We start from the raw sequence: 56,718 nt of genomic DNA, 5'->3' as shown, positions 1-56,718 counted from the left end.
GACCCTGACCCCTCAATGATGAACTATAATACCTAACCTGAACCCTCACAGCTGAACTATACACACCTCCAACCCCGACCCTCAACAGTCTGAACTATAACACCTAACCCGACCCTCAAGTGGACTGAACTATAACACCTAACCCTGACCCCTCAATGACTGAACTATAAACACCTAACCCTGACCCCTCAATGGCTGAACTATAACACCTAACCCTGACCCCTCAATGGCTGAACTATAACACCTAACCCTGACCCCTCAATGACTGAACTATAACACCTAACCCTGACCCCTCAACAGCTGAACTATAACACCTAACCCTACCCTCAATGACTGAACACTATAACACCTAACCCTGACCCACTCAACAGTTGAACTATAACACCTAAAACCGCGACCCTCAACAGCGAAAAGCTATAACACCTAACCATGACCCCTAAAAGCTGAACTATAAACACCTAACCTGACCCCTCAACAGCTGAACTATAACACCTAACCCTGACCCCTCAACAGCTGAACTATAACACCTAACCCTGACCCCTCAATGACTGAACTATAACACCTAACCCTGACCCCTCAATGACTGAACTATAACACCTAACCCTGACCCCTCAATGACTGAACTATAACACCTAACCCTGACCCCTCAATGACTGAACTATAACACCTAACCCTGACCCCTCAACAGCTGAACAAAACACCTAACCCTGACCTAACACTGAACTAAACCTAACCCTGACCCTCAACAGCTGAACTATAACACACCTAACCCTGACCCTCAATGACTGAACTATAACACCCTAACCCTGACCCTCAACTAGCTGAAACTATAAACCTACCTTCCCCTCAAAAGCTGACTATAACACTACCCTGACCCTCTCACAACAGCTGAACTATAACACCTAACCCTGACCCCTCAACAGCTGAACTATAACACCTAACCCTGACCCCTCAACAGCTGAACTATAACACCTAACCCTGACCCTCAATGACGAAACTACTAACACCTAAACCCTGACCCCTAACAGCTGACTATAACACTAACCTGACCCCTCAACAGCTGAACTATAACACCTAACCCGGACCCTCAACAGTGAACTATAACACCGTAACGCTGACCCCTCAATGACTGAACTTAACACCTAACCCTGACCCCCAACAGCTGAAACGAAACACTAACCCTGACCCCCCCCCCCAACCCCCCCCCCGGAAACCCCCCCTCACAACCCCCCCACCCCCCCCCCTCCCTCCCCCCCCCCCCCCCCCCCCCCCCCCACCCCACCTCAACAGCTGAACTATAACACCTAACCCTGACCCCTCAACAGCTGAACTATAACACCTAACCCTGACCCCTCAACAGCTGAACTATAACACCTAACCCTGACCCCTCAACAGCTGAACTATAACACCTAACCCTGACCCCTCAACAGCTGAACTATAACACCTAACCCTGACCCCTCAATGACTGAACTATAACACCTAACCCTGACCCCTCAATGGACTGAACTATTAACACCTAACCCTGACACCTCAACAGCTGAACTTATAACACCGAAACCCTGACCCTCAAAACGCTGAACTATAACACCTAACCCTGACCCCTCAACAGTCTGAACTATACCCCCTAACATGGACCCCCAATGAACCTCGAAACTATAACACCTAACCCTGACCCCCTCAACAGCTGAACTATACAACACCTAACCCTGACCCCTCACAGCTGAACTATAACACCTAACCCTGACCCCTCAATGGCTGAACTATAACACCTAACCCTGACCCCTCAATGGCTGAACTATAACACCTAACCCTGACCCCTCAACAGCTGAACTATAACACCTGACCCTGACCCCTCAATGACTGAACTATAATACCTAACCCTGACCCCTCAACAGCTGAACTATAACACCTAACCCCGACCCCTCAACAGCTGAACTATAACACCTAACCCTGACCCCTCAATGAGCTGGAACTAAACACCTAACCTCTGACCCCCAAATGGCTGAACTATAACACCTAACCCTGACCCCTAAAAGACTGAACATTAACACCTAACCCTGACCCCCAATGACTGAAACTATAACACTAACCCTGACCCCTCACCAGCTGAACTATAACACCAACCCTGACCCCTCAACAGCGAACTCATAACACCTAACCCTGACCTCAAAGCTGAACTATAACACCTAACCTGACCCCTCAATGACTGAACTATAACACCTAACCTGACCCCTCAACAAGCTGAACATAACACCGTAACCCTGACCCCTCAACAGCTGAATAAAAACACCTAATCTGACCCCTCAATGACTGAACTATAACACCTAACCCTGACCCCTCAACAGCTGAACTATAACACCTAACCCTGACCCCTCAACAGCTGAACTATAACACCTAACCCCTGACCCCTCAACAGCTGAACTATAACACCTAACCCTGACCCCTCAATGACGAACTAGTAACCCTAACCCTGACCTCACAGCTGAACTATCACACTACCCTGCACCCCTTCAACAGCTGAACTAGAAAAAACACTAACCCGACCCCTCAATGACCTGAACTATAACAACCTAACCCTGACCCCTAAATGGCTGAACTAATAACACCTAACCCTGACCCCTCAATGATGACCCTATAACACCTAACCCTGACCCCCAATGGAATCGACACTAAAACACCTAAACCCTGACCCCTCAACAGCTGAACTATAAACCCAAACCCTGACCCCTCAATGACCTGAAACTATAACACCTAAACCCTGAACCCCTCAATGGCATGAACTATAACACCTAACCTGACCCCTAATGAGCTGAAATATAACACCTGACCCGGACCTCTCAAGACTGAACTATAAAACCTGACCCTGACCCCTCAACAGCCGGCAACATACACACCTAACCCTGACCCTCAGGCTGAACTAACCACCAACCCGGACCCCCAATGACGAACTAAACACTAACCCTGACCCTCAACAGCTGAAACTATAACACCTAACCCTGGAACCTCAATGACTGAACTATACACTAACCCTGACCCCTCAACAGCTGAACTATAACACCTAACCCTGACCCCTCAACAGCTGAACTATAACACCTAACCCTGCCCCTCAACAGCTGAACTATAACACCTAACCCTGACCCCTCAACAGCTGAACTATAACACCTAACCCTCTACCCATCAATGACTGAAACATAACACACTAACCCGGACCCCTCAACAGCCTGAACTATAAACACTAACCCCGACCCAGCAAACAGCTCGAACTATAGCAACCTAACCCTGACCCTCAATGACGGAACTATAACACCTCAACCCTGACCCCTCAACAGCCCTGAACTATAACACTAACCCTGGACCCTCAACAGCCTGAACTATAACACCATAAACCGACCCCTCAACAGCTGAAACTATAACACCTAACCCGACCCCTAACAGCTGAACTATAAACACTGCCCGGACCCCTCAATGACTGAAACTATAAACACCAACATGACCACTCAACAGCTGAACTATAACACCTAACCCTGACCCCTCAAACAGCTGAAACTATAACAACCTACCCTGACCCCTTCAATGACTGAACTATAATAACCTAACCGGACCCCTCAACAGCTGAAATATAAACCTGGACCCTGACCCCTCAATGACTGAACTATAACACCTAACCCGGACCAAAAAAGCTGAAACTAAAACACCCTAACCCGACCCCTCAACAGCGAAACTATAACACCTAACCCTGACCCCTCAACAGCTGAACTAATAACACTAAACCTGACCCCGCAATGACTGAACTATAAAATACCTAACCCTGACCCCTCAATGGCTGAACTATCAACACCTAACCTGACCCCTCAACAGCTGAAAAAAAAAAAAAAAAAACAAACAAAAAAAACAAACACCTAACCCTGAACCCTCAATGACTGAACTATAACACCTACCTGACCTCAATGACTGAACTATACACCTAACCCTGACCCCTCAATGAACTGAACTATAACACTCACACCCTGACCCCTCAATGACTGAAACTATAAACACCTAAACCGACCCCTCAACAGCTGAACTATAACACCTGACCCTGACCCCTCAATGACTGAACTATAACACCTAACCCTGACCCCTCAACAGCTGAACTATAACACCTGACCCTGACCCCTCAACAGCTGAACTATAACACCTAACCCTGACCCCTCAACAGCTGAACTATAACACCCTGACCTGACACCCCACCTACCCTCAAAACAGCTGAACTATAACACTAACCCTGACCCCCTCAACAGCTGAACTATAACACCTAACCCTGACCCCTCAACAGCTGAACTATAACACCTGACCCTGACACCTCAACAGCTGAACTATAACACCTAACCCTGACCCCTCAATGACTGAACTATAACACCTAACCCTGACCCCTCAACAGCTGAACTATAACACCTGACCCTGACCCCTCAACAGCTGAACTATAATACCTGACTCTGACACCTCAACAGCTGAACTATAACACCTAACCCGACCCTCAACAGCTGAACTCTAACACCTAACCCTGATCCCCTCAATGACTGAACTATAACACCGTAATCCTGACCCCTCAACAGCTGGAACTTAACACCTAACCTGACCCCTCAATGATTCCTTCCTCTGAAACTATAACACCTAACCCCGACCCTCAATGAATTTCTGAAACTATAACACCTAACCCTGGACCCCTCAAACAGCTGAATATAACACCTAACCTGACCCCTCAACGCTGAACTTAAACACCTAACCCGGACCCCTCAACAGCTGAACTATAACAACCTAACCACATTGAACCTTCAATGACCTGAACGATAACACCTAACCCTGACTCAATGGCTGAAACTATAAACTAAACCCTGACCCCTCAACAGCTGAAACTATAACACCATGACCCTGACCCCTCAAACAGCCTGAACTATAACACCTAACCCTGACCCCTCAATGACTGAACTATAACACCTAACCCTGACCCCTCAACAGCTGAACTATAACACCTAACCCTGACCCCTCAACAGCTGAACTATAACACCTAACCCTGACCCCTCAACAGCTGAACTATAACACCTAACCCTGACCCCTCAACGCTGAACTATAACACCTAACCCTGACCCATCAATGACTGAAACTAATAAACCTCAACCCTGACCCTCAATGACGAAACTATTAACACCTAACCCTGGACCCTCAATGACTAAACTATAACACCTAAACCCTGACCCTCAACAGCTGAAACTATAACACCTAACCGACCCCTCAACAGCGAACTATAACAGCTAACCCTGAACCCCTCAATGATCTGAAACTATAACACCTAACCCTGACCCCTCAACAGCTGAACTATAACACCTAACCCGGACCCCTCAACAGCTGAACTATAACACCTGACCCTGACCCCTCAATGACTGAACTATAACACCTAACCCTGCACCCCTCAACAGCTGAACTATAACACCTAACCCTGACCCTCAACAAGCCTGAACTTATAACACCTAACCCCGACCCCTCAACAGCTGAACTATAACACCTAACCCTGACCCCTCAACAGCTGAACTATAACACCTGACCCTGACCCCTCAATGACTGAACTATAACACCTAACCCTGACCCCTCAATGGCTGAACTATAACACCTAACCCTGACCCCTCAACAGCTGAACTATAACACCTAACCCTGACCCCTCAACAGCTGAACTATAACACCTAACCGACTCCCCTCAACAGATGAAACTATAACACCTACCCTGACCCCTCAATGATGAACTAAACACCTAACCCGACCCCTAAAACAGCTGACACTATAACACCTTGACCCTGGACCCATCAATGAACTGGAACTATCACAACAAACTCCCACCAACAAAACTGAGAACACAACCCTGACCCCTCAACAGTGAAAAACGATAACACTAACCCGAACCCTCAACAGCTGAACTATAACACCTAACCCTGACCCTCAACAGCTGAAATTAACACCCAACCCTGACCCTCAAGGACTATTGAACTATAATACCTAACCTGACCCCTCAATGGTGAAAACTATAACACCTAACCCTGACCCCTTCCAACAGCTGAACTATAAACACCTAACCCTGACCTCTCAATGGACTGAACTATAACAACCTAACCCTGACCCCTCAATGATCTGAACTATAACACCTACCCCTGACCCTCAACAGCTGAACTATAACACCTACCCCGACCCTTCAACAGCTGAACTATAAACACCTAAACATGACCCCTAATGACTGAACTATAACACCTAACCCTGGACCCTCAATGATCCTGAAACTAAACACCTACACCCTGACCCTCATCAACAGCTGAACTATAACCACCTGACCCGGACCCTCAATGATCTGGAACTATAACACCTAACCTGGACCCCTCAAACAGCTGAACTATAAACACCTGACCCTGACCCATAAACAGCTGAACTATAAACACCAACCTGACCCTCAACAGTCTAAAACTATAACACCTGACCCTGGTCCCCTCAACAGCTGAATATAACACCTGACCTGAACCCTCAACAGCTGAACTAAATACCTAATCTGACACCTCAACAGCTGAACTATAACCCTCAACCTGACCCCTCAATGGACTGAACTATAACACTAATCCTGACCCCTCAAAGCTGAACTATAACACCTAACCCTGACCCCTCAATGACTGAACTATAACACCTAACCCTGACCCCTCAATGACTGAACTATAACACAACCCGACCCATCAATGACTGAACTATAACACCTAACCCTGACCCTAAAGATGAACTTATAACACCTAACCTGAACCCCTCAACAGCTGAACTATAACACCTAACCCTGACCCCTCAACAGCCTGAACTATAACACCTTAACCCTGACCCTCAACAGCTGAACTATAACAATAACCCTGAACCCCAACAGCTGAACTATAAACACCTAACCATGCACCCGCAAAACAGCTGAACTATAAACACCTAACCCGAAACCTCAATGACTGAACTATAACACCTAACCCTGACCCTCAATGGCGAACTATAACAACCTAACCCTGACTCAAGCTGAACTATAACACCTAACCCTGACCCCTCAACAGCTGAACTATAACACCTGACCCTGACCCCTCAACAGCTGAACTATAACACCTGACCCTGACCCCTCAATGACTGAACTATGACACCTAACCCTGACCCCTCAACAGCTGAACTATAACACCTAACCCTGACCCCTCAACAGCTGAACTATAACACCTAACCCTGACCCCTCAACAGCTGAACTATAACACCTAACCCTGACCCCTCAACAGCTGAACTATAACACCTAACCCTGACCCCTCAATGACTGAACTATAACACCTAACCCTGACCCCTCAATGACTGAACTATAACACCTAACCCTGACCCCTCAACAGCTGAACTATAACACCTAACCCTGACCCCTAACAGCTGAACTATAACACCTTAACCCGACCCTAAATGGCTGAACATAACACCGAACCCTGAACCCCTCCAACAGGCGAACTATAAACCTAAACCCTAACCCTGTACCCCTCAATGCGAACTATAACACCTAACTGACCCCTTCAATGGACTGAAACTATTACACCTAACCCTGACCCCTCAATGGCTGAACTATAACACCTAACCCTGACCCCTCACATTTGGCTCAACTATAACACTACCCTGCCCCCTCAACAGCCTGAACTATAACAACTGACCCTGACACCTAACAGCGAACTTAACACCTAACCCTGACCCTCCAACAAAAAAATGACTGAACTATAACACCTAACCCTGACCCCTCAACAGCTGAACTATAACACCTAACCCTGACCCCTCAATGACTGAACTATAACACCTAACCCTGACCCCTCAACAGCTGAACTATAACACCTAACCCTGACCCCTCAACAGCTGAACTATAACACCTAACCCTGACCCCTCAATGACTGAACTATAACACCTAACCCTGACCCCTCAACAGCTGAACTATAACACCTAACCCTGACCCCTCAACAGCCCTGAAACTATAACACCGAACCCGACCCTCAATGACTGACATATAAACACCTAACCCTGACCCCTCAACAGCTGAACTATAACACCTAACCCGACCCCTCAATGGACTGAAAACTATAGACCCAACACCTAACTACCCCTTAACAGCTGGAACTATAACACGGACCCTGACCCCTCAAAGCTGAACATAAACACCTGACCCGACCCCTCAATGACGTGAACTTAACACCTAACCCTGACCCCTAACAGCTGAACTATAACACCGAACCGACCCTCAACAGCCTGAACTTAACACCTAACCCTGACCCCTCAAGACCTGCTGAACTATAAACACCTGACTCTGACCCTCAATGACTGAACTTAACACCTCACAAACCTGACCCCTCAACAGCTGAACTATAAAAACACCAACCCTGACCCCTCAATGACTGAACTATAACACCAACCCTGACCCTCAACAGCTGAACTATAACACTAACCCTGACCCCTCGACAGCTGAACTATAACACCTAACCCCTGACCCTCAAACACTGAACTAAACACCTAACCCTGGACCCCTCAATGAAGAAACTCTAACACCTACCTGACCCTCAACAGCTGAACTATAAACACCCACCTAACCCTCGCACCCCTCAAAAGTACTGAATCTAACACCTAACCCTGACCCCTCAAGACGGAACTATAACACCTAACCTGACCCCTAAACAGCTGATACTAATAACAACTAACCCTGACCCCTCAACAGTCCTGAACTAAAACACCTAACCCGACCCCTTCAATGACCTGAAAACTATAACACCTAACCCGACCACTCAACATGCTGAACTATACACACCCTAACCCTGACCCCTCAATGACTGAAAATCATAACACCTAACCCTGGACCTCAATGACGAACTATAACACCTAACCCTGACACCTCAACAGCTGACTTATAAACCTACCCTGACCCTTCAACAGCTGAACTATAACACCTAACCTGACCCCTCAATGGACTGAACTATAACCACCTAACACTTGACCCCTCAATGACTGAACTATAAAACAACCTAACCTGACCCCTCAACAGCGGAACTATAACACCTGACCTGACCCCTCAATGACTGAACATAACACCTAACCCTGACCCTCAAACAGGCAACTATAACACCTGACCCTGACCCCGCACAGCGGAACTATACAACCTAACCCTGACCCCTCAACAGCGAACTATAACACTGCGCTGTCCCCTCAAACAGCTGAAACTTATAACCACATGACCCTGACCTCAACAGATCTGGAACTATAATACCTGACTCGACACCCTCAACAGCTTGAAACTATAACACCTAACCTGACCCCTCAATTGGACTGAACTATAACACCTAATTCCTGACCCTCAACAGCTGAACTATAACACCTAACCTGGACCCCTCAATGAATTGAACTATAACACCTAACCCCGACCACTCAAGGACTGCAACATTATAACACCTAACCCTGACCCCTCAATGACTGAACTTATAACACCAACCCTGACCCCTCAACAGCTGAACTATAACACCTAACCCGGACCCCTAAACAGCTGAAATATAACACCTAACCTGACCCTCAAACAGATGAACTAAACAACCTAACCATGACCCCTCAAACAGCTGACTATAACACCGAACCATGAACCCTCAACAGCTGAACTATAAACACCTAACCCCTGACCCTCAAACAGCTGAACTATAACACCTAACCCTGACCCCTCAAGGACTTGAATAACTATAACACCTAAACTGACCCCTCAATGCATGAACTATAACACTAACCCTGCAACCCCTCAACAGCTGAACTATAACACCCTAACCCTGACCCCTCAACAGGAACTAGAAACACCGACCCTGACCCCTCAAAAGCTGAACTTAACACCTGACCCTGACCCTCAATGGACTGAATTATGACACCTAACCCTGACCCTCAAACAGCTGAACTATAACACTAACCATGGACCCCTCAAACAGCTGAACTATAACACCTAACCCTGACCCCTCAACAGCTAACTATAAAACCTAACCCTGACCTCAACAGTGCTGAACTATAACACCAACCATGACCCCTCAAATGACGGAAGATAACACCTAACCCGACCCTCAATGAATCTGAAACTATAACCACCTAACCCTGGACCCCTCAACAGAGAACTATAAACACTAACATGACCCCTCAACAGCTGAACTATAACACCTAACCCTGACCCCTCAATGGCTGAACTATAACACCTACCCTGACCCCTCAACAGATTGAACTATACACAAACCTAACCCTGACCCCTCAAGGCTGTGAAAACTATAAAACACCTACCCGACCCCTCAATGACTGAACTATTACACCTAAACCTGACCCCTCAATGGATGAACTATAAACACCTAACCCTGACCCCTCATGGCTCAACTATACCACCTATACCCTGACCACTCAACAGCTGAACTATAACATCATGACCCTGACACCCAACAGCTGAACTAAACACCTAACCGACCCCTCAACAGCTGAACTATAAACACCTAACCCTGACCCTCAACAGCTGAATATAACACCAACCCTGACCCCTCAATGAAGAACTATAACACCTAACCTTGAACCCCTCAACAGCGAACTATAACACCTAACCCTGACCCCTCAAAAGCTGAACTATACACACCATCTAACCCTGACCCCTCAATGACTGAACTATAACACCTAACCCTGACCCCTCAACAGCTGAACTATAACACCTAACCCCGACCCCTCAACAGCTGAACTATAACACCTAACCCTGACCCCTCAATGACTGAACTATAACACCTAACCCTGACCCCTCAACAGCTGAACTATAACACCTAACCCTGACCCCTCAATGACTGAACTATAACACCTAACCCTGACCCCTCAACAGCTGAACTATAACACCTGACCCTGACCCCTCAACAGCTGAACTATAACACCTGACCCTGACCCCTCAATGACTGAACTATAACACCAAACCACTGACCCCTCAACAGCTAGAACTATAACACCAACCCTGACCCCCTAACAGCTGAATATAACACCTAAACCCTGACCCCTCAATGACTGAAACTATAACACATGACCCTGACCCTCAATGACCTGAAACTATAACAACCCTAACCCTGACCCCTCAACAGCTGAACTATAACACCTAACCCTGACCCCTCATGACCCCCTTTACTGAACCTATACACACTAACCCTGACCCCTCAACAGCTGAAAACTATAACACCTAACCTGACCCCTCAACAGCGGAACTATAACACTAAACTGACCCTCAACAGCTGAACTATAACACCTACCCTGACCCCTCAATGATGAACTATACACCTAAACCTGACCCTCAACAGCCTGAACTATAACACCTAACCGACCCTCAACAGCTGAACTATAAACACCTAACCCTGACCCCTCACAGCTGAAATATAACACCTAACTCCTGTAACCCTCAATGACTGGAACTTAACACCTAACCCTGACCCCTCAAATGCTGAACTATAACACATAACCCGTGACCCTCAACAGCTGAAAACTATAACACCTAACCCTGACCCCTCAATGATGAAAACTAATAACACCAAACTGACCCCTCAATGGGATGTAACTATAACACCTAACCTGACCCTCTCAATGACTGAAACTATAACACCGAACCCTGACCCCTCAACAGCTGAACTATAACACTAACCCTGACCCCTCAACAGCTGAACTAGAACACCTGACCTGACACATCAACAGCTGAACGATAAACACTAACCCTGACCCCTCAACAGACTGAACTATAACCACCTAACCCTGACACCTCAACAGCTGAATATAAACACCTAACCCTGAACCCTCAATGACATGAACTGAACACCTAACCCTGACCCTCAACAGCCTGACTTATAACACCAACCCTGACCCTCAACAGTCTGAACTATAACATACCTAACCCTGACCCTCAATGACTGAACTATAACACCTAACCCTGACCCCAACAGCTTGAAAACTATAACACCTAACCCTGACCCCTCAACAGCTGAACTATAACACCTAACCCTGACCCCTCAACAGCTGAACTATAACACCTAACCCTGACCCCTCAATGACTGAACTATAACACCTGACCCTGTCTATTGTCTGTGACTACAGTTGGCTCTAGTCTGTGACTACAGTTGTCTCTAGTCTGTATTGGCTCTAGTCTGTGACTACAGTTGGCTCTAGTCTGTGACTACAGTTGGCTCTAGTCTGTCACTACAGTTGGCTCTAGTCTGTGACTACAGTTGCCTCTAGTCTGTGACTACAGTTGGCTCTAGTCTGTGACTACAGTTGGCTCTAGTCTGTGATTACAGTTGGCTCTAGTCTGTTACTACAGTTGGCTCTTGTCTGTGATTACAGTTGACTCTGTCATGTGATACAGTTGGCTTCTATCTGTGAAAAGTTGGTCTAGTCTGTCACTACAGTTGGCTCAGTCTGTGAAACAGTTGGCTCGAGTCTGTCACTACAGTAGCTTAGTCTGGGATTACAGTTGCCTTCTATAGTCTGTGGACTACAGTTGGATCTAGTCTGTGACTACAGTTGGTTCTGTCTGGTGACTACAGTTAGGCTCAGTCTGTGACTACTTGGCTCTAGTTTTGTGACTACAGTGACCTCTATCTGTGACTACAGTTGACTCTAGTCTGTGACTACAGTTGGCTCTAGTCTGTGACTACAGTTGGCTCTAGTCTGTGACTACAGTTGGCTCTAGTCTGTGACTACAGTTGTCTCTAGTCTGTATTGGTTCTAGTCTGTGACTACAGTTGGCTCTAGTCTGTGACTACAGTTGGTTCTAGTCTGTATTGGTTCTAGCCTGTGACTACAGTTGTCTCTAGTCTGTGACTACAGTTGTCTCTAGTCTGTGACTACAGTTGGCTCTAGTCTGTGACTACAGTTGGCTCTAGTCTGTGACTGCAGTTGGCTCTAGTCTGTATTGACTCTAGTCTGTGACTACAGTTGGCTCTAGTCTGTATTGACTCTAGTCTGTGACTACAGTTGACTCTAGTCTGTGACTGCAGTTGGCTCTAGTCTGTATTGACTCTAGTCTGTGACTACAGTTGGCTCTAGTCTGTGACTACAGTTGGCTCTAGTCTGTGACTACAGTGGCTACTAGTCTTGTGGACTGCCCCCCCCCCCCCCCCTCAGTTGGATCTAGTCTGTATTTGACTTTTTTTTTTTTCTTTTTTTATTAGCTGTGACTACAGTTAGAGCTCCTAGTCTGTATTGACTCTAGTCTGTGACTACAGTTGACTCTAGTCTGTGACTACAGTTGGCTCTAGTCTGTATTGACTCTAGTCTGTGACTACAGTTGACTCTAGTCTGTATTGGATCTGGTCTGTGACTACAGTTGACTCTAGTCTGTGACTACAGTTGACTCTAGTCTGTGACTACAGTTGACTCTAGTCTGTGACTACAGTTGACTCTAGTCTGTATTGGCTCTAGTCTGTGACTACAGTTGGCTCTAGTCTGTATTGGGCTCTAGCTGTGATACAGTGATCTAAGTCTGGACTACATTGGCTTAGTCTGTATTGACTCTAGCTTGCTGGACCTACAGGGGACTCTAGTCGTCGAATTACAGTTGGCTCTAGTCTGTGACTACAGTTGGCTCTAGTCTGTATTGGCTCTAGTCTGTGACTACAGTTGGCTCTAGTCTGTATTGACTCTAGTCTGTGACTACAGTTGACTCTAGTCTGTGACTACAGTTGGCTCTAGTCTGTGACTACAGTTGGCTCTAGTCTGTATTGGCTCAAGTCTGTGACTGAGTGAAATAAAGCGAAACTAAAACACTCCTTTTGAATAACAGCTCGTTTGTATGTTTGGGATGAGAAGATTTCATGCCATCGGGACTGAGGCTCCATTTATAAGGGGGTTGGTTGGTTGCTGGGATACACCAGGCCTATTCTCCAGGACCTCTCTGTGGCGAGGATCTGAAAGGAATGTTGGGTATTAAATGTGTTTAAAATAGATGCGCCTACTTGAAAGAACCCATCCACGGCAACGGGTCACGGGTTGGGGCGTGGCCTGACGGAGCACAGCAACGGGTCACGGCGTGACAGTAACGGGGGACAGGCGGGACAATAATAGTTATGAATCAACAACAACAGATGTTCCAACCGTGGGAGTACCGCAGTGGGGCGGGGCGTGGCCTGACGGAGCACCGCAGTGGGGCGGGGCGTGGCCTGACGGAGCACCGCAGTGGGGCGGGGCGTGGCCTGACGGAGTACCGCAGTGGGGCGGGGCGTGGCCTGACGGAGCACCGCAGTGGGGCGGAGCGTGGCCTGACGGAGTACCGCAGTGGGGCGGAGCGTGGCCTGACGGAGTACCGCAGTGGGGCGGAGCGTGGCCTGACGGAGAACCGCAGTGGGGCGGAGCGTGGCCTGACGGAGTACCGCAGTGAGGAGCGGAAGCGTAGCCTGACGGTAGTACGCAGTGCGTTGGGCGATGGCCTGACGGAGCAACGCAGTGGGTAGCGGAGCGGGCCTGACGGAGCACCGCGTGGGTTGGGCGTGCCTGACGGGAAGTACCGCAGTGGTGCGGATACAGCGTGGACTGACTGAGCACCGCAATGGGGCGGTAGCGTGGCCTCGGACATACGCAGTGGGACGAGCGGCGTGGCCTCGGCAGACACGCAGTGGGGGCGAGGGCGTGGCCTGACGGAGTACCGCATGAGGCGTGGCATGGTACACTGACGGAGCACCATGCAGTGGGTGCGGAGCGTGCCTGATGGAGTACGCATTGGGGCCGGAGCGTGGCCTGACGGAGTACCGCAGTGGGGCGGAGCGTGGCCTGACGGAGAACCGCAGTGGGGCGGAGCGTGGCCTGACGATATCGCCAGAGTGGGGCGGAGCGGGCGCATGAGGGAGTACCGCAGTGGGTTGGGGCGTGGCCTGACGGAGCACCGCAGTGGGGCGGAGCGTGGCCTGACGGAGCACCGCAGTGGGTTGGGGCGTGCTGAACGGAGTTACCGCAGGCAGTGTTGGCGGTAGCGTGGCCTGACGGAGCACCGCAGTGGGGCGGAGCGTGGCCTGACGGAGTACCGCAGTGGGGCGGGGCGTGGCCTGACGGAGCACCGCAGTGGGTTGGGGCGTGGCCTGACGGAGCACCGCAGTGGGGCGGAGCGTGGCCTGACGGAGCACCGCAGTGGGGCGGAGCGTGGCCTGACGGAGTACACCGCAGGGGTTGTTGGCGTGGCTGACGGAGCGACACTCCCGCAGTGGTGAGCGGGGCGTGGCCTGACGGAGGTACCTCAGTGGGGCGAGCGCGTGAGCGCGACGGAGCAACCGCAGTTGGTGGGCGCGTGGGACTGTGACGGAGCACGCATGGCAAGCGGTGAGGGTGCGGGGCGGCGATGGCCTGACGGAGTACCGCAGTGGGGGCGGGGCGGGTCCTGACAGAGTACCAGCAGATGGGGTCGGGGCGAATGGCCTGACTGAGCTACCGCAGTGGGCGGGACGTGGCCTAGGACCAGTTGGAGCGGCATACGGAGTACCCGCAGGTGGGGAGTGGCCTGACGGAGCACCGCGGTGGGGCGTGGCCTGACGGAGCACCGCAGTGGGGAGTGGCCTGACGGAGAACCGCGGTGGGGCGAGGCCTGACGGAGAGAGAGAGAAGTTGAAACGTGCTGTAAGGGTCGTAACGTGGTGCGTACCCCTGTATATAGCTCGGCACATGACTCTGTACCGGAGTACATAAAATCTGGTATATAGCCTCCCATTGGCTCTGTTACCGTACCCATCCTGTACATAAAGCTCACCATTGACTCTGTACCGTCAGACACCCTGTATATAGCCTCCACATTGCTCGTGTACCGGTTACCTCCATAAGTAAGGACTTACATCCCTTGTATATGACCTCCACATTGACTCTGTACCGAACACCCCTGTATATACAGCCTCCACATTGACTCTGTACCGTCAACTCGTATATAGCCTACCACATTGCTCTTTTTTACCGTACACCCTGTACTATAGCCTCCACATTTGACTCTGTAACCGGTAACCCATTTATTAGCCTCCACCATTGACTCTGTACCGGAACACCCTGTATATGCCTCCACATGATCTGTACCGTAGACAAACCCTGGTATTATCGCCTCCAATTGGACTCCCCCTGTTACCGTAAAAAACACTGTATATAATGCCCTCACATTGACCTATCGTACCGTAACCCCTTATTGCCTCCACATTGACTCTGTGTACAACCCTATATACCCACTCCGTAGTCAATAGCTCCACATTGACTCTGTACCAGTACACCCTGTATATAGCATCACATTGATCTGTACCGTACACCCTGTATATAGCCTCCACATGTGACTCTGTACCGTACCCCTGTTATAGCCTCCACATTGACTCTGTACCGTAACACCCTGTATATAGCCTCCAATGACTCGACCGTACACACCCGTATATAGCTCCACATTGACTCTGTACAACGTAACACCTGTTATATAGCCTCCACATTGACCTCTGTACCGGTACCACCCTGTATATAGCCCCACATTGACTCTGTAGAACCGTAACACCCCTGTATATAGCCTCCACAGTTGACTCTGTACGTAGACACCCTGTATATAAGCCTCCACATTGACTCTGTACCGTAACACCCTGTTATATAGCCCCACATTGACTCTTACCGGTACACACCCTGTATATAGCCTCCACATTGACGGTCTGTATCGTAAACCCTGTTATAGCCTCCCACATTGACTTCTGTTACGGTCGCCCCTGTATATAGCCCTCCACATTGCTACTTGTACCGGTACCCCCGCTATATATAGCCTCCACATTGACTCTGTACCGTAACACCCTGTATATAGCCTCCACATTGACCTATGCTACCCGTAAACACCCTGTATATAGCCTACCACATTGACTCGTGTACAGTAACACCCATGTAGATATGCCTCCACCATTGACTCTGTACACGTAACCCCCTGTATAAGCCTCCACCTTGCGTCTGTACGACCCCCTGTTATATAGCCTCCACATTGACTCGTCACGTAACACCCTTGTTATAGCCTCCACATTGACTCTGTAACCGTAACACCATGTATATAGCCTCCACATTGACTTCTTGTACCGTAACACCCTGTATATAGCCTCCACTTGATCTGTACACAGTAAAACCCTGTATAAGCCTCCACATTGTGACTCTTTACCGTAAACACCCTGTGATTAGCCTCCACAATTGAACTCGTAAACCGTGAACCACCTGTATATAGCCTCCAACATTGACTCTGTACCGAACCCTGTATATAGCCTCCAAAATTGACTCTGTTACCGATAACACCCTGATATAGCCTCCACATTTGACTCTTTACCGTAACACCCTGTATATAGCCTCCACATTGACTCTGTACCGTAACACCCTGTATATAAGCCTACCATCTGACTCTGTTACCTAACCCCTGTATATAGCCACATGACATCTTGTACCGGTCCCCTTGTATATATGCCTCCAGCATTGAGCTCTGTACCGTACACCCTGTATAAGCCTCACCATGACTCTGTACTGGTACAACACCTGGTATATTAGCCTCACATGACTCTGTCACCGGTACCCCCCTGTATACAGCCTCCACATTGACTACTGGTACACGTAACCCCCTGTATATAGGCCTCCACATTGACTTGTACCGGTACGCCCTTTTGTAGACCATCGTATTGTTATTTATGCTGCTTCTTTAATTACTTGACTTTTATCTCTTATCTTATTCGTATTTTTTAAACTGCATTGTCGTTGGGGCTCGTAAGTAAGCATTTCACTGTAAGGTCTACTACACCTGTTGTATCAGCATTTCACTGTAAGGTCTACTACACCTGTTGTATTCAGCATTTCACTGTGAAGGTCTACTACACCTGTTGTATTCAGCATTTCACTGTAAGGTCTACTCAACTGTTGTATTCAGCATTTCACTGTGAGGTCTACTACACCTGGTATTCAGCATTTCACTGTAAGGTTACTACACCTGTTGTATTCAGCATTTCACTGTAGGTCTACTACACCTGTTGTATCAGCATTTCACTGTAAGGTCACTACACCTGTGTGTATTCAGCATTTCACTGTAAGGTCTACTAACACTGTTGTATTCAGCATTTCACTGTAAGGTTACTACACCTGTTGTATTCAGCATTTCACTGTAAGGTCTACTACACCTGTTGTATTCTGCATTTCACTGTAAGGTCTACTACACCTGTTGTATTCGGCGCATGTGACAAATAAAATGTGATTTGAAGCCGTTTGCTTAGTCATTGCCACAATCCAAGATGGCAGCTGAGGAAACAAGACACCTGAGATAATTATACGTGTTTCATTACTCTGGACGGACACACACATACACACTTATCTTAGGACATAGTAACACACACATACACACTTATCTTAGGACATAGTAACACACACATACACACTTATCTTAGAACATAGTAACACACACATACACCACTTACTATAACCATACGACTATTAAGAACAGTAACACACACATACACCACTTATCTTAGGACATACGTAACACACACATAACATTACTTGAACATATTACCAACATCACTTATCGGACATAGTAACACACACATACACACTATACTTAGATAACATAGTAACACACCACATACACACTTATCTTAGGACATAGTAACACACACATACACACTTATCTTAGGACCATATCAACCATAACACTACTAGACTATCACACAACCATTATCTAGGACTATAGTAACACAACACATACACACTTATCTTAGGACATAGTAACACACACATACACACTTATCTTAGGACATAGTAACACACACATACACACTTATCTTAGGACATAGTAACACACACATACACACTTATCTTAGGACATAGTAACACACACATACACACTTATCTTAGGACATAGTAACACACACATACACACTTATCTTAGGACATAGTCCACAACACACTTCTCTGACATCACACAAACACCTTATCTTGGACATAGTAAACAACACACATACACACTTATCTTAGGACATAGTAAACACACACAGATCACAACATATCTTAGGAAGTAACCACACATTATCTGACATATACACAACATAACTATTAACAGTAACAAATCACTTATCTTAGATAGCACCAACAAAACATCTTAGGACATAGTAACACACACATACAGACTTATCTTAGGACATAGTAACACACACATACACACTTATCTTTCATTAAATACACAAAGGGGGAAGATGAGGGGAGAACTGAACACTCAAACACTCTCCATCCCTCCATCTCTCCATCTCTCCATCTCTCATCCCTCCATCTCCATCCCTCCATCCCTCCATCTCTCCATCTCTCCTTTCCCAGTCCTTTTGGGAACCGGTTGGCATGGAAACCCTACATGTGCGCTGTCTTTGTCTGAAAATAGACCCAATGTTGCTGCTCAGAGGAGCGGGATGCACGCACACACACACGCACACACACAAACCGCACACACCACAAATACACACACAAATTCACTCAGACAGACACACACACACAGACAGGGCTCGGAGCTGGTTAGCCCACTCAATAATTGATTGTCCTTGAGGGCACGACATATGGCAGAGAGGTGCTATCTACGGTGCGTTGGTGTATCACTGTCTCACTCACTGTCTCACTCACTCACCCACTCACTGTCTCACTCACTGTCTCACTCACTCACTGTGTCACTCACTGTCTCACTCACTGTCTCACTCACTGTCTCACTCACTCACTGTCTCACTCACTGTCTCACTCACTCACCCACTCACTGTCTCACTCACTGTCTCACTCACTCACTGTGTCACTCACTGTCTCACTCACTGTCTCACTCACTGTCTCACTCACTCACTGTGTCACTCACTGTCTCACTCACTGTCTCACTCACTGTCTCACTCACTCACTGTCTCACTCACTGTCTCACTCACTCACCCACTCACTGTCTCACTCACTGTCTCACTCACTCACTGTGTCACTCACTGTCTCACTCACTGTCTCACTCACTGTCTCACTCACTGTCTCACTCACTCACTGTGTCACTCACTGTCTCACTCACTGTCTCACTCACTGTCTCACTCACTGTCTCACTCACTGTCTCACTCACTCACCCACTCACTGTCTCACTCACTGCCTCACTCACTCACTGTCTCACTCACTGTCTCACTCACTGTCTCACTCACTGTCTCACTCACTGTCTCACTCGATCTCTTATTAGTGGAAGTGGTATCTGCTTTACACTGTCTGAGCATTTGTAGCTTCATCAGTACCTGCCTGTTACACCAAATCTCTCAGGCCCAGCTATAGTCTGCAGTAGTCTACTAGAGGCCCAGCTATACCCTGCAGTAGTCTACTAGAGGCCCAGCTATACCCTACAGTAGTCTACTAGAGGCCCAGCTATACCCTGCAGTAGTCTACTAGAGGCCCAGCTATACCCTACAGTAGTCTACTAGAGGCCCAGCTATAGTCTACTAGAGGCCCAGCTATAGTCTGCAGTAGTCTACTAGAGGCCCAGCTATACCCTACAGTAGTCTACTAGAGGCCCAGCTATAGTCTGCAGTAGTCTACTAGAGGCCCAGCTATACCCTACAGTAGTCTACTAGAGGCCCAGCTATACCCTGCAGTAGTCTACTAGAGGCCCAGCTATACCCTGCAGTAGTCTACTAGAGGCCCAGCTATACCCTGCAGTAGTCTACTGGAGGCCCAGCTATAGTCTGCAGTAGTCTACTAGAGGCCCAGCTATACCCTACAGTAGTCTACTAGAGGCCCAGCTATAGTCTGCAGTATCCTACTAGAGGCCCAGCTATACCCTACAGTAGTCTACTAGAGGCCCAGCTATACCCTGCAGTAGTCTACTAGAGGCCCAGCTATACCCTGCAGTAGTCTACTAGAGGCCCAGCTATACCCTGCAGTAGTCTACTGGAGGCCCAGCTATAGTCTACTGGAGGCCCAGCTATAGTCTACTGGAGGCCCAGCTATAGTCTACTGGAGGCCCAGCTATAGTCTGCAGTAGTCTACTAGAGGCCCAGCTATACCCTACAGTAGTCTACTAGAGGCCCAGCTATAGTCTGCAGTAGTCTACTAGAGGCCCAGCTATAGTCTACCGTAGTCTACTAGAGGCCCAGCTATACCCTGCGGTAGTCTACTAGAGGCCCAGCTATAGTCTGCAGTAGTCTACTAGAGGCCCAGCTATACCCTGCAGTAGTCTACTAGAGGCCCAGCTATACCCTGCGGTAGTCTACTAGAGGCCCAGCTATACCCTGCGGTAGTCTACTAGAGGCCCAGCTATACCCTGCGGTAGTCTACTAGAGGCCCAGCTATACCCTGCTGTAGTCTACTAGAGGCCCAGCTATACCCTGCGGTAGTCTACTAGAGGCCCAGCTATACCCTGCAGTAGTCTACTAGAGGCCCAGCTATACCCTGCGGTAGTCTACTAGAGGCCCAGCTATAGTCTACAGTAGTCTACTAGAGGCCCAGCTATACCCTGCAGTAGTCTACTAGAGGCCCAGCTATACCCTGCAGTAGTCTACTAGAGGCCAGTATGACCTGCAGTGTTACTAGAGGCCCAGCTATAGTCTACAGTAGTCTACTAGAGGCCCAGCTATACCCTGCAGTAGTCTACTAGAGACCCAGCTGTAGTCTACAGTAGTCTACTAGAGGCCCAGCAATAGCCTGCGCTTGTCTACTGAAGTCAATTATAAAGACAGACCTGGTTGGAATGAGACGGTGTCTTTTTCGCTACTATGCTTTGTGAAAAGGCAAATGTACTCTGTCTGATATTATAGTGAGCGATAGGTATGTGTGCATGCTTGCTCTGTGTGTGTGTGTTCCTATTGTCTGTTCTAATGTTAATGTGTGTATAACTGTAAATAGTGGGGAGGCTATTCTTTCAGTTGGATGAGGTCCTGGTGAGGGCACTGGAACAGTCTGCAGCACCCGGCCTCACCCTACTAGAATCTGAAGTCAAATGTCTACTGTTTGCTGATGATCTGGTGCTTCTGTCCCCAACCAAGGAGGGCCTACAGCAGCACCAAGATCTTCTGCACAGATTCTGCCAAACCTGGGCCCTGACAGTAAATATCAGTAAGACAAAAATAATGGTGTTCCAAAAAAGGTCCAGTTGCCATGACCACAACTACAAATTCCGTTGCCTAGAGCACACAAAAACTATACAACCTCGGCCTAAACATCACGTGTGTGCGTGCGCTGCGTGTGTGCGTGTGTGCGTGTTTGCGTGTTTGCGTGTGTGGTGGGAGTTGGGATTGTTGTTCAGGAACATGAGAGAGAGAGAGATTGCAATCCAATCTCTGTCTCCATAGCAACTACCTCTATCTATTTCTTCTCTCGCTCCCTCTTTGCCTCTCTCTCTTTCTCTCTGCTTCTCTTTAACTAATTTGATTAGCAAGATAGCATCATTGGGCACCTGATGGGTTATAGGGATTTAATAATTTGTAATGATGTCTACTTATGATAAGGTAAAAGGTTTATGTTTCTGTTTCCATATGAATGGTAATATATCCCAATGCAAAAATAACATCTATATTTAATGGTATTAAATTCATTGCATATATTCCGTTAATTCCCAGGAAGTTTTCCACCATCTGATATTCCCCAAATGTGCAACCCTACACACACACACTGACACACTACACAACCACACACACACACACACACACACACACACACCACACACACACACACACACACACACACACACACGAACATGACACACACACACCACACACACACACACACACACACACACACTGACACTGACACACACATACACACACAACACACACACTGACACACACACACACACACTGACACACATACACTGACACACACACACACACACACCACACAACACACACACACACACACACACACTGATACATGCACACAACACAAAACGACACACACACACACACACACACACACACACACACACACACACTGACACACACACACACACACACTGACACACATACACTGACACATTCACACACACTCACACTGACACATACACACTGACACACACACACTGACACTGACACACACACACACACACACAACACACTCACACTCACACACTGACACACACCCTGCATATTCTCTGTATATTCTCACACATGAATTCATCTTCAGAAGAGGTTGATGAGTTTTTAATATCGTTAACTAAGACTCTATTTCTATTTCCTGTTTCTATTTCCTGTCTCTCTGTCCCCCCCCTCTCTCTCTCGATCTCTCTCTTGCTCTCTCTCTCCACCACATCTCTCTCTCGCTCTCTCTCTTACCTCATCTCTATCGCTCTCTATCTCCCACCTCTCTCTGTCTCATCTTATCTATACTCTGTCTTCTCTGCAACCTTCTATGTCTCTTTCTCTACCCTTCCCTCTCTCTGTCTCTCTCTTAACCTCTTGTCTCTATTTCCCCACTCGTCTTTTTACTTCTCTCTCCTCCCCCCTTCCGTCTTTCCCTCCCCTCTCTCTCTCTGTCTCTCTCTCTCTCCCCCTCTCTCTGTCTCTCTCTCTCTCTCTCTCTCCCCCCTCTCTCTGTCTCTCTCCCTCCCCCCTCTATCTCTCTCTGTCTCTCTCTCTCTCTCCCTGTAGAAAGTCAGTGAGAAGGTTGGAGGAGCTGAAGGAACCAAACTCGATGATGACTTCCTTCAGATGGAAAAGGTCATTATTCTGCCTGAGGAATACTGTGGGGTAGATTCACTCACTCATAGGCTGAGGAATACTGTGGGGTAGATTCACTCACTCATAGGCTGAGGAATACTGTGGGGTAGATTCACTCACTCATAGGCTGAGGATCTGTGGGGTTAGATTCACTCACACTCATAGCTGAGAATACTGGGGTAGATCACTCACTCATAGGCTGAGGAAATACTGTGGGGTAGATTCACTCACTCATAGCTGAGGAATACTGATGGGTTAGATCACTCACTCATAGCCTGAGGAATACTGTGGGGATAGATTCACTCACCCTAGCTATGAGGAATACTGTGGGTTAGATTCACTCACTCATAGCCTGAGGAATACTGTGGGGGTAGATTCACTCGACTCTAGCCTGAGGAATACTGTGGGGTTAGATTCACTCACTCATAGCCTGAGGAATACTGTGGGGTAGATTCACTCACTCATAGCCTGAGGAATACTGTGGGTAGATTACACTCACTCATAGGCCTGAGGAATACTGTGGGTTAGATTCACTCACTCATAGGCTGAGGAATACTGTGGGGTAGATTCACTCACTCATAGGCTGAGGAATACTGTGGGGTAGATTCACTCACTCATAGGCTGAGGAATACTGTGGGGTTAGATTCACTCACTCATAGCCTGAGGAATACTGTGGGGTAGATTCACTCACTCATAGCCTGAGGAATACTGTGGGGGTAGATTCACTCACTCATAGCCTGAGGAATACTGTGGGGTAGATTCACTCACTCATAGCCTGAGGAATACTGTGGGGTAGATTCACTGACTCATAATTAATTACTACTCACACATTTTTAAATGTATTTATTTGTTTATTTATACTACTGCTACTACTACTGTTACTACTGCTGCTACGGTTGCTACTGCTACTACTACTACTACTACTACTACTGATACTACTACTACTACTACTACTACTACTACTACTACTACTATACTACTACTACTACTACTACTGATACTACTACTACTACTGCTACTACTACTACTACTACTACTACTACTGTTACTACTGTTACTACCGCTGCTACTGTTGCTACTGCTACTACTACTACTACTACTACTACTGCTACTACTACTACTGCTACTGTTGCTACTGCTACTACTACTACTACTGCTACTACTACTACTGCTACTACTACTACTGCTACTGTTGCTACTGCTACTACTACTACTACTGCTACTACTACTACTACTACTATGTATACTGCTACTGTTGCTACTGCACCTACTACTACTACTACTACTACTGTACTCTACTGTTACTACCGCTGCTACTGTTGCTACTGCTATACTACTTACTACTCACTACTACTACTACTGCTACTACTACTACTTACTTTGCTACTGCTACTTAATAAGCTACTGCTACTATACTACGCTACTACTACTACTGACTACTGTTGCTATGCTACTACTACTACTACTGCTACTACTACTACTACTACTGCTACTACTACTACTGCTACTGTTGCTACTGCTACTACTACTACTACTACTGCTACTACTACTACTGTTACTACTACTACTACTGTTGCTACTACTACTACTACTACTACTACTACTACTGCTGCTACTGTTGCTACTACTAATACTACTACTACTGCTACTACTACTACTACTACTACTGTTACTACTGTTACTACTGCTGCTACGGTTGCTACTACTACTACTGCTACTACTACTACTACTGATACTACTACTAGTACTACTACTGACTACTACTACTACTATGCTACTACTACTACTACTACTACCGTTACTTACCGGCTGCTACTGTTGCTACGCTACTACTACTACTCTACTGCTACTGTTGCTACTGCTACTACTACTAACTACTGTTACTACTGCTGCTACTGTTGTACTGTACTACTATACTACTACTACTAACTACTACTACTAACGCTATACTACTAGCTACTACTACTACTGTTATGCTGCTATGTTATACTGCTGCTACTGTTGCTACTACTACTACTACTACTACTGCTGCTACTACTACTACTGTTACTACTGCTGCTACTGTTGCTACTACTACTACTACTACTACTGCTGCTACTACTACTACTGTTACTACTGCTGCTACTGTTGCTACTACTACTACTGCTGCTACTGTTGCTACTACTAATACTACTACTACTGCTACTACTACTACTACTACTACTGTTACTACTGTTACTACTGCTGCTACGGTTGCTACTACTACTACTGCTACTACTACTACTACTGATACTACTACTACTACTACTACTACTGATACTACTACTACTACTACTACTACTACTACTACTGTTACTACCGCTGCTACTGTTGCTACTGCTACTACTACTACTACTGCTACTGTTGCTACTGCTACTACTACTACTACTGTTACTACTGCTGCTACTGTTGCTACTGCTACTACTACTACTACTACTACTACTACTACTACTACTACTGCTACTACTACTACTGCTACTACTACTACTGTTACTACCGCTGCTACTGTTGCTACTGCTACTACTACTACTGCTGCTACTGTTGCTACTGCTACTACTACTACTACTACTACTACTACTACTACTGCTACTACTACTACTGCTACTACTACTACTGTTACTACTGCTGCTACTGTTACTACTGCTGCTACTGTTGCTACTACTACTACTACTACTACTGCTGCTACTACTACTACTGTTACTACTGCTGCTACTGTTGCTACTACTACTACTACTACTACTACTACTACTACTGCTACTACTACTACTGCTACTACTACTACTGTTACTACTGCTGCTAACTGTTACATGCTGCTACTGTTGCTACACTACTACGACTAACTGCCTGCTACACTACTACTGTTACTACTGCTGCTACTGTTGCTACTACTACTACTACTACTACTACTACTACTACTACTACTGTTACTGATACTGTTGCTACTACTACTACTGCTGCTACTGCTAATACTGCTGATACTGTTGCTACTACTACTACTGCTGCTACTACTACTGTTACTACTGCTGCTACTGTTGCTACTACTACTACTGCTACTACTACTACTGTTACTACTGCTGCTACTGTTGCTACTACTACTACTGCTACTACTACTACTACTACTACTACTACTACTACTACTACTGCTACTACTACTACTGCTACTACTACTACTGTTACTACTGCTGCTACTGTTACTACTGCTGCTACTGTTGCTACTACTACTACTGTTACTACTGCTGCTACTACTACTACTGTTACTACTGCTGCTACTGTTGCTACTACTACTACTACTACTACTACTACTACTACTACTACTACTACTGTTACTGATACTGTTGCTACTACTACTACTGCTGCTACTGCTAATACTGCTGATACTGTTGCTACTACTACTACTGCTGCTACTACTACTGTTACTACTGCTGCTACTGTTGCTACTACTACTACTACTACTACTACTACTACTGTTACTGATACTGTTGCTACTACTACTACTACTGTTACTACTGCTGCTACGGTTGCTACTACTACTACTGCTGCTACTACTACTACTACTGTTACTACTACTACTACTACTACTACTGATACTACTACTACTACTGCTACTACTACTACTACTACTACTGCTACTGTTGCTACTACATACTACCTGCTACTGCCTAATTACTGCTGCATACTGTTGAGTACTAATAATACTGATGTACTGTGCTACTACTACTACTACTGCTACTATTACTACTACTACTGTTACTACTGCTGCTACTGTTGCTACTACTACTACTGCTGTTACTACTACTACTACTACTGCTACTACTACTACTGCTACTACTACTGCTGCTACGGTTGCTACTACTACTACTGCTGCACTACTACTAATACTATACTGTTATCACTACTACTACTAACTGACTACTACTACGATACTACTAATCTACTATCTACTAATAATACTATACTACGAACTACTATACTATGCTATACTACTACTACTATACTGCTACTGTTGCTACTACTACTACTACTACTACTACTGATACTACTACTACTACTACTGATACTACTACTACTACTACTACTGATACTACTACTACTACTGCTACTACTACTACTACTACTACTACTACTGCTGCTACTGCTAATACTGCTGATACTGTTGCTACTACTAATACTGCTGATACTGTTGCTACTACTACTACTACTACTACTGATACTACTACTACTACTACTACTGATACTACTACTACTACTACTACTACTACTACTACTACTACTACTACTACTACTACTGATACTACTGCTACTGTTACTACTACTACTACTGCTGCTACTACTGTTACTACTACTGTTACTACTGCTGTTACTACTGCTGCTACTACTGCTGTTACTACTACTACTACTGCTGCTACTACTACTGCTACTATTACTACTACTACTGTTACTACTGCTGTTACTACTGCTGCTACTACTATGGTCTAACTACTTTAGTTGGATGCACTGACTGTTAGCCGCTCTGGGTAACACTGTCAGAACAACCAGATTCACAACGTGTGTGTGTGTGTGTGTGTGTGTGTGTGTGTGTGTGTGTGTGTGTATATATATATATATATATTATATATATATAGAAGGTGGACACCACCGGTAGAGCAGTGCTGGACATCATGACCAAAACTACAGAATACCTACAGCCCAACCCAGGTGAGAACACTCTCTCTCTCTCTCTCTCTCACAAACAGTCTCTCTCTCTCTCTCTCACAGACTGACAAACAGACTCTCTCTCTATTTCCCCAGCATCCAGGGCTAAGCTGAGTCTGATAGGGACCATGTCTAAGATCAGAGGACAGGAGAAGGGTCCGGGTTACCCCCAGGCTGAGACTGTACTGGGTGAGGCCATGCAACGCTTCGGACGAGAGCTGGGAGAGGAGTCATGCTTTGGTACGTGTTCACACACACACACACACACACACACACACACACACACACACACACACACACACACACACACACACACACACATGCTGCATCAGACACACACACACACATGCTGCATCAGACACACACACACACATGCTACATCAGACACACACACACACATGCTGCATCAGACACACACACACACAGACATATAAAGACACACGCACCTACTGTATTGACAATACAATACAGCACCAATAATTCAACATCTTGGTCAATCTCTCCAGGTGCAATCTCCCTGTGAACATACAAACAATTCAACAATCTCGCCGTCTACCCTCCCATTCCCTTTCTCCCCCTTATCCCTCCCTCCTCCACCTCTCCCTTCCCTCTCTCCTTGTCCCCTCTCCCTCCTCCAGGTCTGGCTCTCCTAGATGCTGGGGAGGCCATGGGTGAGCTGGGGGCTGTCAAGGATGCCTTGGATATGGAGGTCAAACAGAACTTTATTGATCCGCTACAGAACTTACAGGAAAAAGACATCAAAGAAATACAGGTAGATATAACTTTATTGATCCGCTACAGAATCTACAGGAAAAATACATCAGAGATACAGGTAGATATAACTTTATTGATCCGCTACAGAACCTACAGGAAAAATACATCAGAGATACAGGTAGATATAACTTTATTGATCCGCTACAGAATCTACAGGAAAAATACATCAGAGATACAGGTAGATATAACTTTATTGATCCACTACAGAATCTACAGGAAAAATACATCAGAGATACAGGTAGATATAACTTTATTGATCTACTACAGAATCTACAGGAAAAATACATCAGAGATACAGGTAGATATAACTTTATTGATCCACTACAGAATCTACAGGAAAAATACATCAGAGATACAGGTAGATATAACTTTATTGATCCACTACAGAATCTACAGGAAAAATACATCAGAAATACAGGTAGATATCAGAACTTTATTGATCCGCTACAGAACCTACAGGAAAAATACATCAGAGATACAGGTAGATATAACTTTATTGATCCACTACAGAATCTACAGGAAAAATACATCAGAGATACAGGTAGATATAACTTTATTGATCTACTACAGAATCTACAGGAAAAAGACATTAGAGAAATAAATACAGGTAGATATCAGAACTTTATTGATCCACTACAGAACCTACAGGAAAAAGAATATCAGCAAATATTAAATATGTTAGATAAATGTTCAATATATGAATGTTAAATAAATATTATCAGTAAACGTTACATCACTGTTAAATAAAGGTTGAATTATAAATACACGTTAAAGAACTTACATAAAGGAAGTTATTGTTAAGTAAATAAAATAAATATTAAATTCATTTAAATCAATCTTAAATGAACTTCAATGAATGGGAAATAAAGCAGCTACATTTAAAAATCAATAAAGTGATTAATGAAGTAAATGAATAAAATATGTTGTTGTTTCAGCACCACCTGAAGAAGATGCAGGGACGCCGCCTGGACTTTGACTATAAGAAGAAACGTCACGGTAAAGGAGATGGGATTATTATTATTATCATTATTATTTATTATTATTATTATCATTATTATTTATTATTATCATTATTATTATCATTATTTATTATTATTACTATTATTATCATTATTTATTATTAATTACTATTATTATTATTATTATTATAACTATTATTATTACTATTATTATTATTATTATTATTATTATTATTATTATTATAACTATTATTATTACATATTATTATTTTATTATCATTATATTTATTATTATTATAACTATTATTATTACTATTATTATTATTATTACTATTATTATTATTATTATTAAACTATATTATTATATTATTATTTTATTATATCATTATTATTTATTATTATTATTATTATAACTATTTTATTACTATTATATATTATCATTTATTATTACTATTATTATTATTTATTATCATTATTTTTTATATTATTATCTATATTATTTATTATTATCATTATATATCATTATTATTTATTATTATTATTATTATAACTATTATTATTATCATTATTATTTATTATTATTATTTATTATTATCATTTATTATTATCATTATTATTATTTTACTGAACATAAATACAACATGCAAAGATTTTACTGAGTTACAGTTCATAGAAGGAAATCAGTCAATTGAAATACATTTATTAGGCCCTAATCTATGGATTTCACATGACTGCATGGAGGCACAGCCATGGGTGGGCCTGGGAGGACATAGGCCCACCTCACTGGGGAGCCAGGTCCAGCCAATCAGAATGAGTTTTCCCCCACAAAGCGCTTTATTACAGACAGAAATAATAAATTTCATCAGCTGTCCGGGTGGCTGGTCTCAGACGATCCCGCAGGTGAAGAAGCCGAATGTGACGTTGTGTGACCAATTTGCACATTTTAGAGTGGCCTTTTGTTGTCCCCAGCACAAGGTGCACCTGTGTAATGATCATGTTGTTTGATCAGCTTCTTGATATGCCACACCTGTCAGGTGGATGGATTATCTTGTCAAAGGAGAAATGCTCAGTAAGAGGAAACACATCTGAGAGAAATAAGCTTTTTGTGCGTATGGAACATTTCTGGGATCTTTTATTTCAGCTCAGGAAACATGGGGGCAACACTTTACATGTTGCATTTATATTTTTGTTCGGTATGTTATTGTTATTATTACTCTCTCAAATACAAACGCTGCTGTTGTTGTTATAATAAAAGCTTGTTATATAATTGTAGGTAAAGGAGTTCTGGAGGAGGAGATCACACAGGCGCTGGAGAAGTTTGATGAGTCCAAAGAGGTGGCAGAGCAGAGCATGTTCAACCTGCTGGAGAGTGATGTAAGTTGTCTCTGTCTCTCTCTCCTCTCTGTCCCTCTCTCCTCTCTGTCTCTCTCTCCTCTCCATCTCTCCTCACCCTCTCTGTCTCTCTCTCCTCTCTGTCTCTCTCCTCTCTGTCTTTCTCTCCTCTCTGTCTCTCCTCACCCTCTCTCTCTCTGTTGTTGGATCCGTTTGAGTAGGTGAGTCAGGTAGCAAACTAACTTTAAGGAGAGACTTTTTCCCTGTGTGTAGATTGAGCAGGTGAGTCAGCTAGCAGCGTTGGTCCAGGCCCAGTTGGAGTATCACAGACAAGCTACAGAAATACTACAGCAGCTCTCCAGCAAGCTGCACGAGAGGTCAGTCACACACACACACACACAGACACACACACACACACACACACACACACACACACACACACACACACACACACACCACACCACACACACACACACACACAACACACACACACACACAGTCACACACACACAGTCACACACTCTCACACCACACACACACACACACACACACACACAAACACACACCACACACACACACACACACACACACACACACACACACACACACCAGGCACACACACAGTCACACACACACACAAGTCACACACTCACACACACACACTCACACACACACACACACACACAGACATACACACACAGACACACACACACAGACATACACACACAGACACACACACACAGACACACACACAGACACTAGGGCTGGGAAGGCACCCTGTAGTGTTGACATCTAATATTTTTATGGTTAACCCTGTGCATGTCTGCTCAAATGTGAACGAGCTTTGAAAGTCTCGCTATAACACGCCTTGAACCCTGCCCTGTGTTTTATACTGACATTGTGGTGTGTTGACCTCTGACCTCTGTGTTGTCTCTCCAGGATCCGGGAGGCACAGGATAAACCCAGGAAGGAGTATGTTCCTAAACCCCGGATGGTCCTGGAGCTGCTCCCCCCGAGCGACAGCCACAATGGGGGGCTCAACACCACCAAGTCCCCTGGCCCAGCCTCGTCCCCTGGCCCCGCGCCCACCCCCGGTGAGAACACACAACACAGGACGGACGCAGGCACTCAGAATCACAGATCCACGTACAGATTCACGTACAAACAAAGATTCACAGACTCACGTACAGACTCACAGATCCACGTACAGACTCACAGATCCACGTACAGACTCACAGATCCACGTACAGACTCACAGATCCACGTACAGACTCACAGATCCACGTACAGACTCACAGAACCACGTACAGATTCACAGATCCACGTACAGACTCACAGATCCACGTACAGACTCACAGATCCACGTCCAGACTCACAGATCCACGTCCAGACTCACAGATCCACGTCCAGACTCACAGATCCACGTTCAGACTCACAGATCCACGTCCAGACTCACAGATCCACGTACAGATTCACAGATCCACGTACAGACACACAGACTCACAGATCCACGTAGAGACTCACAGATCCACGTAGAGACTCACAGATCCACGTAGAGACTCACAGATCCACGTACAGACTCACAGATCCACGTACAGACTCACAGATCCACGTACAGACTCACAGATACACGTACAGACACACTCACAGTCGGTCTCTCTCTGTCGGTCTCTCTCTCTCTCTCTCTCTCTCTCTCTCTCTCTCTCTCTCTCTCTCTCTCTCTCTCTCTGTCTCTGTCTCTGTCTTCTCTCTCTCTCTCTCTCTCTCTCTGTCTCCTTCTCTCCACCCTTCCCCTCTCTCCCCCAGCTCCTATGGACCAACCGTGCTGCCGGGCGTTGTATGACTTTGTGCCGGAAAACGAGGGTGAGCTGGGCTTCAAAGATGGCGAAATCATCACCCTAACCAATCAGATCGATGATAACTGGTACGAGGGCATGGTCAACGGCCAATCAGGTTTCTTCCCCATCAACTACGTGGATATCCTGGTTCCACTTCCTCATTAGGCCACCCGCCCTCACCCAATCTTCACCCCACTCCCTGCCGGGGTCCCCAGCCTCTGCCCCGCCTCTGCCCAGCCTCTGCCCAGCCTCTTCCCAGCCTAATCCACTCATTCTTCTTTGTGCTTGTGTGAGTGCAACTGCTTTTTCACAAAGAACTACAACTGTGAGGAACTAGGGACTACAATTGTATAGGATTCTGCATTGATTGGTTGTTTTGATTGATTGGTTAGTTAGCATTTGTATATGTCAGGAATAGGCAACTTTGATGGGGGGGGGGGGGGGGTCACAAAAAAACTCATCATGAGGGGCCACAGTGGCTTGCGGATCCGGGTCTGTGAGAGAATGGCGCCGGAGGGGATGGCCGCCGTTTTACCGGCTCCTGAACAATTTTGTGTGTTTTTTTTACGCCGATCTTAACTATTTTATAAATAATGTTTCGGCCATCATTTCATATGTCCGAAAAGATCTTCTGGACATCAAAATAGTGACCTCGATTTAGATGAGGACTTTTATTTCATGAAATCGGGAGGCGAAGGACATAACTCCCAAATCCCCGTCACTCAGAGGAGGCCGAGGCAGAGTTATAGAGGTCGCCGTGCGGGATATGTAACGAGACTGCAACGGCAAGTGGATAAGTCGTCATTACCCTCCGTTCTATTGACGAACGTGAAATCACTGGAAAATAAACTGGATGAGCTCCGTTGGGAGACTATCCTATCAACGTGATCTGAAGAACTGGAATATCCTACGTTTCACAGAGTCGTGACTGAACAAGGACACGGAAAATATAAATCTAGCTGGGTATTTTTCTATACATCGGCAAGACAGAACAGCTGCATCTGGTAAACTGAGGGGAGAGGGGGGGGTCTCTGTCAACAACAGCTGGTGCGCAATCTCTAATATTAAGGAAGTCCCGAGTTTCTGCTCACCTGAGGTAGAGTACCTCATGATAAGCTGTAGACCACACTATCTACAAAGACAGTTTGCATCTATATTTTTCACGGATGTCTAACTCTGACTGAACGACTCAAACTCCCCAGCTTTTACTCTCCAAATGGACGTTAGCTGTGCGCACCGAGATTCCCACGCGTCGACTTTTGTTCGCTACACATGTCGGGGGATGCTATTCACGAGGACATGTTGTTCTGTCTCACAATTCTCGAACATGAAACGGTACAGGGGGATGTTCAGTTTGCTGCGCAGCTATATCGACAAAAAACAGACTCCATGGGATAGAATGGTTAGTACAGATGATCCATCTTTTTAAAATGTTATTTAAACCTTTATTTAACCAGGCAAGTCAGTTAAGAACAAATTCTTATTTACTATGACGGCCTAGGAACAGTGGGTTAACTGCCTTGTTCAGGGGCAGAAGGACAGATTTTTTACCTTGTCAGCTCGGGGATTCGACCTTGCAACCTTCCGGTTACAAGTCCAACGCACTAGGCTACCACTCTAGTTATAAATGTGTCTCTGCCATATGGACACATTGTACGATACATAAGCTATAATGGATACACCGAGAGCAACTGGCAGCAAAAGAGCTGAGCGCATTGACTCTGTCCCGGCACCCCCCTGTATATATTGTTATTTTTTACTGCTCCTCTTTAATTACTTGTTACTTTTATCTCTTAATCTTATCCGTATTTTTTGAAACTGCATTGTCGGTTCGGGGCTCGTAAGTAAGCATTTCACTGTAAGGTCTACTACACCTGTTGTATTAAGCATTTCACTGTAAGGTCTACTACACCTGTTGTATTCAGCATTTCACTGTGAGGTCTACTACACCTGTTATATTCAGCATTCCACTGTAAGGTCTACTACACCTGTTGTATTCAGCATTTCACTGTGAGGTCTACTACACCTGTTGTATTCAGCATTTCACTGTGAGGTCTACTACACCTGTTGTATTCAGCATTTCACTGTGAGGTCTACTACACCTGTTGTATTCAGCATTTCACTGTAAGGTCTACTACACCTGTTGTATTCAGCATTTCACTGTAAGGTCTACTACACCTGTTGTATTCAGCATTTCACTGTGAGGTCTACTACACCTGTTGTATTCAGCATTTCACTGTGAGGTCTACCTACACCTGTTGTATTCAGCATTTCACTGTGAGGTCTACCTACACCTGTTGTATTCAGCATTTCACTGTGAGGTCTACCTACACCTGTTGTATTCAGCATTTCACTGTGAGGTCTACCTACACCTGTTGTATTCAGTATTTCACTGTAAGGTCTACTACACCTGTTGTATTCAGCATTTCACTGTAAGGTCTACTATACCTGTTATATTCAGCATTTCACTGTAAGGTCTACTACACCTGTTGTATTCAGCATTTCACTGTAAGGTCTACTACACCTGTTGTATTCAGCATTTCACTGTAAGGTCTACTACACCTGTTGTATTCAGCATTTCACTGTAAGGTCTACTACACCTGTTGTATTCAGCATTTCACTGTAAGGTCTACTACACCTGTTGTATTCAGCATTTCACTGTAAGGTCTACTACACCTGTTGTATTCAGCATTTCACTGTAAGGTCTACTACACCTGTTGTATTCAGCATTTCACGGTAAGGTCTACTACACCTGTTGTATTCGGTGCATGTGACTAATAACATTCTGTTGTATTTGATTCTGTTGTATTTGATTCTAATCTATTAAACTCCACCTTACCTTCAACATCTTGATCTCTCTCAAGGCGATCTTCTTGACTGTCTTATCGTCCTCTGACTCCAGAAACTTCTTAACAGCCACGATCCTCCCGTTCTCCTTGTGACGACACTTCATGACCATGCCGTAGCTTCCCTCACCGACCATACCCAAGTTCTCATACTTCTCCATGACACACACTATAATAACACACACTCTGCAACACACACTCTATAACACACACACATACTATAACGCACACTCTGCAACACGCATATCTAACAACACAGACACTCACACACACACACACACACACGCACCCACACACTAGGCTACAACACACTGATAATACAACACACAGTCTATAATACACACTTTACAACACACACTCTATAACAGACTCACACCATAACACACACTCTATAGAAAAAAACACTAGTCTACACACACTATGACATACACACACACTATACATAAATATATATAACACACACACACACTCACATCAGCTGACGAATAAATAGCAGGTTGACGTTTATTGTCATGAGTCTTGTCCTGGAGGCAGTACTGAGCGATTTTCCCTTTGATAGGCCAGCTGCAAATGTCAAAATGGCTATATTGTCCCAAAAACAAATGGCATTAGGGTTAGCAGTGTGGTTAAGGTTAGGGTTAGGTTTAAAATCAGATGGTATAATTTGGTGTCAGCTAGTAACCACTCTGCAGAGCTGTCTCCAGAACAAGATCCAGGGCGAAAAACGCTAACCTGCGAATAGATAGCCAAAAAAAGAGATGACCGGTTGTTAGACTAAACAACATTGTTTACCAAATACTTTTTCTGTACATTTCAACATTGTTGCATGAAAGAAAATATTTCATAGTCTACAGCCCAAATGGTTGCATGAAAACAATAGGTGTTTGATTGCGCACATACATAGCGTGTAGTAGAACTAACTTCCTGATGTGAACGTTCTGAACCAAAATAATTTCCGGATACTCAGCTGAGCCACCGGGCCGACTTCAAAAACTTCAACGGTTTGTTGACCAATTAGTGGACTAATGTTCGGTACAAAGACTCCCAGATCCTTATCAGATCGATATCACTCTTATCGATCAAACGTAAACAGTGGTGTAAAGCCGCACCGGACATCCGAGATGAGAGAACTAGAAAACAATTACCTTTTTTCTCTAAAGCCGTTACCCGTAGCAACTGGCCTCCGGTGGTGTACACAAAAACAACATCACTCTACTCTCTAGCCCAGTGTAGTGAGCTCTGAGAATGTGAATGAGGAGGTTTTGAGGAAAAGTTAACTACTTTGACATTTTCCTTTGTGTAATTTTCAACTTTAACAAAACCAATCAGATACTGGTGAATTTCTATTACATTTTACTCTATTCTACTCAGGGCCAGCTCTGTGCTTTTGGGGGGATTGTTTTACGTTTTTAAGTTAATCTCCTGCATTTCTACACATTTTGTAATGACTTATGCCATCTTAATGTCATATCTGAGTGAGAATGGCTATCAAAATCAATGGGGTCTTTCATGCCAAATAGTGTCCACTTGAAAAAAAAAAAAGTCTCGCAATGGGATTCGATAAACTATGAGCAAAGATTTTTTTATAACTAACCCAAGATAGACCACAGTCTGTCATTTCAATTCGGAAGCAAATTAATCATACTGAGCAAAACAATTAATCAAGGTGGGCAGAGCCAAGCACGAGCTAGCGAGAGCCAATTGGCGTGTTTTACCATGTATTCGCATATTTCCATTAGGGAAAGTGCTTGTGTACAATAACTCAATTCGCACTAGTGCTCTTTCTAAACAAAGCACATTTTAAACTGTGGCACATTGAAACTTGGCATAGGGTAAAGTCTACAAAACTCAGTCCACTCTGTAACAGATTCAAGTTTTAGAAAACAGAAAACTGTTTCCTGAGTTTCCAGTTGTTTTGAACGCGGCGGAAGTCATGCTGGATTGACAGCATGGCCAATGTATTCAACCTTTTCTAGCCTATGGTGTTGAATGTTTATCCTTTTAAGCTTGGAAAAGAGACCCTTAAACCCAGACTTGGACCACACACCCACTCCACTGAATAGCAGGCTAGGGATTGCATTTCAACACCTACAGTTAGCCACTGATTCCTTCCAAATCACTCATTGTTGAATGTGCGATTTCCAACTTGTTGTGTAATGTTTAAGTCCAATGGCCGATGAGCACCGATACGTTTTATCTATAATTTCTCTTCATATGACAAGGATCGAAAAGGATTTGCCAGTAGACTGTCGACTTGATTCATGATGACGACTGCTTGTCTAGCTTGCTAGCTAATATTTTGAAAGTATGACATTGACATGTACAGTCCAATAAAAGCTACGGTAGATATAACGTGATTTGACGTCTTTTTATCTGTGGCCAATGACCTTGAGCCTTCTTGGATGGGCACTTCTAATGTAACTATATGGCAGCACCCAAGGGGCTTGAATATTTGAGCTCTCCCCGTAGATTGTGCGGTGACGTATTGTTCGCATGAGTGACAGAACACTGAGCCAATCACGGCGTAACTAGAGAACATTTCGCTCGGTATTTTCTGCCCCACCACCACAGAAAGCACTGAGCTAGGGTGAAACACCTGCATTTTGGAGCTGCCTTAAGAAAGAAAAGCAAAAAAAATAGACCATGTTTGTATGCGGTGTCATGACGTGGCCTTTTCTGGGTATAGATCATGGCTTCCCACTCTCTCCGACACCCAGGGTCTGTTATCTCAGGTCGTAAATAAAGGGGTGAGATCTTGCGTGGAGCCCCAGATCGAGGGAGATTATCAGTGGTCTCGTATGTCTTCCATTTCCTAGTAATTGCTCCCACAGTTGATTTCTTCAAACCAAGCTGCTTACCTATTGCAGATTCAGTCTTCCCAGCCTGGTGCAGGTCTACAATTTTGTTTCTGGTGTCCTTTGACAGCTCTTTGGTCTTGGCCATAGTGGAGTTTGGAGTGTGACTGTTTGAGGTTGTGGACAGGTGTCTTTTATACTGATAACAAGTTCAAACAGGTGCCATTAATACAGGTAACGAGTGGAGGACAGAGGAGCCTCTTAAAGAAGAAGTTACAGGTCTGTGAGAGCCAGAAATCTTGCTTGTTTGTAGGTGACCAAATACTTATTTTCCACCATAATTTGCAAATAAATTCATTAAAAATCCTACAATGTGATTTTCTGGATTTTTTTTCTAATTTTGTCTGTCATAGTTGAAGTGTACCTATGATGAAAATTACAGGCCTCTCTCATCTTTTTAAGTGGGAGAACTTGCACAATTGGTGGCTGACTAAATACTTTTTTGCCCCACTGTAAGGTCCCACAGTTGACAGTGCACGTCAGAGCAAAAACCAAGCCATGAGGTTAGAAGGAATTGTCCGTAGAACACCGAGACAGGATAGTGTCAAAGCACAAAACAGTGTCAAAACAGGAGATGAAAACTAAATGGAAACTAAACAGGAAATGGAAACTAAACAGGAGATGGAAACTAAACAGGACACTAAACAGAAGATGGAAACTAAATGGAAACTAAACAGGAGATGGAAACTAAACAGTAGATGGAAACTAAATGGAAACTGAACAGGAGATGGAAACTAAACAGTAGATGGAAACTAAATGGAAACTGAACAGGAGATGGAAACTAAATGGAAACAAAACAAGAGATGGAAACTAAACAGTAGATGGAAACTAAATGGAAACTGAACAGGAGATGGAAACTAAACAGGAGATGGAAACTAAATGGAAACTAAACAGTAGATGGAAACTGAACAGGAGATGGAAACTAAACAGTAGATGGAAACTAAACAGGAGATGGAAACTAAATGGAAACTAAACAGGAGATGGAAACTAAACAGGAGATGGAAACTAAACAGGAGATGGAAACTAAATGGAAACTGAACAGGAGATGGAAACTAAACAGGAGATGGAAACTAAATGGAAACTAAACAGGAGATGGAAACTAAACAGGAGATGGAAACTAAACAGGAGATGGAAACTAAACAGTAGATGGAAACTAAACAAGAGAAGGAAATTAAATGGAAACTAAACAGTAGATGGAAACTAAACAAGAGAAGGAAACTAAATGGAAACTAAACAGTAGATGGAAACTAAACAGGAGATGGAAACTAAACAAGAGAAGGAAACTAAATGGAAACTAAACAGTAGATGGAAACTAAACAAGAGAAGGAAACTAAATGGAAACTAAACAAGAGAAGGAAACTAAATGGAAACTAAACAAGAGAAGGAAACTAAATGGAAACTAAACAGTAGATGGAAACTAAACAAGAGAAGGAAACTAAATGGAAACTAAACAGTAGATGGAAACTAAACAAGAGAAGGAAATTAAATGGAAACTAAACAGTAGATGGAAACTAAACAAGAGAAGGAAACTAAATGGAAACTAAACAGTAGATGGAAACTAAACAAGAGAAGGAAACTAAATGGAAACTAAACAAGAGAAGGAAACTAAATGGAAACTAAACAAGAGAAGGAAACTAAATGGAAACTAAACAAGAGAAGGAAACTAAATGGAAACTAAACAGGTGCGTGGTCAGACTAGAGAGATGGAGGGTTGGCACTCGCGGTGACAGAGACAGGAAATCACAAACCACTCTTAACCTGTTCCTAGGCCATCTTCGCATGTGTGTGTGATTGTGGTAGCAGTGACACATTCTCCTTATTGCTCCTGCTCTCACCGGAATGACAACAGTGCTGTTCACGGTTAAATATTTCTTACAACACAGATACAGGAACCAGCCCCTCGAGTCCAACGCATCTCTACACTTCTATATGGATGATTTGCATGTATCCTCACACACACACACACACACACACACCCTACAGTGTTTCTGTCTTGTGATGTACCCCTGCATCTCTCTCTCTCTGTCTCTGTCTGTCTCTCTCTCTCTCTAAACAGGAGATGGAAACTAAACAGTAGATGGAAACTAAACAGGAGATGGAAACTAAATGTATTTATAATATATTACAATTATAATATTTATAATTCATGCATTATGTATTTATAAACACTTGGATAATGAACTTCTTTCAATAAAGCGTTTTGAATTCTCTACTGGTCACAAAAGCTCTGACGAAGGCCGTGAGGCCGATACGTAACGCTTATTAAAGATCAGTGATACTATCAAGAGCAGTGTGCGGTTTCCTTTTTCCTGCACTCTCTACTGGTTGAAACTAAATCTCTCATTTGATTAAATACTACACCTATCATTTGTTTTTTACACTGCTGATACTCGCTGTTTATTATCTATGCATAGTCACTTTACAAATGACCTCGAATAACCTGTGCCCCCCGCACATTGACTCGGTACCGGTACCCCCTGTATATAGCATCGTTATTGTTGTGTAATTTTCTTATGTTACTTTTTCTTTTTTCTTTTACTTTCGTTTATTTAGTAAATATTTTCTTAACTCTATTTCTTGAACTGCATTGTTGCTTATTATTTTATTGAACCTTTATTTAACTAGGCAAGTCAGTTAAAAACCAATTCATATTTTCACGGTAAGGTCTACATCTGTTGTATTTGGGAGCATGTGACAAATAAAGTTTAATTTAATTTATCAGATCAATGCAGATGAAGGAAACGAGATATTGAGATGAACCGTTTTTTAGAGTATTTACATGATACATAGGAAGTGTAGTGTACTTTTTTTTCAAATTCTATTTCTCTATATATGAATTAGAAATCAGCCTTTAACTAGTTAAAACATGTTTATAGTCTATTGCATAGTTACAATGTGTAACCATTGATGTTCCAGGACCAAGACTGGTAAACACTGTTGAAGTGTATAATTGTAATAAATACAGGCAGACACAGCATCATTCAAATACTGGAGTTTGATACTCTTGGTATTGTATATGACTGACAAATAATCTCAAAGACATTCCTACCTAAACTGCACCTTTATTTGCCAATGTAGAGTACATGATAAGTGAATATATTAAATGTACAGGCTACAATGTGGGGACCTCGTGCATGGTAATAACTACATGTAATTACGAGTTGCATCCTTGGCACAAAGTTATATTATATTCTACTCAATCCATAGGCTTCATTAAATGTCATTCACACTGTTTTGAATTGGATACAACAGGCTATGATAGCTGAGGTTCATAGCTAGGTTCTGAACTAATATGTATACCAAACGTTTTAGGGTTCATACACAGATCGGCTAGATAGCTAGCTACACATCCATGGGCATACAGGTATTTGTATCCTCCACTGCACAATAAGCAAGAACATGGTTAGCTTGCTACGTTACTTCAGCTGCATTGCACGGCAAATATCAGCAATGCAAGCTAGATTCTTTACATCCACTGTTTCCCAAGACGACAGCCTGGTTTGCTGGTTTTCTTAGGAGTCTCTAAAACATTAAACAACCAGAATTACAATTTCAAACTCATGTCACACAACCCATAAAGCTAACCAGCTAGCTGGCTAATGTTAACTACTCAGCTAGCTTGCTAAATAGCGATTTTCGTCGATTAACATTACGGAAGAAAAAAAATATGCATAATCATTTGTCTCTACATTAACTAAGATATTCCTCTCAACTGTATATTTTTTTACATGATTTGTTATGATGTTATAATCACTTACATTTGCATCCGTCCTAGTATTTTTGTCCGCCATCTTTGATGAAGAAAGTCTCCTAGCTTGGGTCGCATTGCGTCAAATTCGTCATGGAAACCACTCGATATGATTGGTCATCGCTCAGCGGTCGCCGCTGGTGATTTGCATAAAGTTGGGAAACGTTGACCTTAGTCGCCTCCTCCGCGCCGCCCAACGGTCCCTCGTCCTCTCCGCGTTCCTTCAATTGAAAATGAATAAGAAGTAGTGTTTCACCGCGCGGCACCGCGTGAAATAGTGTACACTAGGGCAGTCTGTGTCGCTTCCTGGTTCTGCTGGCCACATAGTGACAGTCAGTGAGTCAGAAGAATAGCAGTTCACTCTCGGAAGCAAAGGTAAGGGGCATTTCCTTTCTCATATTGGAAAGTTAAATTGCGGGTGAAACGACTGGCTACTTTCAGTGCAATAAACGAGATGTCGACACAACCGACAAAATGTTTGTCTGAGTTGCGAGAATAGATATGTAGGCTAGCTACCGGGAATCGGCTACGGAGATCTACTCAAAGTCCATAGAGAAATCACAACCGCGGCAGGTGTGAGTGCGTGTCTTATCGCACTGTGGGTCGCCTACTGCCTATGTCCGCGCGTAAAGCATGTTTTATTTGGTCAAAATGTACCACAAATACAAAGTAGAAACATGCCTTTGGACTACCCTGTAAATTGACTGTATAAAGGAGTGCGGTTAAATAAATAGAAGCGGTCAGCATAGAGAAACTAGGAAAGACGTTTGAGGGAGATTCCGTTCACTGAAAGCGCCACACGCACACACACACGCGTGACCTCGAAGAAATAGAGAATTAAATTACTTGAATCCTCTATTGCCCTTTCTACCACAATATATGCTTGTCCTTATTCCAGAAAGCCCACCAGATTCTGAACGTATTCAGACCCCTTCACCTTTCCCACATTTTATTACCTTACAACCGTATTCTAAAATTGATGAAATATATTTTTCCTTCAATGAACGCACAATACCCCATAATGACAAAGCGAAAACAGGTTTTTAGACAAAACTGAAATACCTTATTTACATAAGTATTCAGACCCTTTGCGATGAGACACGAAATTGAGCTCCGTTGACATGTTTCTGTCTATATAAGGTCCCACAGTTGACAGAGCATGTCAGAGCAAAATCCAAGCCATGAGGTTTGAAGGAACTGTCTGTAGAGCTCAGAGACAGGATTGTGTCGAAGCACAGATCTGGGGAAGGGTACCAAAACATTTATTGGGGACCTTCGAAGCTGCGGAACACAGTGGCTTCCATCATTCTTAAATGGAAGAAGTTTGGAACCACCAAGACTCTTCCTAGAGCTGGCCGCCCGGCCAAACTGAACAATCAGGGGAGAAGGGCCTTGGTCAGGGAGGTGACCAAGACCCCGATGGTCACTCTGTAAGTTAGCTTGATGTGCTAGAAATTAATAGAAACAAGTTACTAAAATAAATGTTTTATCTTTTACCTCTGTGGAGATAGGAGAAGCTTTTAAGAAAACCATCTCTGCAGCACTCCACCAATCAGGCTTTATGGTAGAGTGGCCAGACGGAAACCACTCCTCAGTTAAAGGCACATGACAGCCCGCTGGGAGTTTGCCAAAAGGTTCCTAAAAGACCCAAGAAGACTTGAGGCTGTAATCGCTGCCAAAGGTGCTTCAACAAAGTACTGAGTAAAGGGGTCTGTATACTTATGTAAATTAGATTTCATTTAAAAAATATTTAAATTAGCAATAAATAAACGTACAGTTTTGCTTTGTTATTATGGGGGTTTGTTGTGTGTAAATTTGAGGGGGTAGGGGAACAATCGAATACATTTTAGAACAAGGCTGTAATGTAACAAAATGTAGAAAAAGTCCAGGGGTCTGAATACTTTCCGAATGCAGTGTAATGTATTTAAAGCCAACAGGATGTTCCATTCCCCTGAAAACAAACTAAAAGGATCTACACACACACACACACACACTGTCACGCATGAGTAGGTCAGCATGCAGTACAGTGTATTCTCAGAGGGACTGATTAACTTTGTTTCAGACGCACCTGTTGTGTGCTTGTTGATGTGTGGGGGGGGGGGGGGGGGGTATGAATGAATGACATTTGGCAACCCGGGATTGATTGAAACATAAAAAAAAACATATATATTTTTTTAATGTATTACCCTTATTTTACCATGTAAGTTGACTGAGAACACATTCTCATTGACAGCAACAACCTGGGGGAATAGTTACATCGGAGAGGGGATGAATGAGCCTATTGTAAACTGTGGATGATTAGGTGACTGTGATGGTATGAGGGACAGATTGGGAATTTAGCCAGGACACCGGGGTTAACACCCCTACTCTTACGATAAGTACCAAGGGATCTTTAGTGACCACAGAGAGTCAGGACACCCGTTTAACATCCCATCCGAAAGACGGCACCCTACACGGGCAATGTCCCCAATCACTGCCCTGGGGCATTGGGATATTTATTGGTGTTCTGTGCAGTGCGCACCGCATGAGGAGAAATCAATACATAATAATAAATATGGTTATCCAAGGAATAATTATTTCCCTAGAGCAGTAAAAATATATATTTTTTAAAATGCATCCAGAAAAATGAAACCAAGTTTGAACAACGTCTGGCACAACGTGTGAGACAGCCCTACATTCAATCTATATACAAGCGTACCATTTGTGTGAGACAGCCCTACATTCAATCTACATACAAGCGTACCATTTGCTATATAGGAGCTAAAATATTTGTGTCATTTAATTATAGGTCGTCTTTTTTTCTTATTTATTCCAGGCTTTATGAAAAATAAAAAATAAAAGCAGCTAACGGAAATACACGATAGACACAAACATTTCAGTTTCCTCTCATTGCTCAGCCGCTTAATGCCAGAGTACAGCACATTCAGAGTATTCAGACCCGTTGACTTTTTCCATATTTTGTTACGTTACAGCTTTAATCTAAAATGGATTAAAATATTATAGATATTTTTTAATATCCTGATCCATACCCCAAAATGACAAAGCAAAAACACGTTTTCAGACATGTTTGCAAATTTAAAAAATAATAATGATAACTGAAATATCACATTTGCATAATTATTCAGACCTTTTACTCAGTACTTTGTTGAAGCACCTTTGGCAGCGATTACAGCCTTGAGTCTTCTTGGGTATGACGCTACAAGTTTCGCACACCTGTATTTGGGGAGTTTCTCCCATTCGTCTCTGCAGATCCTCTCAACCCACTCCAGTGTTGTCTTGGCTGTGTGCATAGGGTCGCCCCAGTCTGAGGTCCTGAGTGCTCTGGAGCAGGTTTTCATCAACAATCTCTCTGTACTTTGCTCTGTTCATCTTTGCCTCGAATCTGACTAGTCACACAGTCCCTATCGCTGAAAAACATCCCCACAGCATGATGCTGCCACCATCATGCTTCACCGTAGGGATGGAGCCAGGTTTCCTTCAGACGTGACACTTGGCATTCAGGCCAAAGAGTTCAATCTTGGTTTCATGGTCTGAGAGTCCTTTAGGTGCCTTTTGGCAAACTCCCAGCGGGCTGTCATGTGCCTTTTACTGAGGAGTGGCTTCCGTCTGGCCACTCTACCATAAAGACCTGATTGGTAGAGTGCTGCAGAGATGGTTGTCCTTCTGGAAGGTTCTCCCATCTCCACACAGGAACTCTGGAGCTCTGTCAGAGTGACCATCAGGTTCTTGGTCACCTCACTGACCAAGGCCCTTCTCCCCCGATTGCTCAGTTTGGCCGGGCGGCCAGCTCTAGGAAGAGTCTTGGTGGTTCCAAACTTCTTCCATTTAAGAATGATGGAGGCCACTGCGTTCTTGGGGACCTTCAATGCTGCATAAATGTTTTGGTACCTTTCCTCAGATCTGTGCCTCGACACAATCCTGTCTCAGAGCTCTACGGACAATTCCTTCGACCTCATGGCTTGGTTTTTGCTCTGACATGCTCTGTCAACTGTGGAACCTTTTTATATAGACATGCGTGTGCCTTTCCAAATCATGTCCAATCAATTTACCACAGGTGGAACTCTAATCAAATTGTAGAAACATCTCAAGGATGATCAATGGAAACAGGATGCACCTGAGCTCAATTTTCAGTACATTTTATTAAATTTGCAAACATTTCTAAAAAACAACGTGGACAAAGTCAAGGGGTCTGAAAACTTTCCAAAGGCGGTGCTTTATAAAGGAGGGTAAAGGATTTATTTATCTAGTGAGAAAAGAGAAAGGACTTCTACCATTATCAGATCACTTCAAAGCTAATATCACAACCTACCAAAGGGCAAAGTCCCTGGGGTTGTTTTCAATCAGATTAAACACCTTCATATAGTAGCATTTTTACAATATGCTTGTATTCTATTCTATTCTCCTCTCCGGTCCGGGTGGGTCCAGTCAGTATTCGATGGCAGAGTGGAGGGAGTGGGCGGGTCCAAGATGAGTGCTGACACGCTATTGGAGGAGACACTGATCAAGCGGTCTCAGCAGAAGAGGTTAACATCGCCGCTGAACTACAAGGAGAGAGTGTTCGTCCTCACCAAGACCAAGCTCACATACTATGAGTTCAGAGCTGAGGTGAGACTGGCAGACACATACCGTTCCCTGTACGATGGAGGCATGGTGTATGGACTGGGCCCATATCCTTTAGGTCTCCTGTCTGATTGGGCCCATATCCTTTAGGTCTCCTGTCTGATTGGGCCCATATCCTTTAGGTCTCCTGTCTGACTGGGCCCATATCCTTTAGGTCTCCTGTCTGACTGGGCCCATATCCTTTAGGTCTCCTGTCTGACTGGGCCCATATCCTTTAGGTCTCCTGTCTGACTGGGCCCATATCCTTTAGGTCTCCTGTCTGACTGGGCCCATATCCTTTAGGTCTCCTGTCTGACTGGGCCCATATCCTTTAGGTCTCCTGTCTGACTGGGCCCATATCCTTTAGGTCTCCTGTCTGACTGGTCCCATTTCCTGTTAGTCAATCTAGTTTATTTCCCATTACTTTTCTACATATGTAGTGTTTTTGACCCATTTGATAACTTGTGTGAATGTTACCAGGTGTGGCTATACACATACCTCACTGTGTTCTGTCCTTCTGTCTCTCTCCTGTCCAAAACCTCACTGTGTTCTGTCCTTCTGTCTCTCTCCTGTCCAAAACCTCACGTGTTCTGTCCTTCTGTCTCTCTCCTGTCCAAAACCTCACTGTGTTCTGTCCTTCTGTCTCTCTCCTGTCCAAAACCTCACTGTGTTCTGTCCTTCTGTCTCTCTCCTGTCCAAAACCTCACGTGTTCTGTCCTTCTGTCTCTCTCCTGTCCAAAACCTCACTGTGTTATGTCCTTCTGTCTCTCTCCTGTCCAAAACCTCACTGTGTTCTGTCCTTCTGTCTCTCTCCTGTCCAAAACCTCACTGTGTTCTGTCCTTCTGTCTCTCTCCTGTCCAAAACCTCACTGTGTTCTGTCCTTCTGTCTCTCTCCTGTCCAAAACCTCACTGTGTTCTGTCCTTCTGTCTCTCTCCTGTCCAAAACCTCACTGTGTTCTGTCTCTCTGTCTCTCTCCTGTCCAAAACCTCACTGTGTTCTGTCCTTCTGTCTCTCTCCTGTCCAAAACCTCACGTGTTCTGTCCTTCTGTCTCTCTCCTGTCCAAAACCTCACTGTGTTCTGTCCTTCTGTCTCTCTCCTGTCCAAAACCTCACGTGTTCTGTCCTTCTGTCTCTCTCCTGTCCAAAACCTCACTGTGTTCTGTCCTTCTGTCTCTCTCCTGTCCAAAACCTCACTGTGTTATGTCCTTCTGTCTCTCTCCTGTCCAAAACCTCACTGTGTTCTGTCCTTCTGTCTCTCTCCTGTCCAAAACCTCACTGTGTTCTTCTGTCTCTCTCCTGTCCAAAACCTCACTGTGTTCTTCTGTCTCTCTGTCTCTCTCCTGTCCAAAACCTCACTGTGTTCTGTCCTTCTGTCTCTCTCCTGTCCAAAACCTCACTGTGTTCTGTCTCTCTGTCTCTCTCCTGTCCAAAACCTCACTGTGTTCTGTCCTTCTGTCTCTCTCCTGTCCAAAACCTCACGTGTTCTGTCCTTCTGTCTCTCTCCTGTCCAAAACCTCACTGTGTTCTGTCCTTCTGTCTCTCTCCTGTCCAAAACCTCACGTGTTCTGTCCTTCTGTCTCTCTCCTGTCCAAAACCTCACCGTGTTCTGTCTCTCTGTTCGTTGTTCACAGAAGAAGTTTAAGAAGGGGTCCATCGACCTGCAGAAAGTCAGGTGTGTGGAGATCGTGAAGCATGACGGAGTCATACCCTGTCAGAACAAATACCCCTTCCAGGTGTGGTGTTACATATACAGCCAATATGATGTGTAGACCCCCCCCCCCCCCCCCTACTAAGTGGTGTGTTAGTGTACAGTGTTAATGGTGGCCTCTTCCCCCCCCCCCCCCCCCCCCCCCAGGTGGTGTATGACACAAGCACTCTCTATGTATTTGCTCCCAGCTATGAGAGTAGGAGGATCTGGGTCCAAAACATTAAGGAAGGTCAGTGACTAGCCATTTTTTTTACATCATCTAGTTATTGTATCCTACGCTGTAAACTCTGTATCTGTTGTTGTCCTAGCATACAGATGTAGAATCTTTATTTGAGCCAGTTTTCTGCAGCAGGAAAATAATGTGGATTATCATTAATCGACATTGTTTTGTAGGGGTTGATCGATTTGTTTTTTTGTTAGGGCAAAGCAAGTCTGCATTTTTAAAGTGGAAATCACAACGCTTTTACAAACCTTTTTTAAACCTCGAATACTATAAAAGTTGTGCTGTGCAGGGAAAATTGTCAGCAACAAAAGAGTGATCAAATTAAGATACTACATCTGTAGGTAGGTGTATGTTGTTATATCAGGTATCTGATGAACCAGATGTTTTTTCCTCTCTTGTGTGTTGATGTTGGTGGTGGATGTAATTCCAGAGATAAGGGACAACTCTGTGATCGTTGCTAAGTTCCATCCTCAGTTCTGGATGGAGGGCGTGTGGCTGTGCTGTCGTCAGGCAGAGAAACTGGCCCCGGGCTGTGAGGAATACAACCTGTTTGGAGACCGTAAGATCTATCCCCTATCTAAAACTGTCTGTCTTCTCATTGCCAGAAGTATGTGGACACCCTTTCAAATGAGTGTCTTCGGCTATTTCAGTCGCACCCGTTGCTGACAGGAGTATAAAATCGAACACACAGCAATGCAATCTCCATAGACACAAACATTGGCAGTAGCATACAGCATACAATGACGTTCTAGACGATTCTGTGACAACTTTGTGGTAACAGTTTGGGGAACGCCCTTTTCCTGTTTCAGCATGACAATGCCCCCGTGCACAAAGCCAGGTCCATACTAGAAAGGGTTTGTCGAGATCAGTGTTTAAGAACTTGACTGGCCTTCACAGAGCCCTGATCTCAACCTCATCGAACACCTTGCATAACACTTTCCTACATTTCCGCGCAGCAGGCCAGGTACTTCTATGCGCGAGCGCTCCCTCAACGTTATCAGAGAAAACAGACACATGTTCATTGCTCACATGGATCACTGCAAACAAAAAGATTTGGGAAAAAATGGAAATCTCCTAGTAAATGATAGTTATGAAATAAACCAAAACTTGTTTCTCACAGGTGTAGCACGTTGTGAACTCTGCAAACAACGTTTCCAGTCCGAAGATTGAGAACAGTGAATGACTGTATTTAAAAAGAAATCTGTCGTTCTGCCCCTGAACAAGGCAGTTAACCCACTGTTCCCCTGAACAAGGCCGTTAACCCACTGTTCCCCTGAACAAGGCAGTTAACCCACTGTTCCCCTGAACAAGGCAGTTAACCCACTGTTCCCCTGAACAAGGCAGTTAACCCACTGTTCCCCTGAACAAGGCAGTTAACCCACTGTTCCCCTGAACAAGGCAGTTAACCCACTGTTCCCCTGAACAAGGCCGTTAACCCACTGTTCCCCTGAACAAGGCCGTTAACCCACTGTTCCCCTGAACAAGGCAGTTAACCCGCTGTTCCCCTGAACAAGGCAGTTAACCCGCTGTTCCCCTGAACAAGGCAGTTAACCCACTGTTCCCCTGAACAAGGCAGTTAACCCACTGTTCCCCTGAACAAGGCAGTTAACCCACTGTTCCCCTGAACAAGGCAGTTAACCCACTGTTCCCCTGAACAAGGTAGTTAACCCACTGTTCCCCTGAACAAGGCAGTTAACCCACTGTTCCCCTGAACAAGGTAGTTAACCCACTGTTCCCCTGAACAAGGCAGTTAACCCACTGTTCCCCTGAACAAGGCAGTTAACCCACTGTTCCCCTGAACAAGGCAGTTAACCCACTGTTCCCCTGAACAAGGCAGTTAACCCACTGTTCCCCTGAACAAGGCAGTTAACCCACTGTTCCCCTGAACAAGGCAGTTAACCCACTGTTCCCCTGAACAAGGCAGTTAACCCACTGTTCCCCTGAACAAGGCAGTTAACCCACTGTTCCCCTGAACAAGGCAGTTAACCCACTGTTCCCCTGAACAAGGCAGTTAACCCACTGTTCCCCTGAACAAGGCAGTTAACCCACTGTTCCCCTGAACAAGGCAGTTAACCCACTGTTCCCCTGAACAAGGCAGTTAACCCACTGTTCCCCTGAACAAGGCAGTTAACCCGCTGTTCCCCTGAACAAGGCAGTTAACCCGCTGTTCCCCTGAACAAGGCAGTTAACCCGCTGTTCCCCTGAACAAGGCAGTTAACCCGCTGTTCCCCTGAACAAGGCAGTTAACCCGCTGTTCCCCTGAACAAGGCAGTTAACCCGCTGTTCCCCTGAACAAGGCAGTTAACCCGCTGTTCCCCTGAACAAGGCAGTTAACCCACTGTTCCCTTGAACAAGGCAGTTAACCCACTGTTCCCTTGAACAAGGCAGTTAACCCACTGTTCCCTTGAACAAGGCAGTTAACCCACTGTTCCCCTGAACAAGGCAGTTAACCCACTGTTCCCCTGACCAAGGCAGTTAACCCACTGTTCCCCTGACCAAGGCAGTTAACCCACTGTTCCCCTGAACAAGGCAGTTAACCCACTGTTCCCCTGACCAAGGCAGTTAACCCACTGTTCCCCTGACCAAGGCAGTTAACCCACTGTTCCCCTGACCAAGGCAGTTAACCCACTGTTCCCCTGAACAAGGCAGTTAACCCACTGTTCCCCTGAACAAGGCAGTTAACCCACTGTTCCCCTGAACAAGGCAGTTAACCCACTGTTCCCCTGAACAAGGCAGTTAACCCACTGTTCCCCTGAACAAGGCAGTTAACCCACTGTTCCCCTGAACAAGGCAGTTAACCCGCTGTTCCCCTGAACAAGGCAGTTAACCCACTGTTCCCCTGAACAAGGCAGTTAACCCACTGTTCCCCTGAACAAGGCAGTTAACCCACTGTTCCCCTGAACAAGGCAGTTAACCCACTGTTCCCCTGAACAAGGCAGTTAACCCACTGTTCCCCTGAACAAGGCAGTTAACCCACTGTTCCCCTGAACAAGGCAGTTAACCCACTGTTCCCCTGAACAAGGCAGTTAACCCACTGTTCCCTTGAACAAGGCAGTTAACCCACTGTTCCCCTGAACAAGGCAGTTAACCCACTGTTCCCCAGTAGGGCGTCATTGAAAATAACAATTTGTTCTTATCTGACTTGCCTAGTTAAATAAAGGATAAATAAAATAAATGTGTGCTGCATCAAATTGCTTCCCAAATATGCAAAGGCCTACGAGCTTGTGATTGTTTTTTTTAAACAATCCACCGCAAAAAAAATATTCAAATCAGCTCTTGATCCTCTTCCTCCATGGAATCAAGTCATGGCTTTCTGGTGAAGTGGTGTTATCCCAGATGCACTGTTTTAGAGTGGTGTTATCCCAGATGCACTGTTTTAGAGTGGTGTTATCCCAGATGCACTGTTTTAGAGTGGTGTTATCCCAGATGCACTGTTTTAGAGTGGTGTTATCCCAGATGCACTGTTTTAGAGTGGTGTTATCCCAGATGCACTGTTTTAGAGTGGTGTTATCCCAGATGCACTGTTTTAGAGTGGTGTTATCCCTGATGCACTGTTTTAGAGTGGTGTTATCCCAGATGCACTGTTTTAGAGTGGTGTTATCCCAGATGCACTGTTTTAGAGTGGTGTTATCCCAGATGCACTGTTTAGAGTGGTGTTATCCCAGATGCACTGTTTTAGAGTGGTGTTATCCCTGATGCACTGTTTAGAGTGGTGTTATCCCAGATGCACTGTTTAGAGTGGTGTTATCCCAGATGCACTGTTTAGAGTGGTGTTATCCCAGATGCACTGTTTAGAGTGGTGTTATCCCAGATGCACTGTTTTAGAGTGGTGTTATCCCTGATGCACTGTTTAGAGTGGTGTTATCCCAGATGCACTGTTTAGAGTGGTGTTATCCCAGATGCACTGTTTTAGAGTGGTGTTATCCCAGATGCACTGTTTTAGAGTGGTGTTATCCCAGATGCACTGTTTTAGAGTGGTGTTATCCCTGATGCACTGTTTTAGAGTGGTGTTATCCCAGATGCACTGTTTTAGAGTGGTGTTTTCCCAGATGCACTGTTTTAGAGTGGTGTTATCCCAGATGCACTGTTTAGAGTGGTGTTATCCCAGATGCACTGTTTAGAGTGGTGTTATCCCTGATGCACTGTTTAGAGTGGTGTTATCCCAGATGCACTGTTTTAGAGTGGTGTTTTCCCAGATGCACTGTTTTAGAGTGGTGTTATCCCAGATGCACTGTTTAGAGTGGTGTTATCCCAGATGCACTGTTTAGAGTGGTGTTATCCCAGATGCACTGTTTAGAGTGGTGTTATCCCAGATGCACTGTTTAGAGTGGTGTTATCCCAGATGCACTGTTTAGAGTGGTGTTATCCCAGATGCACTGTTTAGAGTGGTGTTATCCCAGATGCACTGTTTTAGAGTGGTGTTATCCCAGATGCACTGTTTAGAGTGGTGTTATCCCAGATGCACTGTTTAGAGTGGTGTTATCCCAGATGCACTGTTTTAGAGTGGTGTTATCCCAGATGCACTGTTTAGAGTGGTGTTATCCCAGATGCACTGTTTAGAGTGGTGTTATCCCAGATGCACTGTTTAGAGTGGTGTTATCCCAGATGCACTGTTTTAGAGTGGTGTTATCCCAGATGCACTGTTTAGAGTGGTGTTATCCCAGATGCACTGTTTAGAGTGGTGTTATCCCAGATGCACTGTTTTAGAGTGGTGTTTTTCCTGCAAATTGCATTTTTTTTGGCAAATGTTTGAAAATGTCATTTTTTAAATGTTCTGCTTCTTTACATAAATGTTATGTTTTAATATGAGTTACCATAATCTAAATGTGATTTCTGTCATTCTGAGGACTGTGGTTGGACACCCTAATCAGGTTACGCACCCAATGCATATGGTACATTTCTCAAATGTCTGATAAATTAAAATCTTCCCGATCATGTTGTTAGGCGCCACATTTTCCTAATGGAAACACTTGAGATATACAGTACCAGCCAAAAGTTTGGACACACATACTCATTCAAGGGTTTTTCTTTATTTTATTTTTTACTATTTTCTACTTTGTAGAATAATAGTGAAGACATCAAAACTATGAAATAACATATATGGAATCATGTAAACTGAGCAAAAAAAAGAAACGTCCCTTTTTCAGGACCCTGTCTTTCAAAGATAATTCGTAAAAATCCAAATAACTTCACAGATCTTCATCGTAAAGGGTTTAAACACTGTTTCCCATGCTTGTTCAATGAACCATAAACAATGAATGAACATGTACCTGTGGAACGGTCGTTAAGACACTAACAGCTTACAGACGGCAATTAAGGTCACAGTTATGAAAACTTAGGACACTAAAGAGGCCTTTCTACTGACTCTGAAAAACACCAAAAGAAAGATGCCCAGGGTCCCTGCTCATCTGTGTGAACGTGCCTTAGGCATGCTGCAAGGAGGCATGAGGACTGCAGATGGGGCCAGAGCAATAAATTGCAATGTCCGTACTGTGAGACACCTAAGACAGCGCTACGGGGAGACAGGACGGACAGCTGATCATCCTCGCAGTGGCAGACCACGTGTAACAACACCTGCACAGGATTGGTACATCCGAACATCACACCTGTGGGACAGGTACAGGATAGCAACAACTGCCCGAGTTACACCAGGAACGCACAATCCCTCCATCAGACTGTTCACAATAGGCTGAGAGAGGCTGGACTGAGGGCTTTTAGGCCTGTTGTAAGGCAGGTCCTCAACAGACATAACCGGCAACAACGTTGCCTATGGGCACAAACCCACCGTCGCTGGTCCAGACAGGATTGGCAAAAAATGCTCTTCACTGACGAGTCGTGGTTTTGTCTCAACGGGTGATGGAGTTTATCGTCGAAGGAATGAGCGTTACACCGAGGCCTGTACTCCGGAGCGGGATCGATTTGCAGGTGGAGGGTCCGTCATGGTCTGGGGCGGTGTGTCACAGCATCATCGGACTGAGCTTGTTGTCATTGCAGGCAATCTCAATGCTGTGCGTTACAGGGAAGACATCCTCTTCCCTCATGTGGTACCCTTCCTGCAGGCTCATCCTGACGTGACCCTCCAGCATGACAATGCCACCAGCCATACTGCTCATTCTGTGCGTGATTTCCTGCAAGACAGTAATGTCAGTGTTCTGCCATGGCCAGCGAAGAGCCCGGGCCTCAATCCCATTGAGCACGTCTGGGACCTGTAGGATCGGAGGGTGAGGGCTAGGGCCATTTCCCCCAGAAATGTCCGGGAACTTGCAGGTACCTTGGTGGAAGAGTGCGGTAACATCTCACAGCAAGAACTGGCAAATCTGGTGCAGTCCATGAGGAGGAGATGCACTGCAGTACTTAATGCAGCTGGTGGCCACACCAGATACTGACTGTTACTTTTGATTTTGATCCCCCCCTTTGTTCAGGGACACATTATTCAATTTCTGTTAGTCACATGTCTGTGGAACATCCTCTCACTGTCAACGCAGTTGACAGTGAGAGGATGTTTCTTTTGCTGAGTTTAGTAACCAAAAAAGTATTAAACAAATCCAAATATATTTGAGATTCTTCAAAGTAGCCACCCTTTGCGTTGTGGCAGCTTTGTACACTCTTGGCATTCTCTCAACCAGCTTTACCTGGAATGCTTTTCCAACAGACTTTAAGGAGTTCCCACATATGCTGAGCACTTTTTTTTTACAGAAATACGAGCCTTTGGTCTTTAATATGGTCAAATGTTAATAAAAACAAAATGTTTATTCTTCCACTGAAATACGGAACCGTTCCGTATTTTATTGAACGGGTGGCATCCATAAGTCTAAATATTGCTGTTACATTGTACAACCTTCAATGTTATGTCATAATTATGTAAAAATTCAGGCAAATTAGTTCACTGTTCGCAACGAGCCAGGCGGCCCAGACTGTTACATATACCCTGACTCTGCTTGCACTGAGCGCAAGAGAAGTGACACAATTTCCCTAGTTAATACTAACATGAGTTTCTTTTAACCAAATATGCAGGTTTAAAAATACACTCAAAATATATACTTCTGTGTATTGATTTTAAGAAAGGCACTGATGTTTATGGTTAGGTACATTCGTGCAACGATTGTGCTTTTTTCGCGAATGCGCTTTTGTTAAATCATCACCCGTTTGGCGAAGATGAAGTAGACTGATTCGATGATAAATTAACAGGCACCGCATTGGTTATATGCAAAGCAGGACAAGCTAGTTAACTACACATGGTTGATGATATTACTAGGTTAATTAGTGATTATGTGAAGATTGATTGTTTTTTTATACGATACGTTTAATGCTAGCTAGCAATTTACCATGGCTCCTTGCAGCCACAAGGTCCTTTTAATGCTGCACTCGCATAACAGGTGGTCAGCCTGCCACGCAGCC

At 44.7% G+C, this 56,718-nt stretch overlaps 2 protein-coding genes across 2 annotated transcripts in view; both read left to right on the top strand.

Annotated features, from left to right (window-relative positions):
- Positions 1-23,663: 23,663 nt before the first annotated feature.
- LOC120030650 (endophilin-A1-like) lies at positions 23,664-33,504 on the top strand. The gene is made up of 9 exons (XM_038976089.1): positions 23,664-23,726; positions 28,367-28,439; positions 28,533-28,676; positions 29,075-29,208; positions 30,146-30,206; positions 31,443-31,543; positions 31,775-31,878; positions 32,441-32,577; positions 33,308-33,504. Exons 1-9 carry the CDS (start codon positions 23,718-23,720, stop codon positions 33,502-33,504), a joined length of 960 nt encoding a protein of 319 aa, XP_038832017.1. The 5' UTR covers positions 23,664-23,717.
- A 9,492-nt stretch (positions 33,505-42,996) lies between these two features.
- Positions 42,997-56,718, top strand: part of LOC120030607 (tyrosine-protein kinase Tec-like) — a 57,694-nt gene continuing 43,972 nt past the window's right edge. Inside the window, 5 exon segments of the mRNA XM_038976033.1 lie at positions 42,997-43,163; positions 47,214-47,393; positions 49,021-49,122; positions 49,245-49,326; positions 49,751-49,879. Of these exon segments, the coding sequence (XP_038831961.1) occupies positions 47,256-47,393; positions 49,021-49,122; positions 49,245-49,326; positions 49,751-49,879 (451 nt within the window). The 5' untranslated portion in view covers positions 42,997-43,163; positions 47,214-47,255.

This window comes from Salvelinus namaycush, chromosome 36, assembly GCF_016432855.1.
Source record: "Salvelinus namaycush isolate Seneca chromosome 36, SaNama_1.0, whole genome shotgun sequence".
Taxonomy (NCBI): domain Eukaryota; kingdom Metazoa; phylum Chordata; class Actinopteri; order Salmoniformes; family Salmonidae; genus Salvelinus; species Salvelinus namaycush.
This window is presented reverse-complemented; position numbering and strand designations above follow the sequence as displayed.

Bases quoted from the DNA above. Each gene is read 5' to 3' on its own strand.
- LOC120030650 (XM_038976089.1), top strand. The intron at 28,440-28,532 runs GTGAGAACACTC...CTATTTCCCCAG, and splicing joins ATACCTACAGCCCAACCCAG to CATCCAGGGCTAAGCTGAGT. The intron at 31,544-31,774 runs GTAAGTTGTCTC...CCCTGTGTGTAG, and splicing joins TCAACCTGCTGGAGAGTGAT to ATTGAGCAGGTGAGTCAGCT.